The 72,089-nt window shown below is 38.7% G+C and overlaps 1 protein-coding gene across 2 annotated transcripts; it reads right to left on the bottom strand.

Moving 5' to 3' along the window:
* Nucleotides 1-17,533: 17,533 nt before the first annotated feature.
* kiss1ra (KISS1 receptor a) lies at nucleotides 17,534-56,668 on the bottom strand. Of its 2 annotated transcripts, XM_057858238.1 has the most exons (5): nucleotides 56,132-56,668; nucleotides 42,366-42,490; nucleotides 23,831-23,966; nucleotides 18,764-19,002; nucleotides 17,534-18,706 (listed from the first exon to the last, which is right to left on the bottom strand). In XM_057858238.1, the coding sequence occupies exons 1-5, from the start codon at nucleotides 56,658-56,660 to the stop codon at nucleotides 18,326-18,328; spliced, it is 1,410 nt and encodes a 469-aa protein (XP_057714221.1). In that variant the 5' UTR covers nucleotides 56,661-56,668; the 3' UTR covers nucleotides 17,534-18,325. The 2 variants fall into 2 exon arrangements, with proteins under 2 accessions (XP_057714221.1, XP_057714220.1); XM_057858237.1 differs by having other exon boundaries at nucleotides 17,534-19,002.
* Between the last annotated feature and the right edge of the window lie 15,421 nt (nucleotides 56,669-72,089).

Here is a 72,089-nt window from a genome sequence, read left to right as displayed (position 1 = left end):
ATTAATCTAAAAACAATTGGGAGTGATACTTTACCTCCTCCAGCGAATGTGAATTTGTGCTTAGTACAAGATCATCTGTCGCAATTAGCGATCTTTGACGCTCTTTTTTTTTTTTCCTCCCCGCATACAAACTTGTTTCTCTCTCAGCGGCTGTGATTAACCTCAATGAAGTTGCTGTCCTAGCTAAGCCTTGCCTATCATTCGTCTTTGTAAGTTTTTAGTAACTTTGTGTATTGAATTTGAAAGGAAAATGTGTGTTTTGTTTTTGACGAACTTTTTCATGAAGCTAAACTGTTGAAGCTACTCACATGTGGAGAAATACGAGTGTACAACGTTTTAAATGTATTCATTTGGTATATTTCAGTTACCACGATTTGAGAGATCAATAAATTGAAGAATTTACGCGTTGCGTTTGGAGTGCTTGTTTTTGGGTTTGCTGGAATAGCGTCACTGACACACGCAGCATCAAACGGAAGGGGTAAGCGCTGCCGCGCCAAGCTAATTCTGGCTGCATTTTCGACACATGAAAAATAACGAATACTTACTACTGTATGACGGAAAATTTTAGTGGTTTTGTAACCGCGACGTTTTCATAGCATGGTAATCCGTGAAGGTAACTGGCACATGCCTACAAACGACCCCCCCCCCCCCCTTAAAAATTTTCTCCTCGGATCTACACGATTCACGTAGGTCATCCTTTTTGACTTCAAAACGGCGAATTTCGCCGAAAGGTGAGAGATTTTCATGCCTGATATCGCAAAATATGAAAACGACTGAAAGCATTACTCACCAAATTCAATCTGCTGGCAAATGCAGGGAAGTGTGTATGCTGCGCTCTGGTCTGCCCCGCTCTGGATAAGGCCTGCTTTTTTTTTTTTCGCAGCTTTGCAATGCAACCAAAGGCTCTCCAAGCACTCCATGTACACGTAAAGAGTGCGCGCGATTGGAATAATGGAACGCAGTTTGGGCCGATGATTGGTTCTCGTCAGCGAAGCATCTAGAAGGATTTGCTGACTGAGCAAGTGTCACTTTTTTAAAGAACCGATTTCTTAAGTGCTCAGTTTACGTACTAAGTTAATCACATGATGATAATAATAATAATAATTAAATAAAACCTCCAGACCCCCCCCTCCTCCCAAAAAGAATTTCTCCTCGGATCTACGCAATTCACGTAGGTCGCCCTTTTTTTTTACTTCAAAACGGCAAATTGCGCCGAAAGGGGAGAGATTTTCATGCCTGGTCCTAACTTTTTCCTCAGTTAGAATATGCATTTTTGTTGATAAACTTGATTTAATTAGTAAAACAATGTTAATTTTTGTTGTTCACCTGCAATTAGATAACTTTCTTTTCCAGGGATAAAGCAAAACAAGATCAGACATTGATATGTGAACATTTCTTAATAAATAACTCCATATTTAATGGGGTGTCCTAGTTTTTTCACATGGCTGTATACTAACGTTTTGCTTAAAAATAAATCTATTAAGCTTATTTTCAGCTAGCTAATTTTCTTATTTCAAGAAATCTGACTAAAATTTACCTGAAGCACTGGCAGATAATTTCACTTATTTCTCATAGATTTACAAGGGAAATGTAACTAGTTTTAAAGTGATCCTCTGATTTAAATACATGTAGGCTCTAATAAACCACAATTGTTCTCTTGTACTAAAATATGTTGTTAGAAACATATAAAATGTTAAATCAATGGCAATATTTTATAATATTTACTCCATATTTTGACCGTTAGTTGGCGCCATGGTTTGCGGGCTCGCAGTGATGACGTCATTGGTATCTTTCCGAATGTGTAGCGTGTTCAACAATTGCTTATTGCTGCCTAAACTCGCGAAGTAAAATGCCACGATGTGCTGCTTTTGGATGCAATTTCCAGTCAAATGGAAAAAAGAGGAGTGAAGTGAGTGGTCAAGGTGGAATTATTATTTTTAGTGAATAAATGTGCATAAGTGGAAGCTTCTCACCCTTTTTGGTCCCTGTATGCATGTATCCTACCCACCACGCGTTACAACTGGGGCCCGAACATTTTTCCTGGATCCTCAGTCAAGTAAGGGTCCCATCGCGTCTGCAATAATGGTTTTGGATCTGTCCATTTATTTTTATTCGTCGGTCCCACAGCGGCTTTTCGGAGTCTATTTTGTGGAATCGACGGCCTAATCGCGGCTGCGATATTGCCATGGGATCGGTCTAATTCCTGGATCTTCGAGTGAGTAAAAAACGCAGATTTGGATTAGTATTGCTATCTTTTTTGTTGACTATTCTTCGTGGGAGTTTTCCCCAAATCATACTAAATAATTAAAGCACTACGGCACGCTACAGTGACGACAGTGACTCTGACGTGGACCTTACAACAATGTTGGAGTTCGTCAGGGAATGCGTGTTTGCGTACTGCTGAGCTCCTGAGTGAAGAGTGGTCAAGGTGGAAATATTATTTTTTTGTGAATAAATGTGCATAAGTGGAAGCTTCTCCCCCTTTTCTGGTACTTTTATACACGTATCCTAGCTACCACGCGTTACAATGTACAAGACCTGGATTACACAAGGTGTGCTTTGGCCTGTACTGTATGTAAAGCACACGACAGCTCTGGATGCTAACAATCTACATAATTATATTGGGAAAACGTTTGAAAATGCAATGTGCTTACCTTGAATATCTGCTAATAAAACCGGAGTTCCCGAATCCCAACAGCATGCACTCTCGCTCCCAACCGGAGTTCCCAACAGGACACTCTCGCATCACCAGTTTTGCCCAAATTTTGTCTTATCAGGTATTTGCTGCACGCATTTTTCCCTGAAGCTCGTCTTGTGAACGACCGACAGTGCTGTCCTGCTCTTCACTTTTCAGATCTGGTTCAAATAGGAAGGGTAGAACTGACGACATGTTGGGAAAGCTAACGAGTGACAAGCTGGAATTTCGGCATTCGGGGCCAGTGACGTCACGCACTGCGACGTAACAAGAATGTAAAATTATTTTAAGCAATAGGTCGCCAAACTTTATTAAAACAAAAACATTAAGAGGGGTTTTAATATCAAATTATTATAACTCATACTAACATTTATGTTTTAAGAATTACTTGTCTTAAAAACAGAGGATTCCTTTAAGGAGGTGTGTTTTTGCAGTGCAGTAAACACTTGAATACAAACTTCCCCTGTTGCTAACTTCATTTTTACTCATTGCCCCTTAACTAGGAAGGCTGGCAGTGACTATTCACCGACAATGGGAATGAGTAAATAATGACAATATAAAGATGAGCTGTAGTTTATAAGCAAATCTATATTTGTGCAAATAGGATTCACATCTTGAGTTCTGGCTGATCGTGTGCATAATGTTGTATATGACAGCATCATATCCATAATAAGTAGCACATGATGGCAAGCTATATAGTCAACTGTACATTCTTGAACACTGTTTTTTTTTTTTGTGCAAAATTCTATGGGACTGACATTTTGGCTGTCTGGCGCCCTCTTTAGGTGCGCCAGTATGGTTGAGAAATGATTAAATTCCAAATCCTTTTACATAGGATTTGGCTGTAATTTTGCCCATATTACCGAGCAACTATAAGTAAGATTATGTTAATCAAAAAGCATAGATATATTCATTAATAGATATAAAAAAATATTGCACTCAATGGCGAGACTAATTTATATGAGCCCTGACAGTCTTAGCAATCATCAGACTCTCTAATGGGAACATGACAATAACTAATGCAGACTTGAAGTATGACTCATTTAATGCAATGCAGTTTGCTGTCAAGTGTGAAGGCTTCATGCAGAATAGAAAATGACAATGGACTGCCACATATATACATATTTGCCACAGTGACTGTCGCGCTCTCAGGATTGATTTCCCACAGGAGCGGCAAAAACACAAAAAAGATGATTAATTTTGAGCAAAGACTGATGGGGTCATTTCCCCACTGACAAATACAACACTCAAGAATATGGAGGGACCCTAAATACCCCCTAAAATAAAAGATGCTCTGTTAAATTTCCTGTAAAATAGGTTTTGACTGCAAGACTTCCCCCAAAATGTCAAAAATAAGTCATCAAATGTATACTGTTGTGTGGACGTACATGTCATTGACTAAATATGCGCTACAACGCGTTCAACTTTTGTTCAGCTTTCTCATCGTATCACTGGTTACGATCGATGCGGCTTCCTTTTCATTAATTCGTGCAGCTTCACAGTCCTTTAAAAAGTGTGGACATGGTACATCTCCAAAGTCGAAAGTTGAGGGAGCATTGTTCCTTTGTCCCGCCCATTGGACGCTGTGTGTCTTTGAGGTCTATGACCAGCAGTGCTTATTTGTAAATCATAAGGTGCCGGAACGCAAAGTACGCAAGGATGACGAGACGGGCACAAGTCCCGGAACATACGCTGAAAATGGTGCTGAAAACAGAAAATTCCCACTTGCCATGCTGTGGGACTTACAAGCCTCAATTTCAGATAATATCCATGGTATACATGTTATGACAACAATTTACAATTATTTAGGCTAAACTCTGCACAGCACGGGCCATTGCCCACACAAGAACAGGTGGGACTTACAGTCCACAGATTTGAATACATAACACAAACCCATTCTTTTGCGAGTTTCAAAGAATTTCCGTGGTCAATCGGTACCAAATAAAAACTGGGAATGAGTTTTAAATCCGTTGAGGGCAACGCTCTATTTTGAATAGTTTTTTTTTGTTACGGTGCTTTAAAGACCCGTGATTGAACAGGCTTGCGTGATCATAGAAAGGAGAGCTTGCGTCTGATTGATGTAATGGAGTCATGTGATTATCCGTCTCTCATGGTTGAGGTTTAGCCATGTTGACAATTACAGGCCTCTCTAATCTTTTCAAGTAGGAAAACATGCACAATTAGTGGTTGACTAAATACTTATTTGTCCCACTGTAGGTATATATATATATTTTTTAATGGTCTTAATAGGTCTTAAAAAGTATTAAGTTTAACTTGACGAAACCTGAAGGAACCCCGTCTTTGCCTACCGAGTAGCAAGTGTCACTGAGCCCATCCACCGTCACAAAGCATTCACAGACGGACACACTTTGATTTTCTTTTCATTGAAAGACCAGAATCCACCACTAAGATTGATTCAATTGAAACGTCAGATTTAAAAAAAAAAAAAAATATATATATATATATATATATATACTATACATATATATATATATATTAGGACTGTCAAAATTATTGCTTTAACGGGCGTTAATTATTTTTTTTAAATAACCACGTTAAAATATTTGACACAATTAACGCACTCCCCCCGCTCAGACAGATTTAAATGACATTACAGTGAACTGCTTGTTAATTGTGTTTTATGGAGTTTTGCCGCCCTCTGCTGGCGCTTGGGTGCGACTGATTTTATCGGCTTCAGCACCCATGAGCATTGTGTAAGTAATTATTGACATCAACAATGGCGGGCTACTAGTTTATTTTTTGATTGAAAATTATACAAATTTTATTAAAACGAAAACATTAAGAGGGGTTTTAATATAAAATTTCTATAACTTGTACTAACATTTTTCTTTTAAGAACTACAAGTCTTTCTATCCATGGATCGCTTTAACAGAATGTTAATAATGTTAATGCCATCTTGTTGATTTATTGTTATAATAAACAAATAGTCCTTACGTACTGTATTTTGAATGTATATATCTATCTTGTGTCTTATCGTTCCATTCCAACAATAATTTACAGAAAAATATGTCATATTTTATAGATGGTTTGAATTGCGATTAATTACGATTAATTAATTTTTAAGCTGTAATTAACTCGATTAAAAATTTTAATCGTTTGACAGCCCTAATGAATAAATATATATATATATATATATATATATATATATATATATATGTATATATATATATATATATATATATATATATATATATATATATATATATATATATATATATATATATATACATATATATATATATTTGAAAAAAAAAAATCACATTTTAATCAACTCCGATTCACCTATTGGCAGAGCTGGACGTGAAATTCATTTAAACTGCGAGTTCTCTCACAGTAATCGTTCAAATATGGCAATGTTATCTAGAGTTCTCTTTCCTGTAATGTGTCAAATTTAGATAATAATATTTATTTTCACATTAGAGGGAATTTTAGATTAACGATTTTTTTCCAATTAAATGAAAATGTGTTTACACTTCAGTTTTGCTAGATACAGTTTAATGATCAAACATCCAGGGGCTCACAATAACCCCGCGAATATTGTCAGCATCCATGAGAAATGAATCATTCTGAAGCATTGTTACGCACAATGGAAAACCCTCAGGCTTTTGTCCCGCTAGCTTTGCACTGAATCCAAACTCCTACGTGATGAATTCATTATTTGATTTATTTGTGTCCTTCCACGCTTGTGGCTGTTTTATTTAGCACAACCTTGAAACCTGGAAGGTAAGTACAAAGGGTTAAACGTTGTTAAACACAACAATTGCTCAAGGCAACACAAACAGACTGGTTGTTACATATCAAATGCCACTGAGACGGAAGACTGCTATTGTAGCGGTGTACTTGTTTAAATAGTGTTTCTTTCAGGTAACCAACATTATAGACCAAAAAAAAAAAAAAAACTTGACAAAATTTGTAATTACTAATTTGTCCAAATTCTTCACATTAAATAATACCTTTATTCTATTGCGTGTGTTTATATACAGTGGGGAAAATAAGTATTTAGTCAATTACTAATTGTGCGAGTTCTCCCACTTGAAAATATTAGAGAGGCTTGTAATTGTCAACATGGGTAAAACCTTAACCATGAGAGACAGAATGTGGAAAAAAAACAGGAAATCACATTGTTTGATTTTTAAAGAATTTATTTGCAAATCACGGTGGAAAATAAGTATTTGGTCAATACCAAAAGTTCATCTCAATACTTTGTTATGTACACTTTGTTGACAATAACGGAGGCCAAAGTTTTCTGTAACTCTTCACAAGCTTTTCATACACTGTTGCTGGTATTTTGGCCCATTCCTCCATGCAGATCTCCTTTAGAGCAGTGATGTTTTGGGGCTGTCGTTGGGCAACACGGACTTTCAACTCCCTCCACAGATTTTCTATGGGGTTGTGATCTGGAGACTGGCTTGGCCACTCCAGGACCTTGAAATGCTTCTTACGAAGCCACTCCTTTGTTGCCCTGGCTGTATGTTTGGGATTATTGTCATGCTGAAAGACCCAGCCACGTCTCATCTTCAATGCCCTTGCTGATGGAAGGAGATTTTCACTCAAAATCTCTCGATTCATGGCCCCATTCATTCTTTCCTTTACACAGATCAGTCGTTCTGGTCCCTTTGCAGAAAAACAGCCCCAAAGCATGATGTTTCCACCCCCACGCTTCACAGTGGGTATGGTGTTCTTCGGATGCAATTCAGTATTCTTTCTCCTCCAAACAAGAGAACCTGTGTTTCAACCAAAAAGTTCTATTTTGGTTTGATCTGACCATAACATATTCTCCCAGTCATCTTCTGGATCATTCAAATGCTCTCTAGCGAAATGCAGACGGGCATGGACGTGTACTTTCTTCAGCAGGGGGACATGTCTGGCAGTGCAGGATTTGAGTCCCTGGCGGTGCATTGTGTTACTGATAGTAGCCTTTGTTACTGTGGTCCCAGCTCTCTGTAGGTCATTCACTAGGTCCCCCTGTGTGGTTCTAGGATTTTTGCTCACTGTTCTTGTTATCATTTTGACGCCACGGGGTGAGATCTTGCATGGAGCCCCAAATCGAGGGAGATTATCAGCGGTCTTGTATGTCTTCCATTTCCTAATAATTGCTCCCACAGTTCATTTCTTTACACCAAGCGTTTTACCTATTGCAGATTCAGTCTTCCCAGCCTGGTGCAGGTTTACAATTTTGTCTCTGGTGTCCTTCGACAGCTCTTTGGTCTTGGCCATAGTGGAGTTAGTAGTGTGACTGACTGATGTTGTGGACAGGTGTCTTTTATACCGATATTGAGTTAAAACAGGTGCCATTAATACAGGTAACGAGTGACGCCTCGTTAGACCTTGTTAGAAGAAGTTAGACCTCTTTGACAGCCAGAAATCTTGCTTGTTTGTAGGTGACCAAATACTTATTTTTCCACTCTAATTTGGAAATAAATTCTTTAAAAATCAAACAATGTGATTTTCTGTTTTTTCCCCACATTCTGTCTCTCATGGTTGAGGTTTACCCATGTTGACAATTACAGGCCTGTTTAATCTTTTTAAGTAATCTTTCATCAGTAGTTTTATTTTGCCATTGATCACATTTTAGAAATTGAATGATAAAATACCAAACCCACAAGTGAGGATATTGTACTCACTAATAATAAAAATGTGTTAACTGCAAATTTCGTATGGCTGTTTGAGTACTTGGTTAAAATAAATAAATACAACATTAAAATACGTGTGGATCTTTATTGTACAAAGATGAATGTAAGTGAACCAATAGACGTACAATAGAACTTTTACATACAATAAACAAGAACATTGTATGCAGTCGATCAACCGCAACAAAAGCAAATACAACATATGTTTTAATAGAAACCATAAAACTAAGCATGTATGCAGAGTACTATTTCATATCCAGACTTGTATAGAGATGTTCTGAAACAACATGGATGTGGTCAGTGGACATACTGTATAGGTCGTCACCTTTAATTACATACATTTAATGGCTCTGCTCTTTAAATGGCTTTGAAAAGCTTTGGATTGCTCTCAATGGCACATGATTCATTCAATGCTTATTTAAGTTTCCATCATCATCATCATCATAACCACCAAACATTACTTCTTTTTTACCATCATGCAACAACTTAGTCGAGTGGTTCTCAACCTTGCTAAAAGTACCGAACCCCATGAGTTTCACACGTGCATAAACCGAACCCTTTGGAATTAGAAAAATTGGTAACACTTTTTAATAACTATCCGTTTTACTAGTTAATAGATCATTAGTAAACTGTTGATAAATGATTTATTGTTGATTTGTTAAGTATTTGTTAACAGTTTGTTAAGCATTTACAGGGTGTTCTTAACCTGAAACAGTTTTTGTAGAAACGTTTCAAGATTTTGTGTGTAACGTTTGACATTTCTATCTTTTCAGGTTAAGAAATGCCATTCACGTCAAAAGAAAAGGCATTTTGATAAGGCATTTTTCAGGCATCGCTCATGTTGCACATTTATGGAAATCTGCCATAGAACCAACAAATATTTGTACTTTTCTTTGTATATTTAACCAATAAAACCTATGACCTTCAACATAAAGTGTATATAGTTTTATTAAGATCCATCAACTTGCATGGGCAATTAGAAAGGGGTCAACCTTATTGGAACACCCTGTAAATGCTTAACAAACTGCTAACAAATACTTGACAAATCAACAATAAATCATTTATCAACAGTTTACTAATGATCTATTAACTAGTAAAACGGATAGTTATTATAAAGTCATACCGAAAAATCTTGTCTCCCCCCCAAATTCACCAAAATCGATAAAGTGCTGGCCAAAGGTATTGGCACCCCTGCAATTCTGTCAGATAATGCTCAATTCTCCCAGAAAATGATTGCAATCACAAATGCCTTGGTAGTAATATCTTGATTTATTTGGCTTGCAATGAAAAAACACAAAAGAAAATGAAAAAAAAAAAAATCCACAAAACTCCAAAAATGGGCCAGACAAAAATATTAGCACCCTCAGCCTAATACAACCTCTAGACAAAATAACTGCGAACAACCGCCTACATATCCATCAGTGAGTTTCTTACAATGCTCTGCTGGAATTTTAGACCTTTCTTCTTTGGCCAATTGCTTCTGCTGGAAGACCCATGGCCTCTGAGGGAGACCCAAGTTTCTCACATGGGGCCCTACATTATGCTGCAAAATTTGTTGGTAGTCTTCAGACTTCATAATGCCATGCACACGGTCAAGCAGTCCAGTGCCAGAGGCAGCAAAGCAACCCCCAAAACATTAGAAAACCTCCGCCATGTTTGACTGTGGGGACCGTGTTCTTCTCTTTGAAGGCCTCATTTTCTCCCCTGTAAACTCTATGTTGATGCAATTTCCCAAAAAGCTCTATTTTTGTCTCATCTGACCAGAGAACATTCTTCCAAAACGTTTTTGGGTCTCTCAGGTAAGTTTTGGAAATCTCCAGCCTGGCTTTTTTATGTCTCTGGGTCAGAAGCGGGGTCTTCCTGGGTATCCTATCATAGAGTCCCTTTTCATTCAGATGCCGATGAATAGTACGGGTTGACACTGTTGTACCCTTGGACTTCAGGACAGCTTGAACTTGTTTGGATCTTAGTCAAGGTTCTTTTTCCACTATCCACACAATCTTTCGTTGAAATCTCTCATCCATTCTTGTTTTCCGTCCACATCTAGGGAGGCTAGCCACAGTGACATTGGCTTTACGCTTATTGATGATAATGCGCACGGTAGACACAGACTTCCTCACAATTTTGCTTCTGAAGTCCTCAGACAGTTCTTTGGTCTTCTTTCTTTTCTCCATGCTCGATTTGGTACACACAAAGACACAGGACAGAGGTTGAGTCAAATTTAATCCATTTTAACTGGCTGCACGTGTGATTTTGTCATTGCAACCACCTGTTATGTGCCACAGGTAAGTAACAGGTACTGTTAATTACACAAATTAGAGAAGCACCACATGATTTTTCAAAGGGTGCCAATACTTTTGTCTGGCCCATTTTTGGAGTTTTGTGTGAAATGATAGTGATTTATTTTTTTCCCCCCATTCTCTTTTGTGTTTTTTCATAGCAAGCAAAATAAATGAAGGTATTACTACCAAAGCTTTTGTAATTGCAATCATTTTCTGTGCGAAATTGAGCATTGTCAGACAGACTTGCAGGGGTACCAATACTTTTGGCCAGCATTGGTATATCTCAGCTAGCAAGCTACCCAAGTGAATTTCCATTCAATTTTTTTCTCATTTAGACAGGCAGCAGCAAATGTGCACTCTTAGAATTTTTATTTCACAAGTGGAGGAATACATCTTAGGTTGTTTCATTCGTTCACTCATTTTCCATGCCGCTTTTCCTCACGAGGGTCGCGGAGGTGCTGAAGCCTATCCCAGCTAACTACGAGCAGTAGGCAGGGTACACCCTGAACGGGTTGCCAGCCAATCACATAGCAAGACCAGCGGCGTCTCCTTAGATTGTTATCGGGTCGTACAGGCAGAGGAGGCGGCATCGGTGACAAGAAGTAGTAGCGAGGCTGCAGAACTGGCCTGCAAACTAAGCTAAAGAGACAACCACTGAAACATCCACTACTGAGCTAATACCTCTCCAACGCCAGATTCATGGTAAACAAGATGGACGACTTGGAATTACAACTGGCTAGTAATAGTCGCGTACAGCAGGGGGTCCCCCACAACTGCGGGCCACTTGGCATTGAGCTACAAGAGAAATAGTCTTTCTGTTTTTTAATCGTGTACACCGTCGACACTCAAGTACAGAGATCAGGAACAACAGCACAGTGCACCTCAGGCTTGCTAGATCAAAACAGTCTCCAGCCCAATCACTCTGTAAATATTACCCGCCCCTTTCAGTGGGAACCTGCCCAATCTGTCAAAATTACTTCACCTACGCACTCACTGTGTATGGGCTCTTCATTCAACAAATATGGCAGTACACTGTGAGTACATTTCAGAAACTCTTTTTCTTTCCATTGAAGTGCCAAGGGCGCTTTGGGTGTGATAAACAGACCCTCGGGTGTTATCAGAACACTGTGTGGAACGCCAATGGTGCCTTGTGTGCACCGGGCATGAAGGTCTTTTTTAGATGAGCAACAGCAGTGCCCAGCTTGCAGCATGGTAACCCATTCATTTTGGTTGTGGGAGCGATCATTTCCTGAGCTCTGGGACACTCGAAAAGTGGCTCTCATACCATATTCTTGCCGAAACTACAACCTCTAGCAAAAAGTAAAGAATCACCAGTCTCGGACGAGCACTCACTCAGACATTTTATCATGTAGAGCTAACTCAGATAAAAAGCTTGAGAAAAATAATGAATGAGTTCAAAAGTGCAACTCTTTCGCATTCAGTAACACTAAAAGAAATAAATAAAAAAAACATTGTGGTGGTCAGTAAATGTTACTTTTATAGCTCAAGTGCAGGGGAATACAGTGGGGCAAATAAGTATTTAGTCAAGCAACGATTGTGCAAGTTCTCCTACTTGAAAAGATTAGAGAGGCCTGCAATTGTCAACATGGGTAAACCTCAACCATGAGAGAAAGAATGTGGGGGGAAAAAAACAGAAAATCACATTGTTTGATTTTTAAAGAATTTCTTTCCAAATTAGAGTGGAAAATAAGTATTTGGTCACCTACAAACAAGCAAGATTTCTGGCTATCAAAGAGGTCTAACTTCTTCTAACGAGGTCTAACGAGGCTCCACTCGTTACCTGTTTTAATGGCACCTGTTTTAACTCATTATCGGTATAAAAGACACCTGTCCACAAGCTCAGTCAGTCAAATTCCAAACTTCACAATGGCCAAAACCAAAGAGCTGTCGAAGGACACCAGAGACAAAATTGTAGACCTGCACCAGGCTGGGAAGACTGAATCTTCAATGGGTAAAACGCTTAGTGTAAAGAAATCAACTGTGGGTGCAATTATTGGAAAATGGAAGACATACAAGACCACTGATAATCTCCCTTGATCTGGGGCTCCATGCAAGATCTCACCCCGTGGCGTCAAAATGATAGCAAGAACGGTGAGCAAAAATCCCAGAACCACACGGGGGGACCTAGTGAAGGACCTACAGAGAGTTGGGACCACAGTAACAAAGGCTACTATCAGTAACACAATGCACCGCCAGGGACTCAAATCCTGCACTGCCAGACGTGTCCCCCTGCTGAAGCCAGTACACGTCCAGGCCCGTCTGCGGTTCGCTCGAGAGCATTTGGATGATCCAGAAGAGGAATGGGAGAATGTGTTATGGTCAAATGAAACCAAAATAGAACTTTTTGGTGGAAACACAGGTTTTCGTGTTTGGAGGAGAAAGAATACTGAATTGCGTCCGAAGGACACCATACCCACTGTGAAGCATGGGGGTGGAAACATCATGCTTTGGGACTGTTATTCTGCAAAACGACCAGGATGACTGATCTGTGTAAAGGAAAGAATGAATGGGGCCATGTATCAAGAGATTTTGAGTGAAAATCTCCTTTCATCAGCAAGGGCATTGAAGATGAGACGTGGCTGGGTCTTTCAGCATGACAATGATCCCAAACATACAGCCAGGGCAACAAAGGAGTGGCTTCGTAAGGAGCATTTCAAGGTCCTGGAGTGGCCTAGCCAGTCTCCAGATCTCAACCTCATAGAGAATCTGTGGAGGGAGTTGAAAGTCCGTGTTGCCCAACGACAGCCCCAAAACATCACAGCTCTAGAGGAGATCTGCATGGAGGAATTGGCCAAAATACCAGCAACAGTGTGTGAAAAGCTTGTGAAGAGTTACAGAAAACGTCTGGCCCTTGTTATTGCCAACAAAGGGTACATAACAAAGTATTGAGATACTTATTTTCCACCATGATTTGCAAATAAATTCTTTAAAAATCAAACAATGTGATTTTCTGTTTTTTTCCACATTCTCTCATGGTTGAGGTTTACCCATGTTGACAATTACAGGCCTCTAATATTTTCAAGTGGGAGAACTTGCACAATTAGTGGTTGACTAAATGCTTATTTGCCACACTGTATATATGGAATCACTCATTTCAGAAGAAAAAAATATGGAATCATGATAAACAAGCAAAGAAATAATCAAAACACATCTCTAGTATTTAGTAGCACCACCTCTGGCTTTTATGACAGTTTGCAGTCTCTGAGGCATAGACTTGATGAGTATTCTTAATCAATTTTGTGCCAACTCTCTTTGAGTGCAGTTGCCAGATCATACTTGCAGGTCGGAGCCTTGCTGTGGACTATGTTTTTCAATTTCCACCACAGGTTTTCATTAGGGTTAAGATCTGGGCTATTTGCAGGACATAACATTGACTAGATGAGTCTTTCTCCAAGAAATGCTTGAACATTTTTAGCTCTGTGGCATGATGCATTGTCATCTTGGAAAATGACAAACATATTTTCAATTGAAGGGATAAGAAAGCTGTCTAAAATTTCAATGTAAACTTGTACATTTATTGAAGATTTAACCACAGCCATCTCCCCAGTGCCTTTGCCTGACATGCAGCCCTATATCATCAAGGACTGAGGGAATTTTGATGTTTTCTTCAGGCAGTCATCTTTGTAAATCTCACTGGAACAGAACCAAACAAAAGTTCCAGCATCATCACCTTGTCCAATGCAGATTCTTGACTCTTGACACGGTGATGATGATGAGTTTGTTTTACATGATAAAATGTCTGAGTGAGTGCTCGTCCGAGACTGGTGATTCCATACCTTTTGCTAGGGGTTGTACTATGGCCATTCAATCTCGCCCTCTTCCTTGTAATAATAAAAGTCACATCTTCCTCGGGTGGCAATGAAAAATAAATGAACTCATACTTGGGATTTTGTTTCCTGGCAGCAGCAAGGTCTGTCTTTTACCGCCGTGCGAAACCCCACTGTCTTAGGCAACCTGCTGTTCCATGAGAAAAATTGGAAGAGAAAAGGGTTGGGAAGGGAATGCTGCGTAACGTGGCTACCTCAACAAATACCCAATGATGTGGTGCAGCTATTCTATTTTCAGAGGGAGTCATCAGGGGGACTGGTATCGGGCTGGACGGTTCGCGCCGTCCCTGTCGATTTTAATGCGTCATACATCTGACAGAGCTGCATGGTCGCTGGGTGCTGAGTGAAGAATACCAACAGGACACTCTGTGGGCTCCCATTCCAAACAGGAAACTGCTTATTTGCTTGGAAGCACATGTTGTCACTGGTTGCTGATTGAGGCATAGAGTATTGGTGTAGCGTTGAAGCCAGGTGTAGGATTAAACAATATGTGTCACCATCACCTAAAGAATGATTCCCACCCACTGTGACATAAGCTTCCGGCAGAAATTATTTCCCTCAGATGATTAGAAGATTATTATTTATATAAACAGTGGGGCAAATAAGTATTTAGTCAACCAATAATTGTGCAAGTTCTCCCACTGGAATATATTCGAGAGGCCTGTAATTGTCAACATGGGTAAACCTCAACCATGAGAGACAGAATGTGGAAGAAAAAAACAAAATCACATTGTTTGAGTTTTAAAGAATTCATTTGCAAATCATGGTGGAAAGTAAGTATATGGTCAATACCAAAAGTTCATCTCAATACTTTGTTATGTACCCTTTGTTGGCAATAACGGAGGCCAAACATTTTCTGTAACTCTTCACAAGCTTTTCACACACTGTTGCTGGTATTTTAGCCCATTCCTCCATGCAGATCTCCTCTAGAGCAGTGATGTTTTGGGGCTGTCGTTGGGCAACACGGACTTTCAACTCCCTCCACAGATTTTCTATGAGGTTGAGATCTGGAGACTGGCTAGGCCACTCCAGGACCTTGAAATGCTTCTTATGAAGCCACTCCTTTGTTTCCCGGGCTGTGTGTTTGGGATCATTGTCATGCTGAAAGACCCAGCCACGTCTCATCTTCAATGCCCTTGCTGATGGAAGGAGATTTTCACTCAAAATCTCTCGATACATGGCCCCATTCATTCTTTCCTTTACACAGATCAGTCATCCTGGTCGTTTTGCAGAAAAACAGCCCCAAAGCAGGATGTTTCCACCCCCATGCTTCGCAGTGGGTATGGTGTTCTTCGGATGCAATTCAGTATTCTTTCTCCTCCAAACACGAGAACCTGTATTTCTACAAAAGCGTTCTATTTTGGTTTCATCTGACCATAGCACATTCTCCAAGTACTCTTCTGGATCATTCAAATGCTCTCTAGCGAACTGCAGACGGGCCTGGACGTGTATTATCTTCAGCAGGGGGACACGCCTGGCAGTGCAGGATTTGAGTCCCTGGCGGCTCATTGTGTTACTGATAGTAGCCTTGTTACTGTGGTCCCAGCTCTCTGTAGGTTATTCACTAGGTCCCCCTGTGTGGTTCTGGGATTTTTGCTCACCGTTCTTGTTATCATTTTGACGCCACGGGGTGAGATCTTGCATGGAGCCCCAGATCGAAGGAGATTATCAATGGTCTTGTATGTCTTCCATTTTCTAATAATTGCTCCCAGAGTTGATTTGTTTACACCAAGCGTTTTACCTATTGCAGATTCAGCCTTCCCAGCCTGGTGCAGGTCTACAATTTTGTCTCTGGTGTCCTTCGACAGCTCTTTGGTCTTGGCCATAGTGGAGTTTGTGAGTGTGACTGACTGAGGGTGTGGACAGGTGTCTTTTATACCGATAATGAGTTAAAACAGGAGCCTCATTAGACCTCGTTAGAAGTTAGACTTCTTTGACAGCCAGAAATGTTGCTTGTTTGTAGGTGACCAAATACTTATTTTCCACTCTAATTTGGAAATAAATTCTTTAAAAATCAAACAATGTGATTTTGTGTTTTTTTTCCACATTCTGTCTCTCATGGTTGAGGTTTACCCATGTTGACAATTACAGTTCTCTCTAATCTTTTCAAGTAGGAGAACTTGCACAATTGGTGGTTGACTAAATACATATTTGCCCCACTGTGTGTATATATATATATATATGTCAGGGCTGTCAAATGATTAAAAATTTTAATCGAGTTAATTACAGCTTAAAAATTAATTAATCGTAATTAATCGCAATTAATCGCAATTCAAACCATCTATAAAATATGCCATATTTTTCTGTAAATTATATATATATTCTGTAAAATAAAATAAGACAAAAGATGGATATATACATTCAACATACAGTACATAAGGACTGTAGTGGGCATTTCACTCTACTGTCATTTAAATCTGTCTATGCTGTCCTCACTCCGAAGCGTCCACTTTTTCCAAAGCTAGACAGCTAGTGAACGACGCCTTAATAATCAGACTTCTTCCTTTTTTATCTGATTTATCAATAAAATGGCCTCAAAGCAATGTCCTCTTTAGACCGTCGTAAAACTACAAAAAAAAGTACACAAGCATTGCATTAGCAACAACGTTAGCTTAGCACACTATACAGGTTCACTAAACATAAACAAAAAGCGTCTCATACAAAAAATATAACATTTCGCTTACTAACATAATATGTACATTCTTTACAACAACCATACTTACGGACAAATCTTGTCCATGGATCATATAAGCACAACATTACAACGTAGGCGTCAGCCCGAGACGTCGTGCAGCCATATTGAACTGGCAAGAAAACAATAAACCATGTCGCAAAGCGACCACAAGAGTTCGCTGTTAGACAGCACAAAAAGCCTTGCTGTAAAATTTACCAAAAGGCAGAATACTGTCTGAGCGGGACATGTGCGTTAATTGCGTCAAATATTTTAACGTGATTAATCAAAAAAATTAATTACCGCGCGTTAACGCGATAGTTTTGACAGCCCTAATATATATATATATATATATATATATATATAATCAGAGGGAAACACATGCAAACAGTTTATTGAGGCAATGAAAAGCTAATAAAAGACTCAATAAATCACAAATAGTAAGTAGTCGTTGCTTTTAACCGTTGTGCACATGTGTTGGACGTCTCGCCGTGTAGAAGGAATCGCAGTAAACTGGTAATGTTTGTCTTGGGACAGTGACAAACTGTCATCATCCCGAGCGTCCAATGCGTGCATAAAACATGGCGCCCTCCGTAGGTCAAAACATGTACTAAATATTATAGACTTATTTAAACAATGGCAATATTTTATGTGTTCTAATAACATATTTAGTCAAAGAGAAGAATTGTGGCTTATCAAAGCCTATAAGTCTTTAAGTCAGAAGTTCTTTTTAAATTCAATCTGCTGTGACAAGTGATCGTAAGCATGAATATTTACGATTGTCTCTTTCTGTGCACATCTGAGATGAAAATTCACCATTAACACATCCCGTAATCTTTTACGAACATCAAATGACAAAGCGTACGCTGTTGACTTCTGGCGCTCAGCTCGGAACCTTGGGAAAAAAGTTTCCATTTGGCACGATTATCCAATTGGCCAGCTGTCAGAAGTTCAGAGTTTTCGAGATGTTCCTAATGCAAAGAAGTCAACCGTGAAACAGCACAGAGTTGCTAAATTGAAATCCAAATGTGCCAGCGCCGCCTATTTGGGCAAGGGAACAACATGTGCAAATGATCCCAGTATCCTCTGAATTAATGACTAGGTTTCATTTGGCTTTCAAAGCTCATTTGTAAAGCAGCCAGTTGTTGTATCAACTCTTCTAACCTTCTGGCATTCCTTTAGTTTGCATCGTTATTGTTGTTGCCTTCCTCTGCCGCGACAAACTTGATCTCGGCGTTGGCCGTCCTTGATGCCATGCTGCTGTCCCTCACCTTGTGCCTGTACAGGAAGGGAAATGTCTTCCTGAAGGACTTTTGAAAGCTAGCCCCCATAAAGCCGTAAACAATTGGGTTAACCGAGGAGTTGGCGTAAGACATGCAGTTGGCCCATGTCTTGATCTTGTAAGTGGTGTACGTAGCTCGGAAGTCGGGGCTAAAGGACTGGAAGAGGACGAAAATCTGGATTGGACCCCAGCACAGGGCAAAGAGCAGTACAATCACTACCACCATTTTAGAGACCTTGCTCCTGATGCTAATGGTTCTCTCGGACAGAAGGTTGACCTGAGGAAGACAAGGCATCAGATTTTCCTGAAATAATCCCGGGGATCTGGTCCATACCTGGTAGTTGTTATCTCCTGGCTCCACAGTAGGTTGGCCAACCCTCTTGACCATAAGACCATAGCAGAAGGAAATGGTGAAGACGGGTAGCAGATAGGCGGCAATGAACTGGTAGAGAATAAAGGCCCTTTCGTGAATTTTGGAAGGGAACCTCTCCATGCAGTACTGCCTCGGACCGTACCAATACCCTTCCTCGATGCGCTGGTACATCAGGATCGGTGTGGACAGGATGAGGGAGCCTGAGCAAGCACCGACAACGCAATGTTGATACATTTTCAGCATAAATACTATGGGACGCCATTTGTAAAGCAGATCATGCTGAAAATTACAACATTTTCTCACATTTAGCGCCACACAGTGTTAAAAACGTGGTGTGGATTTTTTTTTACTTATTTTGCACTTTTACAACATTGTTTGGCAACTTAAATACTTATTTTTGAATAATAAGTATTGGACTTGAATGTGTAAATCCAGAACTAAATATTTATTTAAATCCTAAATGTAAATGTTAAATGTATTTCGGAAATGTAAATCTGATATGTATATCCTAAATATTTATCTGAAATTTAATATTCGAAATATTTTAAATCTTGAATTTTATAATTATATCCTAAATCTTAAATCTATATCTAAATACTAAATTTAAATGTTATATCTGGAAATGTTTGCAACTATATATGTAGCGTAATATGCTAATTCACATGACTGGAGACCGGAAGTAACAAAATAAAAGCTGGAGCAGCTCAGACTGTTTGTTCACGTTGCTTGAAAATGAATAAAACTTGGACTGGGAAACCTTTGTATTGGAGTCAGAATAGCTCTGCCAATAGTCTCCGCTAAATTTGACACGCCTGACATATTTTCTTACAGCCCACCTTCGCCGACTGTGAAAAACGCGGGATTTTTGCAGTTGAAGTAACAAAAGTCAACCTTGCTCTCCAGTCCAGTCCAACAGAGACACCTCGTGGCTCTCACCATCCCTGAAGGCCAGTTGATGGGTGCACGGGTGGCCCGGGGGACCACCCTGGATCCTGGGGGGGAACGATGGCTCCTTTGCTGGGCTGCGGGAGGAGGGATGGGCAGTGCTAAACCCCCCCCTCCCCGAGCTGGCTGGGAGGGGGCCGTGGCCCTGGGTTGGCGCCCGCGTGGCATCTCCGCTCGTCTGCGTGGCTGTTGCACACATGGTGGGTCTCGCGAGTGGTTGGATGTGATGGGGCGCGCTCGGGTGGGGGTCCCAGTGCCGGGATTGGCGTGGGGGCGGCGTAGGGTCGGTCGCCAACGGGCTTACACTCACGAGGGATTCACACGATTACTGGGTTCTAGATAACAGAGTTGATTTGTGTACGCTCTTCCCCTTTCAATCACTTAGCTTATAGACTCCCCCACCCCCATCCCTTTCTTTCCCTGGTCAACAGGCCCCCACATGGTGTCAACCGGAAATACATCTAGCTGACGATAGCACCAACATGTTAGTAGTTAGTAGAGGTGTGCAAAATTTCCGATTCTTAGATTATTCGCGATTCGGCCGTGGAAGATTCGAGAACGATTCACAAACATCCAAATTCCGATTATTGAAATATGCCAAGTAAAGCGGAAGTACAACACACTTAGCGCGCCGCGCGGTCAATGAGCAACGGAGCGAGAGTAGCTAAACATCATGCTTCTCATTACCCGGCCCCTCGGGTAATGCCAATGCTCAACTCACGGCTCTAGCTCAACTCATGCCACGAGATAAAAAGACACAACAACATACCTGAAGCTGCTACAAAAGTACGTCATCCACATAATGTTACGGTAGATATCATTTATATAAGACTAGATGCACTACGGTAGCGGTAGCGTTTGCAGCATATCTACAAAAAGCTAGATGCAGACGTAGTAAACGGCCGCCATCTTAAAGCAGTACACTTCTCTGCAAGGCTGTTGTAGCGAACCTTCCAAGCAAACCTAATTAACTTTTTATCTAAAATACTCCTAAATCGGTAAAATATTGACTTGAATCTATCTTTAAAATAGTTTTAAAACTTTCACATGTCGAAAGTTGACAAAAGGGAAATTATGGATTAACGGGAGCAATTTTAACAACTTTAACGGTTGATTCACAACATTAAATTAATTGAATGTAGTTTAAAGCTGCTGATACAGAATGGGGACTGGAGTTTTTTGTTTACTGTTATTTTTGTATATTTGTTTACTACTATATGTTAACTTGATACTGAAATAGTAGTTTGGTTTAGCCTGAGAGTATTTTTGAACAATTTTGGAACTAATGTACAAAACATAAAAAAAAATAAAATAAAATAAAAAAAAGTGTGGGGGGGGGTGCATCTATAATCGTTTTAGAATCGAATCGGACCATCTGAATCGTAATCGTAATCGAATCGTTAGGTGCCCAAAGATTCCCAGCTCTAGTAGTTAGTGTAGACGCTCAATGTATTTCTTGTTGTGTTTCTTTTCTTTGTTCTCATGTGTTTTTCTTCTGTTCCCCCATAACCCCTTCCTGTTCGCTAAAAAAAAAAAAAAAAAAAAAAAAAAAATCGAAATATTTATTTTAAATCTGAATTTTATATCTATATCCTAAATCTTAAATCTAAATACTTAATCTAAATACTAAATTTAAATGTTATACCTGGAAACGGTTGCAACTATATATTTAGCGTAATATGCAAATTCACATGACTGGAGACCGGAAGTAACAAAATAAAAGCTGGAAGCAGCGCAGACTGTTTGTTTACATTGCTTGAAAATGAATATAACCTACTCAAAATAGCTCTGCCGATAGTCTCGGCTCTCCAGTCCAACAGAGACCCCTCGTGGCTATTCTTAGTAACTTTACTGGGCTTGAGCGTAAAAGTGACACTAAAAACACAAAATACTCCTGAAATTGTTTCTCCCAAATGTGTATTTTACCCAGATGTTGTTATTATCACAATGATTCATGTCGAAGAGCCGACTGCCACAGTTGAGTAGGTTTTATTCATTTTCAAGCAACGTAAACAAACAGTCTGAGCTGCTCCAGCTTTTATTTTGTTACTTCCGGTCTCCAGTCATGTGAATTTGCAAATTACGTTAAATATATAGTTGCAACCGTTTCCAGATATAACATTTAAATTTAGTATTCGATTTAGTATTTCGATTTAGAATTAACATTTAAGACTTACAAATTACAAATATAACAAATACAAAATTCAGATTTAAAATAAAATATTTTGAATACAAATTTCAGATAAATATTTAAGATATACATATCAGATTTACATTTCGGAAATACAGTGGGGCAAATAAGTATTTAGTCAACCACCAATTGTGCAAGTTCCCCTACTTGAAAAGATTAGAGAGGCCTGTAATTGTCAACATGGGTGAACCTCAACCATGAGAGAAAGAATGTGGGGGGAAAAAAACAGAAAATCACATTGTTTGATTTTTAAAGAATTTATTTCCAAATTAGAGTGGAAAATAAGTATTTGGTCACCTGCAAACAAGCAAGATTTCTGGTTGTCAAAGAGGTCTAACTTCTTCTAACGAGGTCTAACGAGGCTCCACTCGTTACCTGTGTTAATGGCACCTGTCCACCACCTCAGTCAGTCACACTCCAAACTCCACTATGGCCAAGACCAAAGAGCTGTCGAAGGACACCAGAGACAAAATTGTAGACCTGCACCAGGCTGGGAAGACTGAATCTGCTATAGGTAAAACACTTGGTGTAAAGAAATCAACTGTGGGAGCAATTATTAGAAAATGGAAGACATACAAGATAATCTCCCTCAATCTGGGGTTCCATGCAACATCCCACCCCTCTGCGTCAAAATGATAATAAGAACGGTGAGCAAAAATCCCAAAACCACAAGGGGGGACCTAGTGAATGACCTACAGAGAGCTGGGACCACAGTAACAAAGGCTACTATCAGTAGCACAATGCGCCGCCAGGGACTCAAATCCTGCACTGCCAGATGTGTCCCCCTGCTGAAGCCAGTACACATCCAGGCCTGCTAGAGAGCATTTGGATGATCCAGAAGAGGACTGGGAGAATGTATTATGGTCAGATGAAACCATAATAGAACCTTTTGGGAGAAACACAGGTTCTCGTGTTTGGAGGACAAAGAATACTCAATTGCATCCAAAGAACACCATACCCACTGTGAAGCATGGGGGTGGAAACATCATGCTTTGGGGCTGTTTTTCTGCAAAGGGACCAGGACGACTGAAGACGAATGAATGGGGCCATGTATCGAGAGATTTTGAGTGAAAATCTCCTTCCATCAGCAAGGGAATTGAAGATGATGTATGGCTGGGTCTTTCAGCATGACAATAATCCCAAACACACAGCCAGGACAACCAAGGACTGGCTTCGTAAGAAGCATTTCAAGGTCCTGGAGTGACCCAGCCAGTCTCCAGATCTCAACCCCATAAAAAATCTGTGGAGGGAGTTGAAAGTCTGTGTTGCCCAACGACAGCCCCAAAACATCACTGCTCTAGAGGAGATCTGCATGGAGTAATGGGCCAAAATACCAGCAACAGTGTGTGAAAAGCTTGTGAAGAGTTGCAGAAAACGTTTGGCCTCCGCAATTGCCAACAAAGGGTACATAACATAGTATTGAGATGAACTTTTGGTATCGACCAGAACTTATTTTCCACCGTGATTTGCAAATAAATTCTTTTAAAAAATCAAACAATTTGATTTTCTGTTTTTTTATCCCCACATTCTGTCTCTCATGGTTGCGGTTCACCCATGTTGACAATTACAGACCTCTCTAATATTTTCAAGTCGGAGAACTTGCACAATTAGTGGTTGACTAAATACTTATTTGCCCCACTGTTCATTTAAATAAATATTTTAGTTCTGAATTTACACATTCAAGTCTAATACTTATTATTTAAAAATAAATATTTAAGTTGCTAAACAATGTTGTAAATGTGAAAAAAAAGTGACTAAAAATTTCACACCACGTGTTTTACACTGTGTGGCGCTAAATGTGAGAAAATGTTGTCGTAATTTTCATCATGATCCGCTTTACAAACGGCGCCACATAATACACACAATTTACAAATAAAGTTTTAGAAACGGACCGATCCAAATGCACACGCTGACAATCATGGCTACTCTGGGCGTGCGGTGACGGAGCGATTTCAGGGGGTAAATTGTAATGTAGCAGCGGTCCCCACTCATTGCTGTCAGAGTGATGCAGGTGGCTTGGACAGTCACCTAAAAAGAAGAAGACACACTCTGTGAAAATTGGGTTTTTCACTGTGTGTTGTGTTATGTGCTTGTTGTGTTTGATACAAACAAATTGTGGTTTTAAAACATCTCTGGTTATCTTTAAAGGGAATAGTATCCTTACCTATATTTACTGTTTGACTGTTTTTATCACTCTTACACACCCAATTAGGGCTGTCAAACGGTTAAAAATTTTAATCGAGTTAATTACAGCTTAAAAATTAATTAATCGTAATTAATCGCAATTCAAACCATCTATAAAATATGCCATATTTTTCTGTAAATTATTGTTGAAATGGAAAGATAAGACACAAGACTGATATATACATTCAACTTACGATACATAAGTCCTGTATTTGTTTATTATAACAATAAATCAACAAGATGGCATTAACATTATTAACATTCTGTTAAAGCGATCCATGGATAGAAAGACTTGTAGTTGTTAAAAGATAAATGTTAGTACAAGTTATAGAAATTTTATATTAAAACCCCTCTTAATGTTTTCGTTTTAATAAAATTTGTAAAATTTTCAATCAAAAAATGAACTAGTAGCCCGCCATTGTTGATGTCAATAATTACACAATGCTCATGGGTGCTTAAGACCATAAAAATCAGTCAAATCCAAGCACCAGCAGAGGGCGACAAAGCTCCAAAAAACACAAAGTTGGCATTGCACTGTGCTGTCATTTTAATCTGTTTGAGCGGGGCATGTGCGTTAATTGGGTCAAATATTTTAACGTAATTAATTTTAAAAATTAAATACCGCCCGTTAACGCGACAATTTTGACAGCCCTACACCCAATATATTATATCTAATAGGGGTGGGACAAAATATTGAAATGGTGATATATCGTGATACTTTGTATCCCAAAAGGTTATCGATATGCTCCTGCCAAGAATCGAGATATCGTGACAAAAAGGTGTCAATGTTTAAAAAACAAATTAAAAAAAAAAAAAAAAAAAAAAAGGAACCAACAAGTTGTTATCAAAATCTTCCTCCATAATACAACCCCTAGCAAAAAGTATGCAATCACCAGTCTCGGACGAGCACTCTCTCATTTTATCATGTAGAACAAACTCAGGTAAAAAGCTTGATAAAATAATGAATTAGTTCAAAAGTGCAACTCTTTAGCATTCAGAAACACTAAAAGAAATGAATAGAAAACATTGTGGTGGTCAGTAAATGTTACTTTTATAGAGCAAGTGCAGGGAAATATATATGGAATCACTCCATTTGGAGGAAAAAAGATATGGAATCATGAGAAACAAACAAAGAAATAACAATCAAAAGACATCTCTAGTATTTAGTAGCACCACCTTTGGCTTTTATGACAGCTTACAGTCTCTGAGGCATGAACTTGATGAGTATTCTTCATCAATTTGGTGCCAACGACAAACATATTTTTAATTGAAGGGATAAGAAGCTGTCTAAAATTTCCATGTAAACTTGTGAATTTATTGAAGATTTAACCACAACCATCTCCCCAGTCCCTTTTGCCTAACATGCAGCCCCATATCATCAAGGACTGAGGGAATTTTGATGTCTTCTTCAGGCAATCATCTTTGTAAATCTTACTGGAACGGCACCAAACAAAAGTTCCAGCATCATCACCTTGTCAAGAATCAAGAATCTGCATTGGACAAGGTGTCAAGAGTCAAAAATCTGCATTGGACAAGGTGATGATGCTGGAACTTTTGTTTGGTGCTGTTCCAGTGAGACCTTAAATGGCCCAAAATTACCTAATTGCCTGGCATTGACTGCCACTGTCCAAAACTAAGTCCAATTCACACTAGAAGCTTGTTTTTCTCTTAGTTGTTTGTAGAATATCCGAGAATAATTTCCTGACCAATTTATCGATAATCATTGTATCGCCATATCGTCAAATCATCATTATCGTGAGCTTTGTACCGCAAATCGTATCGTTAAGATCCAAGAGGTTCCCACTCCTAATACATAACATACAGTATATTTATATCATAGTTTAAGAAAAGCAAGCAGAATATATTTGATACTATGAACAGTTGGTCTTGAAATAATTGGAATTTGCAGCGCCAAGACACGGGCAGAAAAGGGCATAAGAGATACAAGACGCCATCCGACCATGGAAGCCCAATGCACGCGTCATGCAGCTGACTGAGCGAGATTGACGCTGACAAGCAGGTGATAGCTAAGACATCTAGAAGCCCACTTCTGCACCACCAAATCCCACAATCAGCTCTTCTGGACAGTCCAGAACAAATGGCGGGACATCCTGTTTGCTCCCAGCCATTTTACTGGATTTTGACTGATTTTGCAAGGCCCACAGAAAATTCTGTTCTATTGTTAGATAAACATGGAACCCACCAAAAGAAAGATTAGACTCTCTTCTTTCAGCAGGAAAATAGAAAATAGCTTAGTTTGAGCACTTTTCCAATTTCTGATTAAAAGACAGAGAAATTGAGCTTTTTGTGAAAGCATACATTTTAAACATAACTTTGACTTTAACACAGCTATTTTTTGCTTTAGTTACATCCGAAACATCTGAATAATGTTTTCCTTTTGCAAAATAACAGAAAAATAAATAAAATAGAGCAGGGGTGTCCAAACTTTTTGCAAAGGGGGCCAGATTTGGTGTGGTAAAAATGTGGGGGGCCGACCTTGGCTGACATCCTTTACGTAGAACAATATATTTAAGCAAATTTTAGCAAGTCATTCTGTGTGTCACATTTGCTTTATTATTTTTTTTAAATGAATAATTTCAACAATCTCGCAACTAGCCTTTGTGGCGTTTTCTTTTGACTCTCGGGCTCTTTTGAAATACTGATGCTGTGAAATTAAACTAGCTTCAAGTTGGTTCAATTTCTCACTGCATATCTTACCTATAATCTTGTCGTACATGTCAGCGTGTCTTGTTTGGTATTATTGCCTCACATTGAACTTTTTAAAAACAGCTACCGTCTCTTTGCAAATGAGGCAGACCGAGTTGTTGCGTATTTTAGTGAAGAAATAGTCCAATTTCCACCTATCCTTGAAGCGTCGGCCGTCACAGTCAACTTTCTTTTTTTTGTTGTTGATTATGGCCATTTTAGAAAATTGGAAGGGTCACACCGGGTAATGTGGCTTAGAGTGCTGCTGCCTTTTAGTGGGTAAATGAGGAGCAGCATTTAGTGTGTAAGCTACTTCATATGCTGGTAGCAGCACTGCTGACCAAGTTATTAAGTCTGTGTGCGGGCCAGACGTAATTGATTTTATGACAGAGGCTGGGGGCCGGATGAAATTTGACCGCGGGCCGCATTTGGCCCCCGGGCCGGACTTTGGACATGTCTGAAATAGAGCAAATAGAGCTTTGATAGCAAAGTAACAATTTATTTACACATAACTAACTGAGAGATGACGCTGTTATGACCGCGACAGCCAGGGTAAACTCCAGTCCCGGTCGTTCTGCTTGGTCATCCAACGCCTGGCATCCCGGGCATCCTCCCGGTTGTTCTGCTCGGTCGTCCGCCGCCTGGCATCCTGGAAGTTCATTTGGTCGTCTTCTGCCTGTGCCTCAGCCGTCCGGCCCGGCCTTTCTTCCGTTGCATTGGATGGCGGGTCTTACCAATTGCGCTACTGCCCTCCCGTGGCCAGTTTTATTGCTTTAAAATGGGTTTTCAGCATTGTGCGTTGGAGCTAAGTTGAATCAGAACCCAGAGATGTCTCTTGTGAAAAAAAATGTAAAAGACTTATAAATAACGTCTTTGGGACACTGAGACAATTAAAAATAGAACGTATTTATACGTTTTTGGGAGCAAATGAGTTAAAAGACTGAATGATTAACTAATTGTCATTTTTCTCAGGAATCTTTTGTTGACTTGTAATTAGGGCTGTCAAAATTATCGCGTTAACGGGCGTTAATTAATTTTTTAATCACATTAAAGTATTTGACGCAATTAACGCACAAATGCCCCTCTCAAACAGATTAAAATGGCAGGACACTGAAATGTGTACTTGTTGTGTTTTACGGAGTTTTGTCGCCCTCTGCTGGCGCTTGGGTGTGACTGATTTTATAGGCTTCAGCACCCATGAGCATTGTGTAAGTAATTATTGACATCAACAATGGCGGGCTACTAGTTCATTTTTTGATGGAAAATTTTACAAATTTTATTAAAACGAAAACATTAAGATGGGTTTTAATATAAAATTTCTATAACTTGTACTAACAGTTACCTTTTAAGAACTAGAAGTCTTTCTATCCATGGATCGCTTTAACAGAATGTTAATAATGGTAATGCCATCTTGTTGATTTATTGTTATAATAAACAAATACAGTACTTATGTACAGTATGTTGAATGTATATATCCATCTTGTGTTTTATCTTTCCATTCCAACATTAATTTACAGAAAAATATGGCATATTTTATAGATGGTTTGAATTGCGATTAATTACAATTAATTTTAAGCTGTAATTAACTTGATTAAAAAATTTAATTGTTTGACACCCCTACTTGTAATATATAGCCCGTCTTCACCTGCTGAAACCCTCATCCATGCCTTCATCTCCTCCAGACTTGACTACTGTAACAGCATTTTTTTCGGTTCTCCATCCAAACTCATCAATAAACTAAAATATATCCAAAACTCCGCTGCACGCCTTCTCACCCCGACCCCCTATAGGAACCACATTACCCCCGTCCGCCATAAACTGCACTGGCTTCCTATTTCATACCGAATTAATTTCAAAATCCTCCTCATCACTTCCAAAGCACTCAATAACTTGGCCCCTACCTACGTCACAGACCTTCTCTGTCCCCACACCCCCTCCCGTCACCTCCGCTCTTCTCATGGCAACATCCTCGCACCGCCCCAACAAAGAACACACCGAACTTGGGGGGACAGAGCCTACTCCGTTGCTGCCCCCTCCCTTTGGAACTCACTCCTAAACCCATCCGTACCTGTAAAGACCTTCCCACATTAAAAAAACTGTTAAAAACTCACCTTTTTAAACTAGATTTTAACATATAATTATTTTCTTTATTGTTTTGTTCTGTTCATGTTGTTTGCCAGGTTTTTTTGTTCCTACTGTAAAGCGTCTTTGAGCATTGGAAAAAAGCGCTGTACAAATAAAATGTATTATTATTATTATCATTATTATTATTATTAATATGGTGACCCTGGAGCCAGCTTTCCTCCTCGTCTGGGTCAATTTGCTTTTTTGCCTTTCAGTTGACTTGTAATAAATTGTCAACTTGCGTTTCGAAGCCTTTTTCCAGCTTTTAAAATTGAGTCAGTACAACGGGGTTAGAACTAAAGTGAACACGTGGAGTTTGGCCTTTTGGCCAGGTTGTCGGTGTACCGCCGGCCCGGGTCGTTGGAACTTCGCTAGCGCGGTTCCAGTGGTTTGACTGGTGTGATTCCAGCAATCTGGCTCAGATTTCTTTTAAATAAAGAAGTTTATTCTAAAAATATAACCTATAGCTGCTTCTTCATAGCTATCTTAGAACATGAGAAATCGGTTATATTTCCAAGTTTCTTCATAAGTGCCGATGCAATTTGCCCAACGTTTCTACACCTACATGTTCATTCCCAAACCAAACGTGGTAATTTTCTCTTCACCGAGCGCTGGATGAGCTCCCATTATTTTAGCCCTTTGGTCAGAGACAAATGACAGACATTGGCGGGATGTCGTGGGATTGCCAAAGTCGCAAAAGTTATCACACTGTTTTCTTTGAAAAACTTGGGTAAGATAATGATGCATATTGTGTTGAAGTTGTTCCAAGACTGTAGTTTAAAAGAAAAAAAAAAGATGAAAACACTAAAACATGTCATCATGTAGAGACAATAGAAGCATTTTCACTATTGGAAGTGTAATATGATACTGGGAAAGCCTACTTTACAGTCTACTATATAGAAGACTATCCCACTGATGCTCTGAAAATGAATCTGAGATCACAAGTCCTTCTCTCCTCATATGGTGTAATGTCATCTCAGTAATGTCCCCCTCTGCCTCTTATCTAAGTCTATCCAGCCAGCCACCATTAGCCTCTGGGGGAACATACAAAAAATGAGATGATGAGACTAGCAGAGAGGGGTCATGCACAGTTCATGGGTGGAAAGACTGGGCACAATACATCATTCCAAGACCTTGTTATCGTCAGCCCTATTATGGAATGGAGTAAAAATACTTAAAACTGTATTTAAGTTAGTAGAATTGTTATCCATCCAGCCATCCACTTTCTCCCGATTATCTGATGTCATGTCACCTGGGCAGCAGCTTCAACAGGGAAGCTCAGACTTCCTTGTCCCCAGCAGCTTCATCCAGCTCTTCTTGAGAGATCCCAAGGTGTTCCCAGGCCAGCCGGGAGACATACCATTGGCAGTGTATCAAATACTTGTTCCCCCCACTGTAAACTAGGTGTAGACCGCAGATCTAGTTTTGTGTGATTTTTCGTTTTCGAAAGGCGAGAAAAAGACTTGGAAAAGCCAGTTCGGGTTAGCACGTCGGCTAGCTGTCACGCCTCCTGTTTTGTTTACGCTCTTTCCTCCGTTTCCAAAGCCGGGGCAGGAAAATGACAAAAGCTGGATTAACTCTGGTGGCATAAAATACTGTTCGGGAGGTTATGAAGTCTGCAGTTTTGATCATTATGCTGTAAATTTTCTCGTGCTGAATAAATGCATTTTTAATATTTCATATTCCATTTAGCACAAGACTGATTTGTCATTACCATACCATTTATTTAGCAATTGGGGAAAAATGCTTAGATAAAAAGAATATCCTGTAAAAATATTGGAGGAAAAAGATTGAAACAATGATGACATTTTGCTGTTCTCTGTCGCATTTTCCTCATTCTGAATCTTCCCCCTCAATGGATTGAATTCTAAATCAGCTGAAATCGTTACCCTGCCGACGTCATCGTCCAGCTGGGGACACTAGAGCGCTATAATGACAGGCGGGGCTAAACGGCAGACTAATTTCTCATCATCTGCGCTTTGCCAAATTGTTGTATATAGTCAAATCGTCTTAAAATATCATTTTAATTCACACAATAATGCTATTTAAGGTGTTTTTATGCTGTCACAGGCACTTTAATGTCTACCAAAGTTTGTGTTCATCAAGTTATTTGTACTTTTAATCAACTCTCTTTCATTCACGTTACACAAGAATGGGTACAAGATCCCCCCCCACAGAGGAGTGTTTTGAAAGGGAATACATGTTTTGATCAAATGCATTGAAACCTCAGCGTCAGTGAAATAAAATACATCAAGGCATTGGAATAATTAAAAAGGCTTTAATAATTTATTGAGAACAAGTCTTTTGATGTCTGTCTGCATTAGGCAATGTGTATCAAAGTTAGACCTTTTCAATGTCTGATATGATATGAGTATAATGGGCAGATTCTAAAGGCTATGGGCAAGTGAAAGGTTGTAGCAGTGCCATTTTCGACTTCTAATTTTAGAAATTTTAGAAATTTTGAAAAAGACCAAGATCGTGTTATTCTGTTATTTTTTTTTTTTTTTTTTTTGAATGGGATTTCTTCGGTGCGCCGAACAGCCCGAACTGTTCGACCGATCAGCACCGTTCGAATATAGAAACGACTGGAATTTTCATGCGAGGCAAGGAATTTTTAAAATGACCCCGAAAAAAAATTTCGTTTGCCCGTTAACGCCAATTTTTCACAGATTTTTCGGAAGAAAAAAAAAATATCAGAATGTATCTAGTCCTACGGTTTTTGACCAAATCACATAATTTGGACCGAAAAAGTTCCGGGACGGTGAGGGGCATAAAAGTTGATTACAGAATTTGGAAAAAATTTACGGTTCCCCGGAAATTTGCCAAAAACTTTCCCATTCATTTTTAATGGGACGCAACGTTGGCTCAAATTTCCCATTCACTTCCAATGGAGTTTCCAATGGAATTTACAGTGCATTGATGCCATTGACGGCCATGTATGTCAAATCTATTGATGCCAATGTTTTTGGATTCCACTGACACATATGTGAGTGGATGCCATTGACGGGCATGGACGTCAAAATTTCCAATTCATTTTCAATGGGAAAAAAATGTATGTCCCCAAATCAACAGGAAATGACGAGATATCAATAGGACGTGTCCACCAAATGTCCCAGATTCCATTGACGCATAAGGAAGTCAATGCCATTGACGGCCATGGATGTCCAAATTTCCCATTAAATTCCAATGGCATTAACATTGCATTGAGGCCAATTTATACAGATGCCATTTATGGCCATGTATGTCAATTCTATTGATGCCAACGTACTTGCATTCCATTGACGTATATGGATGTCGATGCCATTGACGGCCTTGGACGTCCAAATTTCCCATTCATTTTCAATGGCATTTACTTTTTTTAATGAAATTAGCAGCCATGTTAGTCGATTCTGTTGATGACAATGTACTTGGATTCCATTGACACATAGGTAAGTCGATGCAATTGACGGACATGGATGTCAAAATTTCCAATTCATTTTCAATGGGAAAAAAATGTATTTCCCCAAATCAACAGGAAATGACGAGATATCAATAGGACGTGTCCACCAAATGTCCCAGATTCCATTGACGCGTATGGAAGTCGATGCCATTGACGGCCATGGATGTCCAAATTTCCCATTCATTTTCAATAGGAAAAAAAATGTATGTCCCCAAATCAACAGGAAATGACGAGATATCAATAGGACATGTCCACCAAATGTCCCAGATCCCATTGACGCATATGGGAGTCGATGCCATTGACGGCCATGGATGACCAAATTTCCCATTAATTTCCAATTGTATTAACATTGCAATGAGGTCAATTTATACAGATGCCATTTATGGCCATGTATGTCAATTCTATTGATGCCAACGTACTTGCATTCCATTGACGTATATGGATGTCGATGCCATTGACGGCCATGGACGTCCAAATTTCCCATTCATTTTCAATGGTATTTACTTTGTTTAATGCAATTGGCGGCCATGTTAGTCGATTCTATTGATGCCAATGTTCTTGGATTCCATTGACACATAGGTAAGTCGATGCCATTGACGGACATGGACGTCAAAATTTCCAATTCATTTTCAATGGGAAAAAAAAATGTATGTCCGCAAATCAACAGGAAATGACGAGATATCAATAGGACGTGTCCACCAAATGTCCCAGATTCCATTGACGCATATGGAAGTCGATGCCATTGACGGCCATGGATGTCCAAATTTCCCATTCATTTTCAATAGGAAAAAAAATGTATGTCCCCAAATCAACAGGAAATGACGAGATATCAATAGGACATGTCCACCAAATGTCCCAGATCCCATTGACGCATATGGGAGTCGATGCCATTGACGGCCATGGATGACCAAATTTCCCATTAATTTCCAATTGTATTAACATTGCAATGAGGTCAATTTATACAGATGCCATTTATGGCCATGTATGTCAATTCTATTGATGCCAACGTACTTGCATTCCATTGACGTATATGGATGTCGATGCCATTGACGGCCATGGACGTCCAAATTTCCCATTCATTTTCAATGGTATTTACTTTGTTTAATGCAATTGGCGGCCATGTTAGTCGATTCTATTGATGCCAATGTTCTTGGATTCCATTGACACATAGGTAAGTCGATGCCATTGACGGACATGGACGTCAAAATTTCCAATTCATTTTCAATGGGAAAAAAAAATGTATGTCCGCAAATCAACAGGAAATGACGAGATATCAATAGGACGTGTCCACCAAATGTCCCAGATTCCATTGACGCATATGGAAGTCGATGCCATTGACGGCCATGGATGTCCAAATTTCCCATTAATTTCCAATTGTATTAACATTGCATTAAGGCCAATTTATCCAGATGCCATTTATGGCCATGTATGTCAATTCTCTTGATGCCAACGTACTTGCATTCCATTGACGTATATGGATGTCGATGCCATTGACGGCCATGGACGTCCAAATTTTCCATTAATTTTCAATGGCATTTACTTTGTTTAATGCAATTGGCGGCCATGTTAGTCAATTCTATTGATGCCAATGTTCTTGGATTCCATTGACGCATATGGATGTCGATGCCATTGATGGCCATGGATGTCCAAATTTCCTATTAATTTTCATTGGCATTTACCGTGTTTAAAGCCATTGACGATCATGTTTGTCGATTCTATTGGTACCCGAAATGTCCCCAAACCAACCTGGGCGGGGCTAAGATCTGTATCTCCACACAGCAAAGAGCCAGAGTAATTTCTCCAGAAATTGCAGTTTCTAGTTTTGGTTATACTACCAAACAAAAATCACTTTTGAAAGATAGTTCACTTTGCCTCATTTTGCTGGGCCGAGTCACACATGTGTTAAAGCGATGTTTATTTCAGCCAAATCAAGCTTTTCCGAGCAACCGAACTGACTCTGTGAGCAATGACACGACGCCAGGTAGAATGCAATTAACTCTACGAATGATAAGCGTTTTCATGTAGAGAAGAATATATTCAGAAAATGTCTCGTCAGACGGTGATAAGCAGAGAGCTGCTTCTGCAAAAATAAATGAAAAGAAATACGACGAATGCATTAATTACAGGGCTGGCTACATCTCTTCAAGTTGCTCTCAAAAAGCTCCGGTGCTCTTTTGGGAAATTATAAAACAAATAATGGCTACAAACTCTAAATGGATTGTTAAAGCCAGAAACCTTTTGGGGTTTTAACATGAAAAACGTGCTCTGATCCTGATGCTTTGTGTGGATAATTGTCCATTTCAGCCACTCAACTTTTTTACTCAGCCTGTCTGTTAATTTAAATTGGCACCAAAAAAAAAGTAATTTATATGTAGGGAGGCTATTTGTATTAACTTCAGGTGGGAGCGTATGTTTGAGTTTAAGATAAACACAGATTTACACATAGATCGATGACTTTAGATTGTGTTACAGCTCCTGAGAGAAAATCCTGACATTACTTTTTGCAATTATATGAGTATGTTTTTTCTTCACGCTAAGGTAGCACACTACCTCACTTAATTGCCGGGGATCAGCACCCGCTGGAACGCGTCACGCTGTGCTCATTTAAAAGTGTTTTAATTGAGCGTCCATTTCAGTAACAAGCTGCCACAGCGGGCAAAGGTTTAAGACCTACGCCACGTTGCCTCTTGCTAATGGTGAAAATCGCTCGAGGTGCAGGCTTGTATGAATGTTTGGGTGATGCCTAGCAGGGATGCAGTTGACCCTGATCTGATTCAGTAGGCTATGAAAAAAGTCTGATAAACAATAACATTTCATCTGCAATGGTTGAATCAAGATGTTGAATGATGATGTCAAGTCATGAAGACTTTATATACAGTCATGGGGAAAAAATTGAGGGACAGCGAGAACCCAAAGTGGTATTTGCAATGTGGCAAAAATTTTTTTGCCATGTGGTAAAATGGATTTTGCCATGTGGCATTTTTTTTGCAATGTGTCAAAATTGAATTTGCCATGTGGCTTTTTTTTGCCATGAGGCATTTTTTGGGCCGTGAGGTAAAATGGATTTTGGCATGTGGCATTCTTTTTGCTATGTGTCAAAATTGAATTTGCCATGTGGCATTTTTTGCCATGTGGCATTTGTTTTGCCATGTGGTAAAATGGATTTTGCCATGTGGCATTTTTTTGGCCATGTGGCATTTTTTTGGCCATGTGGCATTTTTTTGGCCATGTGGTAAAATGGATTTTGGCATGTGGCTTTTTTTTTTTTTTTTTTGCTATGTGTCACAATTGAATTTGCCATGTGGCCTTTTTTTGCCATGTGGTAAAATGGATTTTGCCATGTGGCATTTTTTTTTTTTTTTTTTTGCCATCTGGCATTTTTTTGGGCCATGTGGTAAAATGGATTTCACCATGTGGCTTTTTTTTTTTTTTGCTACATGTCAAAATTGAATTTTCCATGTGGCATTTTTTTTGCCATGTGGCATTTTTTTTGGCCATGTGGTAAAATGGATTTTGGCATCTGGCATTTTTTTTTTTTTTTTTTTTTTTTGCTATGTGTCAAAATAGAATTTGCCATGTGGCATTTTTTTGCCATGAGGCATTTTTTGGGCCGTGAGGTAAAATGGATTTTGGCATGTGGCATTCTTTTTGCTATGTGTCAAAATTGAATTTGCCATGTGGCATTTTTTGCCATGTGGCATTTGTTTTGCCATGTGGTAAAATGGATTTTGCCATGTGGCATTTTTTTTGGCCATGTGGCATTTTTTTGGCCATGTGGCATTTTTTTGGCCATGTGGTAAAATGGATTTTGGCATGTGGCTTTTTTTTTTTTTTTTTTGCTATGTGTCACAATTGAATTTGCCATGTGGCCTTTTTTTGCCATGTGGTAAAATGGATTTTGCCATGTGGCATTTTTTTTTTTTTTTTGCCATCTGGCATTTTTTTGGCCATGTGGTAAAATGGATTTCACCATGTGGCTTTTTTTTTTTTTGCTACATGTCAAAATTGAATTTTCCATGTGGCATTTTTTTTGCCATGTGGCATTTTTTTTGGCCATGTGGTAAAATGGATTTTGGCATCTGGCATTTTTTTTTTTTTTTTTTTTGCTATGTGTCAAAATAGAATTTGCCATGTGGCATTTTTTTGCCATGTGGTAAAATGGATTTTGCCATGTGGCATTTTTTTTTTTTGCCATGTGGCATTTTTTTGGCCATGTGGTAAAATGGATTTCACCATGTGGCTTTTTTTTTTTTTGCTATGTGTCAAAATTGAATTTGCCATGTGGCTTTTTTTTGCCATGTGGCTTTTTTTTTTTTTTTTTTTGCCATGTTGTAGAATGGATTTTGCCATGTGGCATGTTTTTTTGCCATGTGGCATTATTTTGCCATGTGGCATTTGTTTTGCCATGTGGTAAAATGGTTTTTGCCATGTGGCATTTATTTTTTTTTTTTTTGCTACGTGGCAAAATGTATTTTGACGTGGCATTTTTCATTGCTATGTCACAAAATGGATTTTGGTTAGTGGCATTTTTTTTTTTTTTTTTTTTTTTGTATGTGGCATTTTTTGGGAGTCTATGGCATTTTTGCAGCCCATGAACGTCAATGCCATTGACGGCTATGCACGTCCAAATTTTCCGTTCTTTTTATATGGCAGAAAAACATACCTGTCAACCTAAGGCCGTTGGCAATCTTACAAATAGTGACGTATGCCCTTACAAATTGGTGACTTATCTTACAATGTTGTATATAGCGTGCAATATGAAACAAAAATAAAACTCAATTTATTAAAATAATATGAATGTATCGGTAATATTGTAGCATATAACCTGGTGCAATCAAAGAATCAATATCTTCAGCTACATCATGATTACTAAAATTTAACAGTGACTTTTGTATGTAGCACTTTTGGCAATTTTTTCTATCATGTCTTGATGGCTGCACTTCAGCTCGCAATTCAGTTTGACTTGAAGGTTGTTCGTTAGTGTGTTCAATTATAAATTAAAAAGGTCAATTGATAAAATTAACTTACCGATACAATGTTTGAGTATGGGAACATTTCTCTTGCTTATTCTGAGAAGTGATCAGCAATAGTTGCAGGTAAATTGTGTTCGGCAACAAATTGGCAGAATGAGATTTCCACTTTTGTCACTTTTCATTCTGCAGACTTCATCTGTATGACCAGTGTTGTTAATCTTACTTTTAAAAAGTAATTAATTAGTTACAAATTACTTTTCCCAAAAAGTAATTTAGTTAGTAACTCAGTTACGTGAAGGTAAGAGTAATTAGTTACTTGGCAAAGTAACTGGAGTTACCATTCATGTTTTTGTTTTTTTCATTTAAATAGATAAATAAAAATACTAACCTTTGCTATATTTGGAAATCGTTTGATGTTGTGAATTAAGTGTTACATTTGTTAAAATTGCCACCGTTTTTGGATTAGTTCTCTTTTGTCTACTTGACTTTGTCGACATGTTAAATTTTTAAAACTGTTTCATCATTTAAAGATAGATTCAAGTCAAGATTTTGCCGATTTAGGAATATTTTAGATAAAAAGTTACTTAAGTTCGCTAGGAAAGTTCACTACAACACAGCCTTTCTGAGAAGTTTACTGCTTCAAAATGGCGGCTGTTTATTAACGCCGCCGTCTGTCATTTCGCATGTAGTTCTATAAGCATTCGATATCTAGGCGTAGATTGTAGGCTGTCGGCTACAGTCAGGAAATATTGGAGCCAGCTAGCCTAGCATCGCGTTTTTGCTACAGCATCACAACACTCTTCTCTCTGCGTCTCTGACTTTTTTCGCGTCATTCAACCAACGTAGTAACGCATCGTAACGCACATTGTCTCGTTACCAAAACGGTGACAAAAACGTAATGCACGAAAAACGTTCAGATTTGGAACGTACGGTGTACACATTTAGAAATCAGTGCTCACTTGGACAAATTACGCCAAAACCGTACACCTTGACAGGTATGAGAAAAACATGTGCGGCTATGATTGTTGACTATACGCTTAACATTACAGCGCATTGACATTCAACTGGCACCCAATTAAGGCTATGCCATTGACGGTTATGCACGTCCAAATTTTCCATTCATATTAAATGCCAGAAAAAACGTGTGGCTGTGATTTTTCACCATACGCTTACCATTGCAGCTCACTGACATTAAATTGGCACCCAAGTCAGGCTATGCCATTGACGGCTGTGCACGTCCAAATTTCCCATTCATTTTGAATGGCAGAAAAACGTGTGGTTGTGATTTTTGACCTAACACTTTACATTACAGCGCATCCGTTTTACCACATACCAAAAAAAAGCCACATGGTAAAATACATTTTGCCAAAAGGGAAAAAAAATAATGCCACATGGCAAAATCAATTTTGCCACGTGGCAAATACCACTTTTTGTTCTTGGCCCTGCTGAAAAAATTGAAAAATGTTCACATATCAATGTCTGATCTGGTTTTTCTTTATCACTGGAAAATAAAGGGATTTATTTGCAGGTACACAACAAAAAGTAATGTTGTTTAACTCATTAAAACAAATATATGAACAAAGATGCTGCATTCTGAGGAAAAAGTTAGTAAACCTTACCACTTAATAGCTAGTGTTACCTCCTATGACTAAAATACCTTCAGTGAGATGCGTTTTGTACCCATCTTTCAGTCTTTGACATCGGTCTGAAGAAAGTTTGCCCCACTCCTCAACGCAGAATACTTTCAGCAGTGAGATGTTTAAGGGGTTTCTTGCATGTACAGCCCGTTTCATGTCACCCCACAGCATATCAGTGGGATTAAGATCTGGGCTTTAACTCAGCCATTCCAGGACTCTCCATTTCTTCCTTTTCAGCCAGTCCTTGGTGGATTTACTGGTATGTTTTGGGTAGTGGCGGACTTGGCAATTTTGGGGCCAAAGGCGAACATATCCAGGGGCCCTCTTCTTGGGTCAAGGGTTAAAAAGGTGAGAAGGGTGTGGAGGAAATATGTTCTGGTACACTAGGGCTGTCCTAAACGACAAATTGTTTCCTGATTACCGTAGTCAGCTGACTAGTTTTACAATTAGTCGGCTAATCTAATAAAATCTTTTTTTTTACTAATTTAGCAGTGAAATTTTTGTTGACGCTTATTAATTCACAAAACCATTTTGGAACACTTAAATTCTTTAATAAAAGTACAAATAATCATGTAAATAACAATAATTAATCACAAATAAACAATGAGGTTAAATGCTGGTAGCATTTACTGGCGCAAAAGAACGAAAAGTAAACAGATTCAGAACACTGGCTTTGCCTTTCCAACAATATTCAAAACAATTCTTAAAAAAAAAATCTAGCATTATTATTATAGTATACTATATATAATAGTAGTATTATAATTATAATAATTATTCATCGCCAATCATATTTGTCATAAAGTGTGCCATTTGAAAGCTATTCTTAGTGTAGAATCTGTATTTTGTAGTATTTACTCAACATATTATAATATTAATTAAGTATGTGGGATTAACTCCGGAAATTGTTATTTATATGACGAACATGACATGCTTTTATTTTGAAATGTTCACCGGAGGTACGTTCGGTAAACCGCTAACCGAAAGCTTTACACTACGTAAAAAATCATTCTTCGTCATTGCTTGTGGTGTCAGTAATATATTTTTTTTAAAAATTCATTAGAAAATGCTGTTAACCAGCTGTTGAGTGTTATTGTATTACCGATTGGAACTGTACTGCATTGTTTTGCCACAGGGTGTGCTGTCGTGTATTTTATGTTTGTTGTGAAGAAGAAGAAGAAGAAGAAGAAAGTTAAAAGAGGCGTTAGCGGCCTGTTCTCAACTTCTCCTTCACTGCACTTTGGCTCTCATGGAGAGCTCGTTCGCTCATGTGTTCGAAATAAACGATAGCCGACGTGCAAAGTAGCAAGTGAACTGTAAAAATAGCGAGCTTAGTGGCGTGAAAAATGCTGGAGAGCTAAGTGAAGCTAACGAACAGCTAAGCGGAGCTAAACGGCGCAAAATGAAGCTAAGCGACTGATACTCAGTCCGTCGTCGTGGAACAGTCCATTGTAGTGCGTGTGTGGGGGGGAAGATAATACAAATGCAGCATTCAAATGGCTTTCTTTTTTGTTTTGTTATTTGTTTGTTTGGGATGCTGACATAATTATACATGACGAATAGTTGGGGATGCTGCTGGCTCCGGTGGTCCAAGCCCTTGCTCGTTGGGGCAGGGGCAGCTGGTTGGGGCCCCCTACTGGTTTGGGGCCTAAGGCCTACTTTGCCTGAATAGTAGATCCGCCTATGGTTTTGGGTCATTGTCATGTTGTAGGGTCCAGTTTCGCTTCAGCTTTAATTTTTTGCCAGATGATCTCACATGTTCCTCAATACCCTCTGACACATGATAGCATTCATGGTGGATTCTATGATGGTGAGCTTGCCAGGTCCTGCTGCAGCAAAGCATCCCCAAACTATGACACTTCCACCTCCATGCTTCACAGTTGTTATGAGGTCCTTTTCCTGGAATGCTGGATTGGGTTTACGCCAAACATATGCTCTGTTCTGGGGTTCAAATAATTCAATTTTAGAATCATCTGTTCAAAGAACATTATTCCAGAAGTCCTGGTCTTTGTCTACATTCACCCTGGCAAACTTCAATCTGGACTTCGTGCTCTTCTTGGAGAGCAAAGGTTTCCTCCTTGCACACCTCCAATGAAGGTTAAACTTGTGAAGTCTCTTTCTGATTGTAGAGGCATGCACTTTTACATCAACAGTAGCAAGAGCCTGCTGTAGGTCCTGTGATGACATTTTAAGGTTTTTGGAGACTTCTTTTAGGATCTTGCGGTCTGCTCTCAGAGTGAACTTGCTTGGACGGCTAGACCTGGGCATGTTGGCAGTTGTTTTGAATGTCCTCTACTTGTAGACTATTTTCCAGACAGTGGAATGGCTGATTATATATTCATTTGAGATCTTTTAAATACCTCTTACCAGACATATGAGTCTGGATGTTCATTAATTGACAGTCAGATAAGTTGTCTTCAAATGGGGAGAGTTTCACACTGTTGCTTCTCTCCCAAGGAGTGGCCATCCACCAAAGATGACGCGTTGAAGAGTTCAGCGCTGAATACTAAGAGGTAAAAAAGAAATCTCGAGTGTCTGCTAAAGACTGACAGAAATCCCTGACGCAGTCTAATATCTATGTTCCCCTCGTTTGTCTCTGCTTCTTAGCTCTCAATATATATAAAACAGCGCCATTGTAGTCTGTTTGCGGTAATGCGTGAGTGGGTCGTTCCGCGCATGCGTTAAATGCGTTAAATATTTTAACGTGATTAATTTAAAAAAATAATTACCGCCCGTTAACGCGATAAATTTGACAGCCCTAATCAAAATACTTCCAAACCGTGGACATGTTGCCGGGGAGCCAGAAGTGTTGCTTCTCACCGTGTTTTGATTACGTCATCACAAGAGGATTACAGTAAACTTTCGGCCTTTTAACCGAAAACACAATTTTAGCTATTTTCTGCACCGAGTTTTCGGTCACATCTCCAATTATTGAGGGGAAAAAAACAACAACCAATTACACTATTAGCCTTTTGCATTATACATGGATGATAAACTGTTGTTTGACCTTTATAACCACTGGCGACGTTCTTCATGTTCCCAATTCAAAGAGCTCAAAGCGAGGCCTGCTTGGATGAGTTTGGTGTGGAAGTACTTGACCGCCAGACACACAGCCCTCCACAAAAATGTCATGAAAATCAGTGAAGTAGTTTTTACTCTAATGCTTCAAACCGAATGTGGACTCAGTGATGGACTCCGGTAAGGCAAAGTACACACTGGCTGGTTATATTTTGTGTGCACAATGGTGAAAAGAGGCTTTTAGTCTATATTGGACATGCTTTTGTTCAGCTTTGAGCGCCCACTTTAAAGAAGAGAGACACGTTATTTTTTTAACAAAACAGCAAGTCTTTGTATGTGAGTCTTTTACCTGCTGCATGAATGCCACAAATTTACACAGGAAGTTGCCAAAGATCCATCCGGGCAGTGGGTAGAGGGTGGCCGTGAAGGGGACGCAGCACACTAGAAAGATGATGTCAGTGGCGGCCAGGTTTGCTGCATGTGGGAGTAACACAAGGTTAAGTATTTATTAAGTATTTTCCGGACTATAAGTAGCAGTTTTTTTCAAAATTTGGCCAGAGGTACGACTTACAATCCAGAGCATCTGATGTGTGCAAAAAATAAAAGGAACAACCCGACTAAAAAGACATATACAGTGGGGCAAATAAGTATTTAGTCAACCACTAATTATGCAAGTTCCCCCACTTGAAAATATTAGAGAGGCCTGTAATTGTGAACATGGGTAAACCTCAACCATGAGAGACAGAATGTGGAAAAAAAAAACCAGAAAATCACATTGTTTGATTTTTAAAGAATTTCTTTCCAAATTAGAGTGGAAAATAAGTAATTGGTCACCTACAAACAAGCAAAATTTCTGGCTGTCAAAGATGTCTAACTTCTTCTAACGAGGTCTAACAAGGCTCCACTCGTTACCTGTATTAATGGCACCTGTTTTAACTCATTATCGATATAAAAGCCACCTGTCCACAACTTCAGTCAGTCACACTCCAAACTCCACTATGGCCAAGACAAAAGAGTTGTCGAAGGACACCAGAGACACAATTGTAGACCTGCACCAGGCTGGGAAGACTGAATCTGCAATAGGTAAAACGATTGGTGAAAAGAGATCAACTGTGGGAGCAATTATTAGAAATTGGAAGACATACAAGACCACTGATAATCGATCTGGGGCTCCATGCAAGATCTCACTCCGTGGCGTCAAAATGATAACAAGAACGGTGAGCGAAATCCCACAACCACACGGGGGGACCTAGTGAATGACCTACAGAGAGCTGGGACCACAGTAAAAAAGGCTACTATCAGTCACACAATGCGCCGCCAGGGACTCAAATCCTACACTGCCAGACGTGTCCCCTGCTGAAGCCAGTACACAGGGCAAATAAGTATTTAGTCAAAAAAAAAAACAGAAAATCACATTGTTTGATTTTTAAAGAATTTATTTCCAAATCATGGTGGAAAATAAGTTTTTGGTCAATACCAAAAGTTCATCTCAATACTTTGTTGAATATGTACCCTTTTTTGGCAAAAACGGAGGCCAAACATTTTCTGTAACTCTTCACAAGCTTTTCACACACTGTTGCTGGTATTTTGGAACATTCCTCCATGCAGATCTCCTCTAGATCAGTGATGTTTTGGGGCTGTCGTTGGGCAACACGGACTTTCAACTCCCTCCACAGATTTTCTATGGGGTTGTGATCTGGAGACTGGCTAGGCCACGCCAGACCCTTGAAATGCTTCTTACGAAGCCAGTCCTTGGTTGCCCTGGCTGTGTGTTTGGGATTATTGTCATGCTGAAAGACCCAGCCATGCATCATCTTCAATTCCCTTGCTGATGGAAGGAGATTTTCACTCAAAATCTCTCGATACATGGCCCCATTCATTCTCTGCTTTACACAGATCAGTCGTCCTAGTCCATTTGCAGAAAAACAGCCCCAAAGCATGATGTTTCCACCCCCATGCTTCACAGTGGGTATGGTGTTCTTCGGATCCAATTCAGTATTCTTTCTCCTCCAAACGCGAGAACCTGTGTTTCTACCAAAAAGTTCTATTTTGGTTTCATTTAACCATAACACATTCTCCCAGTCCTCTTCTGGATCATCCAAATGCTCTCTAGCGAACCGCAGACGGGCCTGGACGTGTACTTTCTTCAGCAGGGGGACACGTTTGGCAGTGCAGGATTTGAGTCCCTGGCGGCGCATTGTGTTACTGATAGTAGCCTTTGTTACTGTGGTCCCAGCTCTCTGTAGGTCATTCACTAGGCCGCCGCGTGTGGTTCTGGGATTTTTGCTCACCGTTCTTGTTATCATTTTGACGCCACGGGGTGAGATCTTGCATGGAGCCCCAGATCGAGGGAGATTATCAGTGGTCTTGTGTGTCTTCCACTTTCTAATAATTGCTCCCACAGTTGATTTCTTTACACCAAGCGTTTTACCTATTGCAGATTCAGTCTTCCCAGCCTGGTGCAGGTCTACAATTTTGTCTCTGGTGTCCTTCGACAGCTCTTTGGTCTTGGCCATTGTGGAGTTTGGAGTGTGACTGACTGAGAATGTGGACAGGTGTCTTTTATTCCGATAATGAGTCAAAATAGGTGCTATTAATACAGGTAATGAGTGGAGCCACGTTAGACCTCGTTAGAAGATGTTAGACCTCTTTGACAGCCAGAAATCTTGCTTGTTTGTAGGTGACCAAATACTTATTTTCCACTCGAATTTGGAAATAAATTCTTTAAAAATCAAACAACGTGATTTTCTGTTTTGTTTTTTCCCACATTCCGTCTCTCGTGGTTGAGTTTTACCCATGTTGATAATTACAGGCCTCTCTAATCTTTTCATGTGAGGGAACTTGCACACTTGGTGGTTGACTAAATACTTATTTGCCTCACTGTATTTACCACAGAACACGAACTTTAAAAGTTATTTACATCCCGAAAGCCACAATGCATGCTGAGAGGCCTGAGCCTCTTCTCATTGGTCTCATTTGCCTAGTATTAAAATTTCTTATATTTAATTTTAATACTTATGCAAATAAGGTTAAAAAAAAAAGCTTATTCAGATCGGAAGAGGTACATCTTTTTATATGAGTATTTAGTCATTCGATTAGTCATCGTCGTACTGCTTGTGTGTATGTGATGTGTTAAGTTCAATGACCTCAAAGGTGGAGGTTTTTCGTTGCCGTTCTCAATTTTATTCTCTAAAATTTTCCATTAATTAACCTTGTCCGTGTTTCAGTAGTTTACTGCTGTCTGAAGCTCTTTCTTTGTGTGCATAGCAAGCTCCTTTGTTCCTTCAATCCTTTGAGTCTGTGATTGGCATTATGAATAAGACAAAGGGAAAGCAGCACATTATTTTAAGCAGATAATGTAGGATAGATAGATAGTCTTGAATATTATGGGATTAGCATTCAAATTGCATGTGGAAAAAACAGTTTTGTTTTTTGTTATTAAGTGAAAAGTAGTGCTGCTGAATAATAGAAAATTATGAAAAAAATGCTGCTAGCCCCAGTTAAAATGGATTGGATGTTTATTACTGTCAATGCCAGCCAATTAGTTTATAGGTATTAATAATATTGCATGATGGTGATTTCTATGTCATAATAATATTGAGAACAAATATATTTGACAAGGCAAAAAAATTGGAGGAAAAAATAATGAATTCACAGCTGCTAATTGGAATTGAGAAAAAAAAACATTTGAATTCTGCTTTTAAGTTTTTTTGGTGTTTTTTTTTTTTTTTTTTTTTTAATTCAAATTAATACATACAGTGGTATGAAAAAGTATGTGAAGATGTTGGAATTTCTCGCATTTCTGCATAAAATCACCATCAAATGTGATCTTGTCAAAATCACACAGATGTAAAAACAGTGTCTGCTTTAACTAAAACAACCCAAAACATCATTTTCATATTTTAATGATGATAGCATGCAAACTATGAAGGGGGAAAAATAAGTAAGTAAACCTTCCGCCTAAGGAGACTTAAAGAGCAATTGAAACCAATTTTTTCCAAATAATTTAAGTCGGGTGTGTGCCTAATCACTAATGAATGGCTTAAAGCTGCCCTGCCTACTATAAAACACACACAGTATAAGAATTGTCTTGATGAGAAGCATTGTCTGATCTGCATCATGGCTCGGTCGAAAGAGCTGTCTGAAGACCTGCGATCACAGATTGTTGATTTGTATGAAGCTGGGAAAGGATAAAAAACAATCTCTAAATGTCTGGATGTTCATCAATCGATAGTCAGAGAACTTGTCTACAAATGGAGAGAGTTTGGCACTGTTGCTTCTCTCCCAAGGAGTGTCAGTCCACCAAAGATGACGTCAAGAGTACAGCGCAGAATACTCAGAGAGGTAAAAAAGAACCCTAGAACCCTGCTACAGACTTACAGAAATCACTGGCACAGTCCACTATCTCTGTGCACACACCATGTATATGTAAAATTATGGCCAAGAATGGTGTTCATGGGATGACTCCACAGAGGAAGCCACTGCTGTCTAAAAAAAAAAAAAACTTGTTGCTCGTTTATTGTTCGCAAAAAGGCACTTGGACACTCCACAGAAGTTTTGGCAAAATATTTTGTAGACTGATGAAACCAAAGGTGGAGTAACACACAACGTCAAGTGTGGAGGACAAATGGAACAGCTTACTTCATCCCCACCATGGAGCATGGTGGAGGGAGCATTATGATTTGGGGCTGTTTTGCTACCTTAGGGCCTGGACAACTTGCAATCATTAATGAAAGAATGAATTCAAAACTTTATCAGGATGTTTTGCAGGAAAACCTGAGGCCGTCTGTGAGACAGTTGAAGCTAAAAAGAGGATAGATGCTGCAACAAGACAATGATCCAGAAATAAATCAACTCAAAATCAATCACGATATCCATTTTTTGAAACCGATACCGATATCAATAACTTCTTGCTCCTTAAGGCCGATACCGATATGATAACCGATAATATATCCTGTATATAATTTTTGATTGTATATTCAGTTTTTGAACATCTGTAGGTCAAAAATACTAGTGGTGGATTCAGCAGAGATTTGCCTTTGACCTAACCGGAATTTTCATAATTTCATAATTTCAATAACCAAAAGGCCTCTCAATAACTTGTAAACATAACACTGTAAAATGCAAACATTGCTAATTGCCATAGTAAGGTTTATCACTCAGTGATGGGAAAAAAAAGGCCTCTAGAACAGTAACAAAACTTTGCATACTGGCAAAACAGGAGTGGAAACAAACTCACTCATTCCAATCCACCGACACCGTGCCAAAATTAATATTAATAGGCCCGATAATGTATAATGTTATTGGATTTATTGGGATGACGTCATAATTCCAATTATCGGTCCGATAATTATCGGACCGATAATTATCGTGCACCTCTATTTTTAAATGATGATGCAAAATAGATATGGCGGAAAACACTCAGTTGACTTGAAGTTCTTCTCTGAGACCCCCAATATGGCCAACTTTCAAAATTGTCTGATATGCATGTTTGATACATCATTGAAAAGCTTAAAATCTCAATTTTCTGGGGGAAGACACATTTTGAACAGGAGGGCATTTTTTTCATGTTTTTAACAGCAAAACCCTATCTGGAGGTGAGAGCATGCGAGAGCAGAATTACAGACGCCATGACTTTAACGAGATATTATCGCGTTTGTACCTTGTTTGGATCCAAAAACTCCATGTTGCATGTATCACTGAGTGTCAAGACACCGCTGTGAATGGCCACAGCCGGATTTTGGGGGATTTTATGGGTGAAACATGGTAATATAACAAGGGTCACGATGCAGAAATCGCAGACATCAAGGAGTGGTCGAGATTTTCTTTTTCATATATTTACCCTTTTGAATGTTTTTTTTTTTCAATTTTTCTTTGTTTGGATTTGATTATTTATCATCTAAAATATTGGGAAAAATGCTACAGTAACAAAACAAAAAAAATACAATTAAGCGATAGTTATGGTAGGTATCCGTAACTTTTTTACAGATGCCAATTTTTTCATTCTGACGCAATTTGTTTAAAAGTTTAAAATATGCGAGTGAATAATTTTTTAAAGTCGTTTTTTTTTTTTTTTTAAACGAAATATTCGACATCAATTAATGATTCTAAGCTAAAAATGACAGACAAATTGAATAATAAATACGATTACTTACCTTCTTCTTATAGCTAGGTTGAAACAAAAGCGGTTGTGCAACGTCTGTAAACGGGGGTTTCCAGGGTAAAACGGACAAATTAAAAATAGTTTGGGGGCTTATTGCACCAGGAATCTGCTAAGGCAGCATATAGACATATTGTTCTATCAGACACATCAGTTCCTTTGGCTTAAAATACAACAGTTTATTTTCAAGAGGGGTGCAAGAGCAGAAACTGCTTTTGCAGTCTTGTCTTTGTTTTCCGCCATATACATATTAAGATGAGACTTTATTGATCGTTAATTATCTTTACAGCTTTAATTGGTTATTCGTGCATAGTTTAAACTACAAACAAAATTTGAACGCTGCAACTTCTTTTCGTTTATTGTTTTGACTGTCAATGTTTTATGTAAAGATCCGATCACGTCATTTTCAAAATATCGCAATCGGCAAAAAAATATCGGACATGCCTTTTTTTTAATATATATATATATATATATATATATATATATATATATATATATATATATATATATATATATATATATATATATATATATTTTTTTTTTTATGAAATCATTTTCTAATTGTATTTAACGTTAAAGACAAAATTTCTTACACTCGTCCAGAGTCTTTAGTTTTGGCTTAAAGTAGGGCTATCAAGTTTATCGCCTTAACAGCGGTAATTAATTTTTAAAAAATTAATCACGTTAAAATATTTAACGCAATCAACGCATGCGCTGCACGACCCACTCACGCATTGTCGCGTTCAATCTATATTGGCGATTTACCTATATATGGAGCTAAAAGGCAGCGTAAAATGAGTGAATTTTGGCAGTTTTTTTTATTGGCTAAAGCCTTAAAATTCCTCTCTCAACATTTAGAAATATCGTGGGAAAGCAATGTGGGGAAGAAAGGTAGTGGTTGATCTATTTCTTTACACCCTATGTTATTTCCCAACGCAGAGAAGATATATCAATTGGTGCCACTTCGCACAGTCATGGTTGCACTTCCCATCATGCATTTGGGCAGAACAGTTAAATGGCTACAGTATCATTTACTGAAAGCTCAACAAATACACTAGATGACAATATGTAGTCACAATATACAAAGTCACATTTATCCTTTAAGAATTACAAGTCTTTCTATCCGTGGATCCCTCTCACAGAGAGAATGTTAATAATGTAAATGCCATCTTGACGATTTATTCTCATAATAAACAAATACAGTACTTATGTACTGTATGTTGAATGTATATATTCGTCCGAGTTTTATTCAGTTTTTTCTTAATGCATCGCCAAAATGTATATGATCGGGAAAAATTATCGGGAATGATTGGATCGGGAGCAAAAAAAAAGCAATCAGATCGGGAAATATCGGGATCGGCAAATACTCAAACTAAAACGATCGGGTTCAGATCGGGAGCAAAAAAACATGATCGGAACAACCCTAGTTTTATGTGATTATTTTTTTCATCTGCTAGTATGGCTAACAATATTTTCCATTTGGCAATCTGAACCTTTCCCGTGTTTTGTTATTTGTCCTTTATTGCAGTTCTCAGCGTTTGAGTTTGACCTTTTATACGATTACAAGAAAAATGACATTGAGAGCCATGACTTTTGTTCTGTGTGCCATTTGAACTTGCCACTTTCCATTCCAAAGCAGTCGTCTATCCATCTAATCACAATAGTAGTCGCATTAGGCAGGTGGTGCTTCGCCTGCTAATCTAATGTTTGCTGAATATTTTAATGTTTCTCAACCAAGACCTTCAGGGTAATGTTACTCCCAGATTAAATTCTCGTCAGATACACATTGAACACCTGCAGAGGGGGGTCTTTTGCACACCTCATGCAATGTAACTGAGCATCTCCGGTGAGATCGTGGACAGAAAAGCAATGATTTCGAGTATTGACTCCAATGTGAATTAAAGGTGTGTGGCTGAAGTGGTATCATTTACCATATTTTTGGGACTATAAATCGCACCTTAGTGTAAGTAAATTAAAGGTAAAGTTAATTTTGGGGGGAAATTTATTTAATAAAATCCAACACCAAGACGAGACATGTCATTTTGAAAGCCAATTAAGTTAAAAAAAAATAGAGAACAACAGGCTGAATAAGTATACGGTATGCTAACGTTACATGACGCATAAACAACGAACTGAGAACGCATAGGCGGAGTTTGACTTTTGGGCCACGGGTGGCACAACATGTTGATGACCCCAAAACGCAGTGTCAGCAATAAAATTAACTTACAAGAATATTTATAATAATAAGTTGAAAATGAGCGTTTTTTTGTTTCCCATCATTCTTGAGGGGAATTCTATATCAGGCTGCTTAGGACAGCTATACTTTTCGCCAAGATCGTCATCCGTTGAATATGGTACGCCCGCCGGTGTCGTGCCAATGTAGTTACCCCAGTCAAAAATTGTATCCCCTGGGCGGAGCCATTCATTTATTCATTCATTCATTTTCCATGCCGCTTTTTCCTCACGAGGGTCGCGGAGGTGCTGGAGCCTATCCCAGCCAACTATGGGCAGTATGGGCGGAGCCATATGGAGGTATATTTGTGTCTTCATTATTTGATTTAAAAAAATGTGTTTGAATGCAAAAATAAATTTGAAACTCGAAAAAATTCATTTGAAAGCTATTTTTCTTTGAATTTTGGGGGGGATTAAAGTCTTTTTTTTTTTTTATTGAAGCAACTGATTGAAGTAATGTTGTTTTGCGTTAGGGTCACATTTTGGCTAGGATATTTGTGTCTTTATAATTCAATCCAAAAATAAGTTTCAGACAAAAAATATATATTTTCAAACGAAAAATCACTTTAAAAAAATTTTTTTTTCAATCATAGAAAAAAAGTTTTTGAATGGGAAAAAAATACTTGACACTCAAATATTTGCATTTGAACACATTTAATTTTTAATTTAAAAACTTTTCTTTGATTTTAGCAATCCTTTTGTGTAGGGGCCATATTATGAGTAGGACATTGGTGTCTAAGTCATTAAATCCCCCAAAAAGTTGCTTCAGTCAAAAAATATACTTTTTTTTTCAAACAAAAGTAAAAATCATTTGAAAAATAAAACTGCCCTCTCCGATTTTTTTCTTTTTTTAAATAATATGCAAAGCAAATGACCGTCTAAGGTGCTAGTCACATGATCTGTTCAAAAAATTATTTTGACCCATTATAAAGATATCATATCGTTCTTGGTCATTTACTAATTTTTGTTGTTTCCTTTAATGCTTTACAACTTATATATATATATATTAGGGCTGTTAAACAATTAAAACTTTTAATCGAGTTAATCACAGCTTAAAAATTAATTAATCGTAATTAATCTTAATTCAAACCATCTATAAAATATGCCATATTTTTCTGTAAGTTATTGTTGGAATGGAAAGATAAGAAACAAGACGGATATATACATTCAACATACTGTACATAAGTACTGTATTTGTTTATTATAACAATAAATCAACAAGATGGCATTAACATTAACATTCTGCTAAAGCGATCCATGGATATAAAGACTTGTAGTTCTTAAAAGATAAATGTTAGTACAAGTTATAGAAATTTTATATTAAAACCCCTGTTAATGTTTTCGTTTTAATAAAATTTGTAAAATTTTCAATCAAAAAACAGACTAGTAGCTCGCCATTGTTGATGTCAACCCATAAAATCAGTCGCACCAAAGCGCCAGCAGAGGGAGACAAAAAACACAAGTAACAAGTGGACGTGACACTGCTGTCATTTTAATCTGTTTGAGCGGGGCATGTGCGTCAATTGCATCAAATATTTTAACGTGTGAATTTTTAAAATTAATTAATGCCCGTTAACGCGATATTTTGACAGCCCTTTTATATATATATATATATATATATATATATATATATATATATATATATATATATATATATATATATATATATATATATATATATATATAGGAAAGTCAATTACATGCAATGACACTTTTCGCCCCTTAAGGGGATCCTGCCCCCCTGGCCCACCCTTAAACTTAGATCGTGCCCGGTATGTTAATGCAGCATAGCTATTTAAGAGTTATTCAGATAACTATAGCATAAATAAACATGCTAAGAAATTTACCAAACCATCAGTTTTACTCCAGATCACTAAATCGAATGAAATCTTCATCCTCTGTGTCACTTTTAACAACTCCGCCAACTCTGGAGTTAGAAGGTGCGGCGCTTAAGTACCAATAATTAGTAACAATAATCAGTTATAAGAAAACAAAATAACATTCGAAAAGGAGTGACAAACTTATTTACTCCCAACCCTTATCTTTAAGTTCTGACGTATCGGCTTCCATCCAAGCATTTAAAAATATACACATAACCTAACATACGCTGCTGGGCAAAAGTATTGGCACCCCTGCAATTCTGTCAGGTAATGTCCAATTTCTTCCAGAAAATGATTGCATTTACAAATGCTTTGGTAGTAATATCTTCATTGATTTTGCTTGCAATGAAAAAACACAAAAGAGAATGGGGGGAAAAAATTATCATATTACACAAAACTCCAAAAATACGTCGGACAAAAGTATTGGCACCCTTTGAAAAATCATGTGATGCTTCTCTAATTTGTGTACTTAACAGCACCTGTTACTTGTCACATAACAGGTGGTGGCAATAACTAAATCACACTTGCAGCCAGTTAAAATGGATTAAAGTTGAGCCAACCACTGTCCTGTGTCCTTTTGGGTACCACATTTGCATGGAGAAAAGAAAGAAGCCCAAAGAACTGTTTGAGGACTTGAGAAGCAAAATTGTGAGGAAGCATGGGCAATCTGAAGGCTACAAGTCCATCTCCAAAGACCTGAATGTTCCTGTGTCTACCGTGCGCAGTGTCATCAATAAGTGTAAACCACACGGCATTGTGACTAACCTCCCTAGTCGTTGGACTTTACTTAAACAAATTTCATGCAGTTTGTCTGTTATTTGTTAGTTTTAGGGCTCCGGAATGGCAAAGCTAAGGCAAGTCAATTTTGGTTGAAATCAACTCCATCGACTAATTAAACCCCCATTAACTCAAAGATTAAGCCTTATATTTTAAAAATCCTACTGATGAAAATAAAAACAAATATCCTAGATACAGAAATAAACTCACGCATATTTTAAGGAAAAGCAAATGTAGCTATTATACAGAACATATTAGTGCAGCCCAAGGTGACTCTAAAAAAACTTGGGCAGTTTTAAATAAAGTCATAAACAAAGGCCAGAAGTCACCAGTGCTACCCGATTCTTTGGATGGCAACATTTCTCTATTGGCTAACAACTTAAATGACCACTTAATTTCCATAGGTGAGGAACTTGCAAACAAAATCAGACCCCCTGTAGGTTTATTTTACAAACACTATCTTTCTGGCAATTATTTAAACTCATTTTTCTTTAGAGCTACAGATGTTACTGAACTCCGTACAATTATTAAAAACCTGAGAAGTTCTCATACAGCAGCAGCAAATGAAATAAGCAGTAAGATCATGATTCCCATTGCCCATATAATTGCAAAACCACTTGTGTATTGCATTAATTTGTCCCTACTTCATGGCGTAGTAACAAAACAGACCAAAATTGCCAGAATCACTCCAGTGTACAAATCTGGAGATAAAAATAACATGAACAACTACCGCCCAATTGCCGTTCTACCAACTCTCTCCAAGGTACTAGAAAGAGTCGTATACAATAGACTAAGCGAATACCTAGACAAGTTTCACATTCTAAACAGTTCACAATATGGCTTCAGAAAGAAGAATTCAACGTGCATGGCCATTCTAGATCTTGTTGAAAAAATGAATGATGCCTTTGAGCAAGGCAAGTGTGGAGTTGGCATTTTTATGGATTTATCTAAGGCTTTTGACACTATTGACCATAATATTTTACTGGATAAGATACATCATTATGGTATTCGGGGAATAGCATACAACTGGTTCAAAAGTTACTTATTCAGTCGACAACAATATGTAAGTGTTAACAATCACGTTTCACAAACAAAGGAAATAAAACCTGGAGTCCCCCAGGGATCAATTTTGGGCCCACTACTTTTTCTTATTTACATTAATGACCTTGTTAATTCTTCTGACATACTACACATGATTTTGTTTGCTGATGATAACAACTTGTTTCTTTCACATAAAAACCCATTAGACCTATAGCATATTTTAAATGCAGAGTTAATAAAGATAGATAGCTGGCTCAGGTGCAACAAACTTTCCCTCAACATCAACAAAACCAATTACATAGTATTTAGATCAAACAAGAAAGCAGTTGACACAAACAGGATTTGTCTGAAAGTAAACGACACCAATTTATTACAAGTTGATTCCACAAAGTTCCTGGGAGTCTTCATTGATAAGTCTCTCAACTTCAAATGCCATATAGAACACCTTATATCTACACTATCCAAATATGTTGGATTATTCTTCAAAATAAGACACCATCTCCCTTTTACCGCAATTCTCACCTTGTACAAAACCTTGTTTGAGCCCCATATCAACTACTGTAACATCATATGGTGCAACACGTTCCCCAGTCACCTAAAGAAATTAGAAACTCTACAAAACAAGATGGTACGGGCCATGTCCTGGGCTTGTTTCAATGCTCCCACCGACTCCTTGTTTTATAGTTTACACCTTCTCCGACTCACTGATTTAAACACATTTCATAACGCATGTACAATGTTCCAAATTGTAAATAATATGAATAGCAGACTGTCTGAGCTCATTCCAGTCTCGAGTCCTCTCCATACTCATAACACCAGAAACAAAGAACTCATCATTGGAAAAAAGAGAAGACTTGTTAGCACCAGCCACAGCATTGCAACTAGAGGCCCCCAAATTTGGAATGAGCTCTTCATTCGCGAAGCCAAGCCGAGAGAGTTACTTTGATAATAAAGTAATCAGTAAAGTAACTAGATTACTTTTTTGAGGTGTAATCAGTAATCAGTAATTAAATTACTTTTTTAAGTAATCTGTGACAACACTGCATGTAACATTATCATACTGTACACTTATTCAGCATGTTGTTCTCTATTGACTGACTTTAAGTTGGCTGGTCAAGAATTAAAGTCCTGCAGTCAGGTGAAATATCTCGGCCATTTGATCACCGACACGCTGACAGACAATGAGGACATATTTCGCCAGTGCCGTTCGTTATATGTCCAAGCTAATATCCTTTCCCGTAAATTTGGTCACTGCTCGGATGAGGTCAAGGTGGCCCTTTTTAAGGCTTATTGTACACCACTCTACACTGCGCATCTGTGGTCTAATTATAACAAAGGACATTTCCAGAGACTACAAGTGGCATATAATGATTCACTAAGAATTTTGTTAAAAAGGCCCAGATGGACCAGTGCTTCAGCAATGTTTGTAGCAGCTCGGGTGAATACCCTCCAGTCTGTTATAAGGATATACATGTTTAAATTTATCAGTCGTCTGAATGGTTCAGAAAATGTGATTGTGTTGGGCCTGACCAACATTTTGTACAGCTTTACACGCTACTTGTCTCGGTTTTGGAAGCACTGGTATACGTGCCTTTTAAATGTGGGTCGTTAGGAGACCCAGTGCTGTGTTATTGTTTTACCATTTCTTTATTTTATTTTGTCTTTTAATCTATTGTTGTGTTGTGTTGTTGGACCTTGAGTCTGTTAATAAAAATCTATCTATCTATCTATCTATTGTATTTTTATTTTAAATTGCCTTTCAGGATGACATATTTGTTCTATTTGATGGATTTTATCAAGTAAATTTCCCCCAAAAATGTGACTTATACTCCGGTGCGACTTATATATTTTTTTCCTATTCGTTGGGCATTTTTATGGCTGGTGCGACTTATACTCAGGTGCGACTTATAGTCCAAAAAATACAGTATGTAACCTTAGTTATACAAAGCTTTAGTACACATTAAATAGATTCCCATCTCAAATAATTATACGATGCATTCGATGCGCGTGTGTCTTGTGGCTCACCTATGTAAAAGTTAGTGGCTGTCCTCATCTGCCTGTGCTTGGAGATGACGTATATGACCAGAGAGTTGCCCACCAAGCCCACCAGCATGATGAGGGAGAAGAAAAGTGGCACCAACCAGGCATCTGTAAGAAACGGGTGCTGATCGCCGTCTTCCTCCTCTGCCACTTCCCACCGTTGCCTCTGCTCCCTCTCGCTGGAGTCGTTTCCCCCGTGAGAGAAGTTTGCCTCGGAGCTGTTCATCCAAAAGCTCGGCTCTGTGGAGTTCCTCTCCAAGGAAGAGGAGAGGTGCATTATTGAAATGAAGATGGTGAAAAGTGAAAAAACAAGTGGGGAGAAATAGAAGGTGTGCGCAGACAGAGAGAGGACGGAAATCTCAATCAAGTTCCTGAGAAGATCGATTTTTAAAAACATGGCGCTCCTCCCATTCATGCCGTGTGATCCATGCCGTTTCTGTAAAAGTTCATATTTGATCAAAAGTGTGTCTGGAAAAATAAAAGCGAGAGAAGATGGGACTACACCAGGTGTCATCCATCAGACAGGAGCAGTGAGAGCATCCTCAGTTACTGAGGCAAAGGCAGTCCTGCCTGGTGGCTTTATAGTTGGAGCAAAGGAGGCACATGCACGCACACACACAGCCAGATTGAATGCATGTGCTGCAAGACTGCAGGATAAATAGTCGATAGCTGGGTCTCCATAGCAACATTATCCATCATCCCGTCCGTGGGGGGGGGGGGGGGGGGGGGAATCACCCATAAGACCCCATCTATCATGGAAAAAAACTGCTGGGATTGCAAAAAAAATGTATTTTCCAACAGTCAAATGTGACACCGTTTTGACCAATAAGAGCGAGCATATCTAGAGTCACTTTTAATTTTTTTTCTTCGTTGTATCACACCTGTGATGGAAACGTCATTCTGATAATTGAAGCCTGACGGTTTCAGATGTGTTCAGTACTTGATTTTCTATCAGTTTACTATTCGTTCATTCAAAATCTTATTTAATTCAATTCAATTTTATTTGTATAGCCCTATATCACAACAAGGTTGTCTCAAAGGGCTTTGCAGAGACAATATGATACACAGTCAGAAACAGCAGATGAAATAAATAAAATTCAAGCCCTGGGCATCCCCCATCTTTAGACCCTACATGTCGGCAAGGAAAAGTCCAAAAACTCTTTGGAAAAAATGAGAAACCTTGGGGAGTACCACAGTCAGGAGAGATCCACTCCCAGGACGGATAGACAAGATGCACTAAGACTGCTAATGGGAATTAGCAGACGGAGTTACAGTTTGTGAAGATGCACTAGAGTAAGGGAACAAGAAGAGGTCCATCTAGCCAGATGAGACCTGAGGGAGGGCGGGGCGTACGAGGACATCCATCCAGCCAGGGGTCCGGATAATCGGGAGGCTGCGGCTGAAAAATAGCCCCTCCCCAGAGGGGAGGGGGGAAAGGGGATACCGGGTGACTAGTGATGAAGAGACTAGTCAACTAGATATTAAAATTAGAAAATAGAAATAAATTAAGACAAGTGGTAGGTAGAGTGAGAAAAAGGAGATGGGACTCAGTTGCTGTATTTCCCCCACCATTATAGCTTCTAGTGCAGCTTAGGCTGTACTGTGAGTCTAGTCCAATTTTAAGTAGCCTGACCATAAGCTTTGTCGATTAGGAACGTTTTTAGTCTAATCTTAAATGTACAGACTGTCTCAGCTTCTTTAATACTAGCTGGTAGCTGATTCCATAAAACAGGAGCTTGTTAGCTAAAGGCTCTAGCTCCTACTGTACTTTTAGAAACCCTGGGAACTACCAGTAGACCTGCATTCTGAGAACAGAGTGTTCTGTTGGGGCGGTATGGAACCAGAGGATCGGTGAGACAAGATGGCCCAATTTAGAATCCAAAATTGGACTTTAACATTTTATTTATTTATGGCGGAAAACACTCAGGTGACTCGAAGTTCCGCTTTGAGACCCCCAATTTGGCCAAATTTCAAAATTGTCCAATTTACATGTGTGATACATCATTGGAAAGCTTAAAATCTCAATTTTTCTGGGGGAAGGAATTTTGAACAGGAGGGCTTTTTTTTTTTTTTTTTTTTTTTTTTTTTTAATATTCTTTAAACAGCAAAACCCTATATGGAGGTGAGAGCACATGAGAGCGGAATTACAGACGCCATGACTTTAACGAGATATTATCGCGTACTTACCTTGTTTCGATACAAAAACTCCATGTCACATGTATCACTGAGTGTCAAGACACAGCTGTGAATGGCCACAGCCGGATTTTTGGGGGGATTTTATGGGTGAAAAATGGTAATATAACAAGTGTTGCGATGCAGAAATCGCATACATCAAGGAGTGGTCGAGATTAGGGCTGCAGCTATCGAATATTTTAGTAATCGAGTAATCGACTGAAAATTCTATCGATTAATCGAGTAATCGGATAAAACAAATATATTTTTAGGTGAAGAGCAATTATAAATATACATGAGAAAACAAGACATTTCATCTAATTTTGAACCATTTTCAGTCAATCAATGTCTTTATTTTCGATGTATATTGTTGAAAACAGCCAACAATTGCATCTCAGATGGAACTAGAACTAAAAAAAAAGAAAAAAAAAAAAAAAGACTAATTCACTGCTTTCACTCAAAAAACTTTAGATCTTATTACAAAAAAAATTATATATATCTTACCTAAAAATGCCGTTATGCTTGATAACACACATCACTTAAAAGTTTGGATTTTTTCCCACGTCTTTCAATTGAATTTCTCTTTGTGTCAAGCCATTTTTAAGTTCTAGTTAAGTTTTAAGTTAGTCTAAACTGCAAGTCTTGATAGGATTTTGAGTTTTTGCAGTGTTCAAAATAAATGTGTGATACAGGCTGTATTGGAGCACATTAGCACCAGTGCTACTTGGTGTTTTATCCAGCAATGACTACTGAGCTAAAATTGATAGTTAGCATGATTAAGTTTTTTTTTTTACACCCTCATCACTCCACAATGCTATGTTATGTTAAAGCCTGTATGTAAGACACGTTAGCCAAGCATCAACAGTGGTCATAATTAATAGAAACCTAGCCCTCCGCAGGGCTAACGTTACTTCAGAACAGTAACGTTAATCTTATTTATTAGCGCTTAGCGCTCTTTATTAGCGCTTAGCGCTGTACTGCTTTAAGATGGCGGCTGTTCACTAAAGCTGCCCAGACGCGGCCGAGTCTGTCATTTAGCATCTAGTTCAACATACATGTGATCTCTATGAGACGCATGAGACGCTACCTGTACCAACGTAGCATCGTGCGGGCTAGTATTTAGCAACGTCGGCGTCGTTTGTGGCGGCTGTCGGCTGCAGTAAGTTTTTTTTTTTTCCCCTTCTTCCTCTCCGCACGTGACAGTGCGTTGTCCCGCATTAAAAGTGGTCCGAGCAAAACGTGATGCTTAGAGCTGTCAAAATAAACGATTACTCGAGGTGAATAAAATTACTCGGATCAGTTTTTAAACTCGAGTTACTCGAGTTGCTCGAGTACTCGTTTCAGCTCTAGTCGAGATGTTCTTTTTCATAAATTTACCCTTTTAAACGTTTTTTTTTTTTTTTTTCCAATTTTTCTTCGTTTGGATCGATTATTTATCATCTAACATATCGGAGAAAATGCGACAGTAACAAAAAAAAAAATTAAGCGATAGTTATGTGGTAGATATCCATGACTTTTTTTTACAGACGCCATTTTTTTCATTATGACGTCATTTGTTTAAAAGTCTAAAATATGCGAGTGAATAATTTTTTAAAGGGTTTTTTTTTTCTAAACAAAATATTACACATCAATTAATGATTCTAAGCTAAAAATGACAGACATTTTGACTAATAAATATAATTAATTACCTTCGTTTTATGGCTGGGTTGAAACAAAAGCAGTTGCGCGACGTCTGTAAACGGGGCTTCCAGGGTAAAACGGACAAATTAAAAATAGTTAGGTGGCTTAATGCGCCATGAATCTGCTATGGCAGCATATAAATATATTGTTCTATCAAACACAGCAGTTGTTTTGACTTAAAGTAGAGCAGTTTCTTTTAAAGAGGAGTGCAAGAGCAGAAACTGCTTTTTCAGTGTTGTCAATGTTTTCCGCCATATAGTATATGATCTCTATTCAGGAGTTACACCAGGTGTCCATAGCACACAAACCAACAGAAAAATGACATAAGAAAATGCAGGAACAGAAACTAATAAAGAAAACATTAAAAGGGTACAAACTATCTGTGTGCAACAAACAGGCTTTTACGCCATTGGCGCCACATGCTTGACCTGAATTAGTAACTATCTGTAGGGTCCGTTATTTTCATTAAAATACTATTTTCGGACTCACTTAATCGACACATGAACTTATACATCACATTTCTTAATAGTGCTTTAAAGGTGGGTAACCCAGAACTGACAAATAATTGGCTGGAACTATGCAATCTAGGCACACGTAATAACAGCTTCAAAGCATCATTATAGGCTACATTTAGCCTCTGCATGGACTTAGCTGGACCTGCTCACCTGCTCCACAGGTGAGCGGTGTAAAAGGGTGTGCAATATACAGTGAGGAGCAGAAGTATTTGCACCCCTTTGATTTTGCAAGTTCACCGACCCATTATTGTCACCTGTGCACCCCACAGTCAGTCATAATCCAACTGCTACAATGGGCAAGACCAGAGAGCTTTCGAAAGACACTAGAGAAAAAAATGTTGATTTCCACAAAGCTGGAATAGGCTATGGAACCATTGGAAAGCAGCTTGGTGAGAATACAGTGCCTTGCAAAAGTATTCGGCCCCCTTGAACCTTGCAACCTTTCGCCACATTTCAGGCTTCAAACATAAAGATATAAAATTTTAATTTTTTGTCAAGAATCAACAACAAGTGGGACACAATCGTGAAGTGGAACAAAATTTATTGGATAATTTAAACTTTTTTAACAAATAAAAAACTGAAAAGTGGGGCGTGCAATATTATTCGGCCCCCTTGCGTTAATACTCTGTAGCGCCACCTTTTGCTCCAATTACAGCTGCAAGTCGCTTGGGGTATGTTTCTATCAGTTTTGCACATCGAGAGATAGACATTCTTGCCCATTCTTCTTTGCAAAACAGCTCGAGCTCATTGAGGTTGGATGGAGAGTGTTTGTGAACAGCAGTCTTCAGCTCTTTCCACAGATTCTCGATTGGATTCAGGTCTGGACTTTGACTTGGCCATTCTAACACCTGGATACGTTTATTTTTGAACCATTCCATTGTAAATTTGGCTTTATGTTTTGGATCATTGTCCTGTTGGAAGATAAATCTCCGTCCCAGTCTCAGGTCTTGTGCAGATACCAACAGGTTTTCTTCCAGAATGTTCCTGTATTTGGCTGCATCCATCTTCCCGTCAATTTTAACCATCTTCCCTGTTGAATAAAAGCAGGTCCAAACCATGATGCTGCCACCACCATGTTTTACAGTGGGGATGGTGTGTTCAGGGTGATGAGCTGTGTTGCTTTTACGCCAAACATATCGTTTTGCATTGTGGCCAAAAAGTTCAATTTTGGTTTCATCCGACCAGAGCACCTTCTTCCACATGTTTGGTGTGTCTCCCAGGTGGCTTGTGGCAAACTTTAAACAAGACTTTTTATGGATATCTTTGAGAAATGGCTTTCTTCTTGCCACTCTTCCATAAAGGCCAGATTTGTGCAGTGTACGACTGATTGTTGTCCTATGGACAGACTCTCCCACCTCAGCTGTAGATCTCTGCAGTTCATCCAGAGTGATCATGGGCCTCTTGGCTGCATCTCTGATCAGTTTTCTCCTTGTTTGAGAAGAAAGTTTGGAAGGACGGCCGGGTCTTGGTAGATTTGCAGTGGTCTGATGCTCCTTCCATTTCAATATGATGGCTTGCACAGTGCTCCTTGAGATGTTTAAAGCTTGGGAAATCTTTTTGTATCCAAATCCGGCTTTAAACTTCTCCACAACAGTATCTCAGACCTGCCTGGTGTGTTCCTTGGTTTTTATAATGCTCTCTGCACTTTAAACAGAACCCTGAGACTATTACAGAGCAGGTGCATTTATACGGAGACTTGATTACACACAGGTGGATTCTATTTATCATCATCGGTCATTTAGGACAACATTGGATCATTCAGAGATCCTCACTGAACTTCTGGAGTGAGTTTGCTGCACTGAAAGTAAAGGGGCCGAATAATATTGCACGCCCCACTTTTCAGTTTTTTATTTGTTAAAAAAGTTTAAATTATCCAATAAATGTTGTTCCACTTCACAATTGTATCCCAGTTGTTGTTGATTCTTGACAAAAAAATTAAATTTCATATCTTTATGTTTGAAGCCTGAAATGTGGCGAAAGGTTGCAAGATTCAAGGGGGCCGAATACTTTTGCAAGGCACTGTAAATCAACGATTGCAGCAATTGTTAAAGAATGGAAAAGGCTAAACATGACTGATAATCTACCTCAGACTGGGGCTCCATGTAAAATCTCTCCTCGTGAGGTACCACTCATGATGAGAAAGGTGAGGGCTCAGCCTACCATACCTGTCAACCCGAGGCCATTGGCAATCTTACAAATAGTGACGTATGCCCTTGCAAATTGATGACAAATTTTATAACGTTTTATATAGCGTGCAATATGAAACAAAAATCAAACTCAATTTTTAAAATAATATGAAGTTATTGGTAATATTGACACATATAACCGGGTGCGATCAAAGAACAATCAATATCTTCAGCTACATCATGATTACTAAAATTTAACAGTGACTTTTGTTATGAATGTCTGTAGCACTTTTGGCAATTTCTATCATGTCTTTTGATGGCTGCACTTCAGCTCGGAATTCAGTTTGACTTGAAGGTAGTTCGTTAGTATGTCCAATTATAAAGTTAAAAGGTCAATTGATAAAATTAGCTTTCCGATGCAATCTTTGAGCCAGGGAACATTTCTTTTGCTTTTTCTGAGAAGAGATCAGCAATAGTTGCAGGCAAATTGTGTTCAGCAACTAACTGGCAGAATAAAACCACTTTTCATTCTACAGACTGCATCTTTATGACCAGTGTTGTTAATGTTACTTGAAAAAAATAATTAATTACAGTTAAAAATTACTTCTCACAAAAAGTAATTGAGTTAGTAACTCAGTTACCTGATGTAAGAGTAATTAGTTAATTGGCAAAGTAAATGGTGTTATCTTTCATATTTTTGTTTTTTTTTTTTTCCCATTTTTATGTTTTTTTTGTTTTTGTTTTGTTTTTTCAAAAAAAAACAAAAAAAAAAGAAAGAAAAAAAACATTGTAACTTTTGCTCTGTTTGGAAGTACCCTAATTTTCGGACTATAAGCCGCTACTTTTTTACCTCATTTTGAATCCTGCGGCTTATAGTCCAGTGTGGCTTATTTGTTGATTTATTTGGGTTAATAGTTAACACTTTATTTGCCAGTGGCATCATAAGACTGTCATAAGAACATCATAATTATGACATTACACTATCATGGGCATTACTGAATGCTTATGACAGATGTCAATATGTGTCGTCACTAAATCCATTTATGTCCAGCTCAGATCTTTTACGTCCATTCAAAAGTGAGATAATTTGCTGGATGACACTAACTGACATCTATTATAAGCATTCATTAATGCTTATGACAGTGTCATGTAATAATTATGACTGTCTTATGACAGTATTATGGCACCACTATCCAAGAAAATGTTACCAAATACCATAACTAGCATTTAATGAAACAACTGTAACAGTAACTGAAGAAATAATTAGCACAGAACATGACTGTTATTTACATCTGTAGCGCCGCCATGCATGCTAGGAGGAATGTTGGATGACGACAGTGTTGACAGCAGGTGGTAGCAGAGGTTGACTGTCAACCCCAAGGGAGCAGTGATGGCCAAATGAAGCTTTTAGTGACAATAAGGCTTTGCAGCTAATTGGTTCGAAGCTTAATGGTGGGTTATTTGGTCTCATGACAGTCTAACGGTGCCATTGTCAAATGAAGTGTTACCAGTTAATATCTTTTGGTGTAAATATCCCATAATACAATGAGGACAACTGCGGGTTATAGTCCAGTGCGGCTTATCTATGAGCAAATGCCGTTTTCATGTCAAATTTGGTGGCTGGCGGCTTATAGTCAGGGGCACCTTATAGTCCAGAAATTACGGTAATTTAATGTTGTGAATCATCCTTTAAAGTTGTTAAAATTGCTCCCTATTTTGTATTAATTCCCTTACGTCTACTTTCGGCATGTGAAAGTTTTTAAACTGTTTCATCATTTAAAGATAGATTCAAATCAAGATTTTGCCGATTTAGGAGTATTTTAGATAAAAAGTTACTTAGGTTCGCTAGGAAGGTTCACTACAACAGAGCCTTTCTGAGAAGTCTACTGCTTTAAGACGGCGGTTGTTTACTAACGCCGCCGAGTCTGTCATTTTGCATCTAGTTCTATATGCATATGATATCTAGTGTAGTATCAAGTGGGCGTAGATTGTAGGCTGTCGGCTACAGTAAGAAAATATTGGAGCCACCTAGCCTAGCATCGCGTTTGCAACAGCGTCACAACACTCTTTCCTTCCCACTCCCGGCTCTTCCTTCTCCGTGTCTCTGACTTTTCTCGCGTCATTCAACCAACGTAGTAATGCATAGTAAAGCACTCGTTGCCGAAACGGTGACAAAATCTGGAGAAAAAAACCCGTAATGCACGAAAAACGTACAGATTTTGAATGTACCGCGTACACATTTAGAAATTAGTGCCGAAACCGTACAACTTGACAGGTGTGGCCTAGAACTAAAAGGCAGGAGCTGGTCAATGACAGTTTCAAAGGCTACTATCAGTTAGAGCTGGGCAGTTTACTGAAAATTTACCGTTACTGAGATGGTTCACGATGACCGACGTAAGTTTGACCATGTCGGAGAATTTATTTTTTAAATAAAACAAAAAAACTTAAGTCTTTTCAGCTCGCTTTGACTATGTGTAGTTCGGCTATGCTCATTCCCCTTTAAGAAAGCAGCCAGTGTGCTTACGTGTGAAGTCATGTGGCTATCAGGAAATCAAACATACAGAACCCTGGTATGCTAACGCCAACGGCTAACGCTACAAGTGAACGTGATGGAGTCGGATAATAGGGAAACGGCTACTGGCAGCCAGGCCAAAGGCATTTTGAGTATAGCATTAGTCGACGCTAATAGTCTGGTGTCGGTGCCAAGAATGAACTCGACGTCAGATGTCTGAAAAATTTTGGATTTGAGAAGGACGACGAACCATTGGGCCCTACATCAGTTTGACGGTCCATTTCATAGACAACATGTGGAAGCTGCTGAATGCAGCCTATTTTTCAGATAACCACACGGGTGAAATGATCGCTCAGGCCCTGAAAAAAATGCTCTCTGCGTGGGACTTGAAATCGCCACCACCACCTGTGACAGCGGCTCTAACCTTGTCGAACCTTGTCGAAGGGCGTTTTTCCCTTCTTTGAAAAACACGCACAAATCCAGCATCCCTGACAAAAACATGAAGTATAATAACTGTCAAAGGCTTGCTACTGTGCAGCAGGGGAAAAAAAAAAAAAAAGAGTCAACAACTTCCAGGTCGCAACACATTGAAAATGACTGGGGCTGTCAAAATTATCGCGTTAACGGGCGGTAATTAATTTTTTAAAAATTAATCACGTTAAAATATTTGACGCAATTAACGCACATGCCCCGCTCAAACATTAAAATGACAGCACAGTGAAATGTGTTCTTGTTGTGTTTTTCGGAGTTTTATCGCCCCCTGCTGGCGCTTGGGTGCGACTGATTTTATAGGCTTCAGCACCCATGAGCAATTGAGCATTGTGTAAGTAATTATTGGCATCAACAATGGCGGGCTACTTGTTTATTTTTTGATTGAAAATTTTTATTAAAACGAAAACATTAAGAGGGTTTTTAATTAGGGCTGTCAAAATTATCGCGTTAACGGGCGGTAATTAATTTTTTTAATTAATCACGTTAAAATATTTGACGCAATTAACGCACTTGGCCCAGCTCAGACAGATTTAAATGACAGAAGAGTGAAAGGCCCACTTGTTAATTGTGTTTTGCGGAGTTTTGCTGCCCTCTGCTGGCGCTTGGGTGCGACTGATTTTATAGGCTTCAGCGCCCAGGAACATTGTGTAAGTAATTATTGAAATCAACAATGGCCGGCTACTAGTTTATTTTTTGATTGAAAATTTTACAAATTTTATTAAAACGAAAACATTAAGAGGGGTTTTAATATAAAATTTCTATAACTTGTACTAACATTTTTCCTTTAAGAACTACAAGTCTTTCTATCCATGGATCGCTTTAACAGAAAGTTAATAATGTTAATGCCATCTTGTTGATTTATTGTTATAATAAACAAATACAGTCCTTATGTACCGCATGTTGAATATATATATCCATCTTGTGTCTTATCGTTCCATTCCAACGATAATTTACAGAAAAATATGGCATATAATATTGATGGTTTGAATTGCGATTAATTGCGATTAATTGCGATTAATTACGATTAATTAACTTTAAGCTGTAATTAACTCGATTAAAACTTATAATCATTTGACAGCCCTAGTTTTAATATAACATTTCTATAACTTGTGCTAACATTTATCTTTTAAGAACTACAAGTCTTTCTATTCATGCATCGCTTTAACAGAAGGTTAATAATGGTAATGCCATCTTGTTGATTTATTGTTATAATAAACAAATACAGTACTTATGTACCGTATGTTGAATGTATATATCCATCTTGTGCCTCATCTTTCCATTCCAACAATAATTTACAGAAAAATATGGCATATTTTAGGTGGTTATAATTGTGATTAATTGCGATTAATTACGATTAATTAATTTTTAAGCTGTAATTTACTCGATTAAAAATTTTAATCGTTTGACACCCTTAAAAATGACACAAACCAAAAATGAATCGAGCAAAAGTACCATGATACTTCCCTTTTTCTCATAGTCTATTTTTAAGTTCGATTTTGGATTCAAAAACAGATACGGAATGAACGAAAGACACACTGATAATTTTTTGATACTCTGCATCCCAGAATGTATTTTGACAATGGCGATAGACGTTCAATTCATTCATTGCTAGCTGGCTCCTTCCAGTTCCAAAGAATTGAAAGACTATCACTTTCATTTGCAAAGAAACAGTTAATCCACTACCTAATTATTTCAATATTAGTTATATAAGCTGACCTAAAGTTCCATGTGTGTACTACATCAATAGTTTGTCCAAACGATAGTTTTTGTTCAAACGACTTTGAATGATACAATACTCAACTTGTCATAAAAAGGCTGTATTTAATGGGAACACTTGAGTGGTGACAACCTATTGTAGACCAGATAATTGAGGGTGAAGAGGACCCTCTTGTTCCATTAGGTGGGAGTTTCCAAAAGCTGCTACCAACAAGCACTCGTCCATTACTTTGACAGGCCAGAACAAAAACTACTCCACAGCCTTAAATTATGTAGCATTGGTTTTAAATTACATAAATCAAGTACAGAAACAGCTCGATCTTCTCTTTAGTGCGCGTCACTTTGATTGAGTTTGAGAGTGTTTAATGGGAATATACAGAGTTCAGAATTGTGTGACCTGCACTTTAGAGGTATTGAACATTGTGAGACTTCTTTTGTTTGGCTCACACTATAGTCTAGACTGGATTCAGACTAGAGCAGTGGTTCTTATACATTTTACAGTACAACATGACATTTACCTCAATTAATCTTTCACATGCCACTCGAGGGAGTCTGTGTACCTCTGGTGCAGTGGCGGATGCTGGTCTTTCAATAAGGGGAAGCTCCAAATTGGTCCGCCTGTAAGTGCTTTGTGACTGTGGAGGGGATCAGCATCACCTGCTGCTTGGTAGAGAAAAAAACTAGAGTGCCAGAAGTCAAGTCTCCAAACACAAGCAGCTACAATAGAAAAAAAATCACCAGAAATAAGCTGTTTTTTTTGCTAGTCGTATTTAACAAATCAAATGTCGCTAGGATGATAATAAATCATAAGTCTCTGGTTCATCTCAGAACAACGGCATGAAAATTGTAAAATGCCTCCAGCAGATGTTAATACGACAAGATCACTGGTTCGCTCATTTAGCTGTCAATCAAAAAGGGATTCAGCCCCTGGCCTCAGATAGATCATCCAATTATGCAGAGCAGCAGAGTATCCGGACCAGACGAGCCCCGCCCCCTGTCCATAGACCCTCCAGAGACACACAGCGTCCGATGGGCGCTCTCGATCCACTCTCAAATCTGGAGACGCACAGCGGCCACACTGTTAAGTGCCTGTGATGCCATAATAAAAATCTTAAACAGCATTATTAATAGAATGAAAATCATATTTTGAGACCATTCAAATATATTAGGGCTGTCAAAATTATCGCGTTAACGCGCGGTAATTAATTTTTTAAATTAATCACGTTAAAATATTTGACGCAATTAACGCACATGTCCCGCTCAGAAAGTATTCTGCCTTTTGGTAAGTTTTACAGCAAGGCTTTTTATGCTGTCCAACAGCGAACTCTTGTGGTCGCTTTGCAACATGGTTTATTGTTTTCTTACCAGTTCATTATGGCTGCACGACGTCTCGGGCCGATAATGTTGTGCATATATGATCCTTGGACAAGATTTGTCCGTAAGTATGGTTGTTGTAAAGAATGTGCATATTATGTTAGTAAGCGAAATGATATATTTTTTGTATGAGACGCTTTTTGTCTATGTTTAGTGAACCTGTATAGCGTGCTAAGCTAACATTGTTGCTAATGTAATGCTTGTGTTCTTTTATTTTGTAGTTTTACGACGGTCTAAAGAGGACAATGGTTTGAGGCCATTTTATTAATAAATCAGATGAAAAAGGAAGAAGAATTATTAAGGCGTCGTTCACTAGCTGTCTAGGTTTGGAAAAAGTAGACGCTTCGGCGTGAGGACAGCATAGACAGATTTAAATGACAGTAGAGTGAAATACCCACTACAGTCCATATGTACCGTATGTTGCATGTACATATCTATCTTGTGTCTTATCTTTCCATTCCAACAATTTATTTTACAGAATATATATATAATTTACAGAAAAATATGGCATATTTTATAGACGGTTTGAATTGCGATTAATTGCGATTAATTACGATTAATTAATTTTTAAGCTGTAATTAACTCGATTAAAAATTTTAATCGTTTGACAGCCCTAATATATATATATATATGGGGCAAATAAGTATTTAGTCAACCACTAATTGTGCAAGTTCTCCTACTTGAAAATATTAGAATATTAGAGAGGCCTGTAATTGTCAACATCGGTAAACCTCAACCATGAGAGACAGAATGTGGGGAAGAAAAAAAAAAAAAAAAAACAGAAAATCACATTGTTTGATTTTTAAAGAATTTATTTGCAAATCATGGTGGAAAATAAGTATTTGGTCAATACCAAAAGTTCATCTCAATACTTTGTTATGTACCCTTTGTTGGCAATAACGGAGGTCAAACGTTTTCTGTAACTCTTCACAAGCTTTTCACACACTGTTGCTGGTATTTTGGCCCATTCCACCATGCAGATCTCCTCTAGAGCAGTGATGTTTGGGGCTGTCGTTGGGCAACACGTACTTTCAACTCCCTCCGCAGATTTTCTATGGGGTTGAGACCTGGAGACTGACTAGGCCACTCCAGGACCTTGAAATGCTTCTTTCGAAGCCACTCCTTTGTTGCCCTGGCTGTGTGTTTGGGATCATTGTCATGCTGAAAGACCCAGCCACGTCTCATCTTCAATGCCCTTGCTGATGGAAGGAGATTTTCACTCAAAATCTCTCGATACATGGCCCCATTCATTCTTTCCTTTACACAGATCAGTCATCCTGGTCCCTTTGCAGAAAAACAGCCCCAAAGCATGATGTTTCCACCCCCATGCTTCACAGTGGGTATGGTGTTCTTCGGATGCAATTCAGTATTCTTTCTCCTCCAAACACGAGAACCTGTGTTTCTACAAAAAGTTCTATTTTGGTTTCATCTGACCATGACACAGTCGCCCAGTCCTCTTCTGGATCATCCAAATGCTCTCTAGCGAACCACAGACGGGCCTGGACGTGTACTGGCTTCAGCAGGGGGACACGTCTGGAAGTGCAGGATTTGAGTCCCTGGCAGCGCATTGTGTTACTGATAGTAGCCTTTGTTACTGTGGCCCCAGCTCTCCGTAGGTCATTCACTAGGTCCCCCCGTGTGGTTCTGGGATTTTTGCTCACTGTTCTTGTTATCATTTTGACGCCACGGGGTGAGATCTTGCATGGAGCCCCAGATCGAAGGAGATGATCAGTGGTCTTGTATGTCTTCCATTTTCTAATAATTACTCCCGTCAGTTGATTTCTTTACACCAAGCGTTTTACCTATCGCAGATTCAGTCTTCCCAGGCTGGTGCAGGTCTACAATTTTGTCTCTGGTGTCCTTCAACAGCTCTTTGGTCTTGGCGATAATGGAGTTTGGAGTGTGACTGACTGAGGTTGTGGACAGGTGTCTTTTATACCGATAATGAGTTAAAACAGGTGCCATTAATACAGGTAACGAGTGGAGCCTCGTTAGACCTCGTTAGAAGAAAGTCGTCCTGTCTGACAGCCAGTAATCTTTGTTTGTAGGTGACCAAATACTTATTTTCCACTCTAATTTGGAAATAAATTCTTTAAAAATCAAACATTGTGATTTTCTGTTTTTTTTTCCCACATTCTGTCTCTCATGGTTGAGGTTTACCCATGTTGACAATTACAGGCCTCTGTAATCTTTTCAAGTAGGAGAACTTGCACAATTGGTGGTTGACTAAATATTTATTTGCCCCACTGTATTTCTGTGACATTTTGGGGGAAGCTGAGCGTCCCTTGCAGTCTTAGAGCAATCGCCTCTGCACTGGTGGTATTCGTGCCACACTTTGAGGACCGCAGCTCCAAAGAAACCATTAGCATTCTGATGTTGGAGGCAATGAACTTCAAGCTCCGTCTGCAGACGACGCTTGAGACACAACAGGGAGGGAATGAGCAGGTGTAAGTAAATGCTGGTTGAAAAAGCAGGGAGCGAGAACACTGACGACAGTGGCTCAGTGTGAAAGCGTCTGACTTTTGGAGGTGACTGGTTGGCCTTTGCAGACATAGAAATAACACCTGAATTCAGATGCGGTTCGTGCTTCTGATCAAAGCATACTTTCCCAAGGTTTTGAAGCATCAAGGTAGAAGAAAGTAAATATTTATAAGGCAACCACCCATCACTGGCTGCATGTTCATTTTATCAAGCATCTTTGTCTGAATTCACAAGGCAGTAGCTATTCACTTTCAACAGCCACAGAAGAGTTTGTTGGCACAAAATGATCACAATTCATCATTGCTGTCTTCACCAGCAGGAGTAGTGAGATGCTTGATAACGAGTAAGAGTTTTCAAAGAGGAGAGCAAGACGCTGACATCCATCAAGTGAGCAGAACAATCCCTCCATATCGATCACAGTCTTACATATTTCATTTTCGTGATCATTTGCTGTTTTTTATTTCTTCAGTCTGCACTCATTTTTATCTTTATAAAGCCTAATTTATATGTACACTGGTATGAAAAAGTATCTGAACCTTTTGGAATTGTTCACATTTCTGCATAAAACCACCATTAAAAATGATCTGCTATTTGTCAAAATCACACAGATGTGAAAACAGTGTCTGCTTTAACTAAAGCCACCCAAACATTTATAGGTTTTCATATCTTAATGAGGATAGCATGCAAACAATGACGTAAGGGAGAAAAATAAGTAAGTGAGCCGTCTGCCTAAGGAATTGAAACCAGTTTTTACCAAACAATGTAAGTCAGGTGTGTGCCCCATCACTGATGAGTGTTTTAAAGCTGCCCTGCCCACTATAAAACACACACCTGGTAAGAATTGTCTTGATGGTTGTCTGATGTGCATCATGGCT

This window comes from Corythoichthys intestinalis, chromosome 14 (assembly GCF_030265065.1).
Source record: "Corythoichthys intestinalis isolate RoL2023-P3 chromosome 14, ASM3026506v1, whole genome shotgun sequence".
In the NCBI taxonomy this organism is placed as follows: domain Eukaryota; kingdom Metazoa; phylum Chordata; class Actinopteri; order Syngnathiformes; family Syngnathidae; genus Corythoichthys; species Corythoichthys intestinalis.
Note: the sequence above shows the minus strand (reverse complement) of the source record. Positions and strands in the feature narration are given on the sequence as shown.

Coding starts and splice junctions, on each gene's coding strand:
- kiss1ra (XM_057858237.1), bottom strand. CDS start 56,660: ATGACACCTGGTGTAGTCCCATCTTCTCTCGCTTTTATTTTTCCAGAC. Junction 42,491..56,131: donor AGCCACTAACTTTTACATAG/GTGAGCCACAAG, acceptor TCCCACATGCAG/CAAACCTGGCCGCCACTGAC. Junction 19,003..23,830: donor CAGCGTGTGCATTTGGATCG/GTCCGTTTCTAA, acceptor GTGCTTGCTCAG/GCTCCCTCATCCTGTCCACA.